This window comes from Pogoniulus pusillus, chromosome 14, assembly GCF_015220805.1.
Source record: "Pogoniulus pusillus isolate bPogPus1 chromosome 14, bPogPus1.pri, whole genome shotgun sequence".
NCBI classification, from domain to species: domain Eukaryota; kingdom Metazoa; phylum Chordata; class Aves; order Piciformes; family Lybiidae; genus Pogoniulus; species Pogoniulus pusillus.
In genome coordinates, this window is record NC_087277.1 from 19,536,920 (window position 1) to 19,587,851 (window position 50,932).

General features: G+C 48.8%; 1 protein-coding gene across 4 annotated transcripts; it reads right to left on the reverse strand.

The window, feature by feature from the left end:
* Nucleotides 1-21,670: 21,670 nt before the first annotated feature.
* Nucleotides 21,671-48,910, reverse strand: TOP1MT (DNA topoisomerase I mitochondrial). Of its 4 annotated transcripts, none has more exons than XM_064154422.1 (20): nucleotides 48,796-48,910; nucleotides 48,420-48,519; nucleotides 48,227-48,303; nucleotides 47,941-48,031; nucleotides 45,498-45,580; nucleotides 43,356-43,428; nucleotides 42,374-43,227; nucleotides 38,464-38,579; nucleotides 35,819-35,940; nucleotides 34,911-35,033; nucleotides 34,220-34,407; nucleotides 33,202-33,346; nucleotides 31,865-32,008; nucleotides 28,861-29,046; nucleotides 28,179-28,247; nucleotides 27,074-27,188; nucleotides 25,416-25,543; nucleotides 24,589-24,683; nucleotides 23,083-23,232; nucleotides 21,671-21,893 (listed from the first exon to the last, which is right to left on the reverse strand). In XM_064154422.1, the coding sequence occupies exons 1-20, from the start codon at nucleotides 48,837-48,839 to the stop codon at nucleotides 21,791-21,793; spliced, it is 3,006 nt and encodes a 1,001-aa protein (XP_064010492.1). In that variant the 5' UTR covers nucleotides 48,840-48,910; the 3' UTR covers nucleotides 21,671-21,790. The 4 variants fall into 4 exon arrangements, with proteins under 4 accessions (XP_064010492.1, XP_064010493.1, XP_064010491.1 ...); XM_064154423.1 differs by having other exon boundaries at nucleotides 45,498-45,556; nucleotides 47,941-48,034; XM_064154421.1 differs by having other exon boundaries at nucleotides 47,941-48,034.
* Between the last annotated feature and the right edge of the window lie 2,022 nt (nucleotides 48,911-50,932).

Here is a 50,932-nt window from a genome sequence, read left to right on the forward strand (position 1 = left end):
AGTCCAGCAGCGAACCACAAGGATGACTGAGGGACTTGAGCGTCTCCCTTATGAAATGAGAGTGAGAGACCTGGGGCTGTTTACTCTTGAGAAGACTGAGAGGAGATTTCATCAATGTCTATAAACATCTGAGAGGTGGGTGTTAAGTGGATGGGGCCAATTTCTTTTCAGTGGGCAGCAGCCTGGAGATGTTTCTCTGCTGTGGGAAGGGGGTAAAGCACTGCTGAGATCCAGCTGGGAGCTGCGTGATGAGCAGATAAGGCAGTTTCCCAGCTTTAGCAGGGTGGGGTACATCTCCAGGCCTCCTCTCATCCTTGCACTGGGTTCATTCCAGGGACCAAATCCTGGCCCTAAAGCTCCTCTGGTCACACTGTCAGAAGACTCAAAGTTGATCAAAGGGTCTTGGACCCCATCAGACCTACTGACCAGCCTCAGTCCATCATGAAACCTGTCCCCCTGCTGACAGCAAATCAGGCAGTGGCCAAGCAACCATTGCACCAAGCAATAGCCAGCAGCCTTGTCTTCACCTCTGTGTCTACCTCCATCCATGGTAAAATCTCCTGCATGATGGGAAATAGGGAGAGAAATGTCTTTCTTCGTAGTATACATGCCCAGCTCCTTACAAAAGCTCCTCAGCACCACAATGAGTAAGAGAACAGCATTTCTGGAGGAGTGAGCAATGTGGGACCAGCCCCAGCTTTGCCATGACAGGTTTGTGCAACACATTATGGAAAGGATGAGTGTTCACAACAGTTATAGCAGCACAATGCTGCAGGGGTCTGGGAGAAACAAGCTCTGAGTGAACAGACGTCTGCAGCAGGGTGTTCAGGCTGACCCTTCCTCATCCTGATGTTAGGACCTGAGAGAAAGGGTGAAACATCACTAAAATACTGAGAGCTGAGATATCAACAGCCCTCCAAGTCAGGGCAAGAAGCCCTACATTGTTATCCCCATCTTAAACACATGAATCAGAGACATTCTTCCAAGGTCAGCCATGAGGAAGGGGTGGTAGATCTTGATTTGAAGTCTCACCTAAATCACCTTCTCCCCAGAGACCCTTGTGGGCTTCTTCCCTTCTGTTTTCATGCATTTGCTGAAGGCACCAGGCAGGGGGGTGATGAGAGGGTTAAACCCCACAGATAAAGAGGGAAAAGGTGGAATTTCCATTATTTGCATTCATACTGGGTTGGAGGAACTAATCTGAATTTTTGGCTGTGACCATTTAGGAGATAATCAATCAGGTTGGAAGAGACCTCCAAGATCATCCAGTCCAACCTATCACCCAGCCCTATCAACCTAGGAATGGAGGGAGTCAGAGAAGTTTTGTATTAGAGGGGGCGAGAAGATATTCAAGGAGCCATTGCAAAGAAGAAATGCATAGGGAAATGAGAAAGAGGGGATAGAATCACCCATAACAGGACTGAAAAGTTCAGCACCATCTGATTTGATCACACTCTGCTCTCCAGGTCCTCACAGATATCAAGAAAATCAAGTTCTCTTCTTGCTGCCCAGGCACAGCCCAACATCAACAGAGCAATTGCATGGGAACACCCATGGGACACAGCTTCAGGAGAGGGAGGGACAGAAGGTCCCACAGAGGGTCTCACCCCAATCCCAAGCAATCCATGACCCCAGGCTCTGGATTTAACCTTTGCAGGACTTTCAGGTTTAGATGCAAATACTCCCTCTTCTAGCACAGGCACCCCAGAAGCTGCTATTAGATGTACCAAAATTATCCTTTGCAGGCAAACCAAGGCACATCCCTGGTGTGGGAGGAAGCAGACAGTGGAGGCTGGCCAGGTCCCACCATCAGCAAGCAGAGCTCGGCCAGGTTCGGCGTCAGCAGTATGTTTCTACAGCCAGCCTTCTTCCTTGGGCTGCTTCCAGTTGAGCCATCTCATCCCTTGCAGGGCTGCTGGTTTGCCCTGTGGAAACTGCTCCAGGAGCGTTGGCGTTCTGTGGGCAGACAGCATTTTGTGGTCAGTCCAGGAGCACAGAGAGACACCAGCTCCCTCTTGTGGGCTTAGTCTAGCTCCGTGTGTTTAAAATTACACACACACCCCCACCATAAATCAAAATATTAATTGGCACAGCAGACACGGAAGTTTTATGGAGATGTGCCAACTTCTATCCCATTTCCTCTTGTAGGAGGGTGATTTTTGGATAGTTTTTCTGCCCCTTGGGGGCCTTATTTTTCTTATCTAGGATGGGATGCAGTGTAACTAATGTAGGTATGTAAATTGTGGATCTCTCTGATTCACTCCTCCTGGACCTCTGGAAAGAGTTGGGGGTCTCTATTGAATTAATTAAAAGCATCTCTTTTGATGTGTACCACAAAAAACATGGACCCCAAAAATTGCCTGGGAAACGCTGTCCTAAGCTGGATTTAGAAAGCTGCAGAAAGAGCTCCAATTTCCCCCAGAGAGTAATTTCCCACAGCATTTCCACCCAAACCTCCGCTGTGGAGGTGTCGTGAGCCTGAGAGGTGTTTGTCCATCCTGCAGCACAGCCTGGTACTTGGCTAGGGACAAACAGGTTGCTTCTCTCACCTTCCTCTTCACTGTGTTACATGACCTAGAAGGTCTCACCAGCAGGCTGGTGATGCTGGTTACCCCACAAATGAAACACATCACAGGACTGCTTTGGTTGGATAAGACCTTTAAGATCACCAAGCCAAATTTTTGACTGAACACCACCATGGCCATTAACCCATGTCTCAAAGTGCCATGGCTACATGGTTTTTGAGCAGCTCCAAGGACAGTGACGTGGACCTCATCTGCCCACCTCAAGCCTTGTGGAGAATTGAGCAACAGAACAGGGGCTGCTTCAGGAATGTGGTTTGGTGTTTTCCTGTCTGGTGTGATACTCATCTTGGTGTGTGGCTGGCTGTGGGGACATATGGAGTGGCTGCTGACCACAGGAAGGCTTCATCTGCCATCACTGCCCATGGGGTCCCCTGCATTTTGCAAGGCTTGACAGTTCCATCTCACTTCCAACCTTTCTCTAAGGACTCCTCCAGCCTTGCCCACACACATAGCTTGGCATGGGGCTAAACTGATGGTAAGGGTTTGGCTGTTGGAGCCTGTAAGGTGGGAGCTCTGATAGGATAGCTGGCCTACAGCCTGGACATGAAGAAGCTACGTCACACCTCCTGCTGATGTCCATCCAACAACTCCCTTAGGTATTTAAACTGCTGCTTATTATCTACAACCAAGCATTTGTGATGCCATTTGTAATTGTTTGCTGTTTCATCTTGAAGCTGTACATCCCTCCCAGCTCCCTCCACTGAAAGGACCCTGTGTTTGCTTCATGGTGCCTCTTCTAAATGCCAGATCTGGGCACTTCCTTCTCCATGCCATGCACCAAGGTGTTTAGTCCCTTTGGAGGATGACAGCCCTCTCTTCTCTCTCTCCCCATGTAGGCTGGTCGAGTATCCCCTTCCAAATGCCTTAGCTTCTGTAGCATCTTTATCCCACATCCTGGAAAACCTCCACCTGAGCTGTTTTGCTCCATGAGATGCCCCAAACCCCTTGAGTGTTGCACCTGAGCCTTGCCATGTGCTGGGGCATGCAGAAGATCTTCTCCTTCTCTTTCTCACCTCTCTCATCACCATCACACTTGTATGGGGTAAGTGAAAGTCACTGCAGCCTGCAGCGATGGGAACAGTGAGTTCCTTTCCACTCAGTGGAATTGAAGGTTGTCCAAGCACCTTTCAAACCCAAAGGGTGAATGCTGTCCTGCACAACAACACAGCAAGGGGCACAGGCTTGGGAGAATTTTCTGGATAGCTTCATCCACATGTTAACCACCTCCCAGCTCTAATTCCTGGTTAAAATTAGTGGTCAGGAATCACACCCACCTCTTCTTCCTCCCTGAGCATTTTGCATGTATTGAAGAGGAGTAATTTGCCACCAGGTAGCTTTACACTGCAGGAGGAGGGCAGACAGCACCATCCTTGAGCTGAAGGGCAAGGGTATATAGTAACCCTTTACTCTTCAGCTATGCCCAAGATGATTTCTTTCTCCTTTTCTTAGCCATGAGATACCAACAATGCTGCTTTTTCTACAGAGAAAAAATTAAATAAATCACTGAATAGACCAAATCAAGCATGAAAAAGTCATTTTTTTGCTTGAAAGCAGCAAAACCCCCACCCCCACCCCAACTGTGTTCTCCTGCAGGCTGTGGAAGACTGTCTCCACTGCTGCAGGATGTGTAAATCCAAGGCAATGAAATATTAATTATTTAGAGTCTGTTCAACCAGGATTCCTCTGTGCTTCCAGAGAGATGAATAATTCCAGCACACAGGAGGAAAAAAAAAGCACACACTTCTTTTTTGTTTGGTTGAAGGGTTTTTGGGGGGTTGTTTGCTCAGTTCTTTTAATGAGAAAATATTCTGTGAGGAGTAAATTCGAGCTTTGGAGTGTTTGGGTGGAGGGGGTCTTGGGTTGCTTCAGAGTGAACAGATGTCAATTCCTAAGCAGGGTATGAAGAGGATGATGGTTTAATGAAGAGGTAAAGGGAGGTGGTATCATCACCCAGCATAGGCACTCCAGCATGGAGATGTGTCCTCACAGGGTGGTGGAACTGTGAGGAGGAGAGGGTAAAGGAAAGTAGAAGTTGATTAATAAAGGAGAACCCACATCTCTGAAGACTTCTGTTAGGCAGCACTTCAGAAGCCATTCAGCCGGAGCAGCCACGGGCACCAGGCCAAGGTTCAGCCTGGCTCAAAGCTCTTTTTGTCCCCGTTGTTTACCAGGGCTGGGCTCAAAGCACAACGTCATCCCTTGGCTGAGCAGCGTCTTGCAGATTTGCTGACCCAAGTTTAAGCATTTCTGTGCTTTCCCCAGAACAAAACTCCTCCAAAAAGTGCTGCTTGGGAGAAGGGAGAAGCACTCAGCAGCTCCTCGGGCAATGAAAAGTCTCCCAGCAATCTTTTTCACTTCCCTTCTACTCTCATATTCCTCTGTAGCCTTGGGAAACATTCTGTGATTCAGTGAAACGCCTACAAGAAATATCTGGCTGGGTCCAGTCTTGTTCAGCATCTTCATTAATGATTAATGTCTTGTTCAACATCTTCATGCCCCTGGACGAGGGGTACTGTGGATCCTCAGCCAGTTTGCTGATGTTAGAACACCAAGTGGCTGATATCCTGGCAGGCTGTGCTGCCATTCAGTGAGACATGGACAGGCTGGACAGATGGGGGCAGAAACCTCACAAAGTTCAACAAGTGTAGGGTCCTATAGCTGCAGAGGAACAACCTCCTGCACCAGTACAGGTGAGGGGTGACCTGCTGGAAAGCAGCTCCAAGGAGAATGAACTGGGAGTGCTGGTGGAAAACAAGGAGGTCACCATGAGCCAACAATGTGCTCCTGTGGACAATGCCAATGGTGTCCTGGGGTGTGTGAACAAGAGCTCGGCCAACACATCAAGGAATTTTGTCCTCTGCCTCTACTCTGTCCTGGTGAGGCCATGTCTGGAGTCCTGGGTCCAGTTCTGGCCTCCCCAGTTCAAGAGTGATGGGCAACTATTGGAGAAACTCCAGCAGGGGCTACAAAAATGCTGAGGGGTCTGGAGCATCTCCGTGAGGAGGAAGGGTTGGGCTATCTCGAGCTGTTTAGCCTGGAGAAGAACAACCTGAGAGGGGACCTGCTTAATGTCTAAAGGTCATGAGGATGGGGCCTGACTCCAGTGGTGCCCAGTGACAGGGCAGGGAGCAATGGACACAAACGGGAACACAGGAAGTTCCACCTAATCATAATGAAAGCCTTTCCTGTGAGGGTGCTGGAGCCCTGCAGCTGGCAGCCCAGACAAGTTGTGGCATCTCCTTCTCTGTAGACTTTTAAAACCCTGCTGCACATTGTGAACCTGCTGTGGGTGAACCCTGCTTTAGCAGGGGCGTTGGACTGAGTGATCTCCTTGGAAACTCCACCGTCCCGTGATTATGTGAACAGCCACAAGCAAGCAAGACAACGTGAAGAAAGGGGTGACCAAAGACAGCTGACAGAAGTGGAGGTGGAGACGAAGGCTGCAGATGAGCAGATGTGTGCAGATGTGCAGGCTCTGCAGCTAAGCATGGATTTGATAAAAAGGTGGCAGCGCAGCAGAGCCAGCAGGAAGAGGTGTGTGCAGCTGCCACATCTGGCTGGTCATAGGGGCAGAGGGATGTCATTGTCCCCACTGCATACCAGATAAGACAAGATTGCAGGAGAATCCCCTTTAGAGATTGGCAGGACATGTAGAAGCAGCATCTCCCTCCCCAGGCTGCAGGACATAGCACAGCATCAAGCTGCCAGGACCAGCTGAGCAGGACGGCAGAGCTCAGGTGTGAGAAGCACATGAGAAGCTACAAGTTGGGAGACAACATAGGGCAGGAGGCAGTGACCTTAGTACTTTATCTATTTGATATCCATAGCCTCCTGGGGGAATCTGACCATGTTCTTCTAGCCTCCAGGAGCTCCTTTTTTCCACCACTGCTGAGCAGGTGAAGAAGGACACGGGCATGGCCCTCTCTGCCATCTTACTGCCGAGCTAGCCTGGGTCCAGGGCACGCACTCAGGTTGCACAAGGAGGTTTGGCAGCAATGGGAGGTGTAGGAAATCAGGCCCAGGCTGAAGTTGTGATTTGGGCAACTCTTGGAGCACTTCTTGGTGATCCTCTTCCACAAAGACAGAAAGCCTTGTCCAAAGAAGGAAGAGAACAGTATGAACAGAGCTTAGTGAGTGCTCCTCAATCTTGCACAGCATGAGCCCCACTGCCCCCTGCAGCCCCAAGGACCAGCATGGCCAGCGAGACACATCCCAGCCCCACCACAGCCCAGTAGTTGCTGGTGACCAGCTGCTCCAGGCATCAAATATCCCTGCTGGGTATCTGGCACCTCCCAGCATGGACTCCCATGTCAAGGCTTTTTTAGGTGTCTGGTGGAAGCCATGAGACAATGCTCATGACTGGATTGAAAGCACATTTCCATCCTGACTATCTGCTTCTTTCCATCTCTTTGTCTAATCAAGGTACAAATTTATTTTATCTCTTCTAAAGGTATTTTAAATCTGCCTGGACTAAATCTTGTACAACCTGCTCAAGGTGATCTTAGGAGGAGGTTTAGCTAGATGATCCCCAAAGGTCCCTTCCCACCACCCACCATCCTGTGATTCTGTGATTCAGAGGCTAAAGAGGAAGATCTCAGTGTGTGGGGACGAGGAGGATTTCAGACCATGCAAACTTCAGCTCTACCAGGCTTAGCAAGCATTCCACCTCCTACATGTGCTTCCTCATGACTCCTGAGGCCATCCATCCACAAAGGGTAACCATAATAAATCCAGTCGAACCCCCACAACTGCACAGTTCCCATCTAAGGAGACACAATCAGCACATACCAATTCCTACAGAAGCAACGTTGGTCACACAATACTCATCCTTGTCCGAGCACTTCTGGGGCTTCAGACACCTCCAGTTCCTTTGCTGCCAGTTACAGGTGTAGCAATAAAGTGAATTTACTGCAGGAGAAGACACAGGATATGGAAGATGGAGACAAAATACCAGGGAGCTGGGAAGGGCAGACCCTGCTGTAGGAGTCTACAAAGCTGTCCTAAGGCTTGAGGTCACACTTTCTAGTTGTTGGAGACACTGTGACACAGACTATAGCCTAACTGGGCAATAAGAATCAGCAGTTCAATAGGGTTAACTGGGATCTCCATGGCCTAAAGAAGTCAGTTTCCTATGACTGTCTTTGAATGTGGCTTCAATGGCTTCAAACACATCTCCATTACTTGTGTTCAAAAAACAAAAAAAAAAGAAAGGTGAGGAAAAGGACTTTTAATTCCTTGTTGTGTGAAGTGACCTGGACAAGTAGAGAAGTGAACATGTCTGTAACTCAGGAAGTTCAATAAGGTCAAGTGCAAGGTCCTGTACCTGGGTCAGGGCAGTCCTTGATATCAAGACAACTGGGGTTTGAAGGAATGCAGAGCAGCCCTGCAGAGAAGGACCTGAGGGTGCTGGTGGGTGAAAAGCTGGATGTAAACTGGCACCATGCACGGCCAGCTCAGAGCCAGCCATGCCCTGGGCTGATCCCCCAGCAGTGTGGGCAGCAGGGGGAGAGAGGGGATTCTGCCTCTCTGCTGAGATCCCACCTTCAGTGTTGGCACCAGCTCTTGAGTCCTCAGCACAGCAGAGACATGGACCTGTTGCAGTGGGGCCACAGGAGTCCATAGCTGTGATGGGAGGGCTGTGCAGCCCTTTGCTGTGAAGCCAGGCTGAGAGATTTGGAGTTGGTCAGCCTGGAGAAGAAAAGGCTCAAGGGAGACCTTATTGCAGTCCTTCAAAATTTAAAGGGGGTTACAGGAAAGCTGGGGACAGACTTCTGAGCAGGCCCTGCCATGACAGGACAAGGGGTGATGATTTGAAACTAATAAAGGGAGATCCAGCCTAGAGATAAAGAAATTCTTCACTACAAGCCTGGTAAGACCCTGTCCCAGGTTGCCCAGAGAGGTGGTAGATGTCCCTTCCCTGGAACTATTTCAGGACAGGTGGTTTGGAGCTCTGAGCAACCTGATGTTCCTGCTCATTCTAGTGGGTTTGACCTAAGTGACCATTAAAGGTCCCTTCTGATCCAAACCATTCTATGATTCTATGGATTCAGTCCTAACACACACACAGTAGTCTAACACTGCATTTTTACTGCTTGGGTTATCTAACATGGTTTCAGGCAGTCTTGGCTTTGGCCCTGAAGACAGGCTCTCTGTCTCTTGGGCCTTGTTAACACTTGGAAATTTGTCAGAATCACTATTCCAGTCAGTGACCAAAGCTAAACAGCAGAAAGGTGTTCTTGGCCCACAAGAAGACTAAAATAACTATGCCAGGGAATTATTTTTCTGCACCAGACAATGTGGCAAATTTCCAAGTGCTGACAAACCCTTAGAAAATGAGGACAAAGTTTATTTTTTTCTGGTTGCTTACCTGTCTTGTCCATAGAGCATAGAAGATTGAGTATTAGGAAAAAACTCTTTGCTGAAAGAGTGAAGCAGGCTGCCCAGAAAGGTGATGCAGGATTTAAAAAACACATGGCACTTGGGTCATGTTTTAATGGCCATGGTGATGTTAGGTTGATGGTTGGGCACAGTGATCTTGTGGGGTTTTTTATCCCAACCTTAATGGTTCTGTGATCATCTATGCTAAGGGGGCTCTGAATTCATCTGCAATCTCTCTATGGAATCAAAGAGGCAGTGTAAATGACATGCAAATGCAACCCTTCATCCAATATCCCAGCATAAGGCTGTTTAACCCTTTTAGTCCACAACTCAGCTTCTCCCTAAATGCTGGGTTTTGTCCTGGAATCTCTGGAATCAGTAAGCTTGTGGAATCTCTGAGATGAGAAGTCAGAGATGTTCATTAGGCAGGGACATTCATGCAGCCATAGAACTCACTGAGTTGGATGGGACTTTTGATGGTCATCCAGTCCACCCCCCTGCAGTGAGCAGGGACATCTTCAACTAGATCAGGTTGCTCAGAGCCTCATCAAGCCTAACTTTGAATGTCTCCAGGGACAGGACCTCCATCATCTCTGTGGGCAACCCCTTCCAGTGTTCCACCACCCTCATAGTAGAGAATGTCTTGTTAATTTTAATTTCCCATCTAAATCCATCCCTCTCTAGTTTAAAACCATTGCCTTTGTTCTAGCACAAGCCCAGCTTCCTTGTAGGCCCCCTTCAGTTACTGGAAGACCACTATAAGACCTAGTCCTATCTCACTGCTTCACTGCCTGCAGTAGCAGCAAGGTGCATGGAGTTCTTGATGTATTGTGGTATTGTGGGCTGAAGTCCTTCTTCATCAAGATTCAGAGATAACCACAGCCTTGTACCATCTCAACAGACAAACTCATTTAGAAGTCTCTTAGCAAAAGCAGAACGATGGCATCAGCTTCCTTTTTTTCCTGTCTTGCTTTCATCTAGATATGTGTCTACAGGGAAATTTCCCTGCAGAAAATAAAACTGTCACATGCCTGGGCTGAGACTACAGATAAAAGACCAAAAGAAGAGCTTGGTGTCCTTCAGCTGCACCACTGCAAGTGCCTTAGGGTACACTAAGAAGAGCATGACAAGCATGTTTAGGGAGGTTCTTCTTCCCCTCTGCTCTGCCCTGGTCAGGCCAAATCTGGAGTCCGGGGTCCAAGAAAGACAGGGAACTACTAGAGAGAGTCCAGCAGAGGCTACAAAGCTGTTGAGGGGTGTGCAGTATCTCTGTGAGGAGGAAAGAGGGAGAGACCTGGGGCTCTTTAGCCTGGGGAAGAGCAGCCTCAGAGGGCTACAAGTCAGAGGCAAGACAATGGGGCCGACTCTTTCCGGTGGGGCCCAGTGACAAGACAAGGGGCAACCAACAGAAACAGGAACCTAGAAGGTTCTATCTGAAAATGAGGAAAAGCTTTTTCACTTTAAGGGCACTGGAGCAGGCTGCCCAGAGAGACTGAGGAGTCTTCTTCTCTGGATAGATTCCAAACCCACCTGAATGCAATCCTGGGCAATCTGGTCTAGTCCACCCTGCTTTAGCAGAAGAGTTGTACTAGGTGATCTCTCCAAGCTCCACCATTCTGTCATTCTGCAATTCCAGGGCACACCCTCCTGTAATTCCCTTCCCTGGCTGCAAGGTCTCCCTGCCTTTAAAAGACACAACTCTCCTTTGTCTAGTAGCCAACCGCGACACCTCACCTTGATCTGCACACAGGATCAATGCCAGCACAGCGAGGAAGGAGACCTTCATCTTCTCCCGGTTGTCTCCGCAGCCCAGGAAAGACACCCTCACCTGGGGACAGGATATATATCTTCCCTACGTTTGGACCAAGTGATGATGAAGACACTGATTTTGAAAGAGTGGGCAGGATCATGAGAGGTTTGGAATGCATGTGGGTTGTTTTCTCACCTCGGTGTTGCCTTCAGGCTGCTCTGATGTGTCCAGAGAGGAGTGAAAGCACTGAGACAATTCATTCCATTTGTTGCTTTTAATGCTTTAATGTCATGATGGTCAGGTGGATGTTACTATTGATGTCTGAGGTGGGGTTTTTGTACTCTTTAGCTCCAGTCTGCTTATCACAGCTGTGGTCAGATGATTGAGTGAAGGAATCTACTCAAAGCAAAATGGTAAACAAGTGGCATAAATGGATGGCTTCAACTAGGTGGATTATTGTCAAGTGTCTTTCCAGGGTTAGTCTTGGACAACTCCCAATATCTACATTTAGCATAGATCTAGTTGTGTTTGCAACCTGCTCTAAGTGAACTTACTCTGTCAGGGGGGTCAGACTAGATCATCTCCAGAGGTCTCTTCCAACCCCAAACATTCTGTGATTCTGTGATTAATGGTTGGCAGTATAAACAGGAAACCTCTCATCATTTCAAAGTTGTTGAGTATCTATGAAGTCCTATATGTTCTACCTCTTGGGTTTGAGAGAAGCTGCAGCAAGAGAGTTTGGCATTCAAATGCAGGAAGAGGGACACTGGAGGTTGGTTTCCAGCTTTGCAGCCTCAAAGTAAAAGGTCTTAGTCCCACTTATGTATGAAATAGCTAAGTCAAAGTCCTGCTAGAAACCAGTCAGATAGGATGTTCTCAGCCTTGTCTCTTAGGGACATGGTTTAGTGATAGTGGTTTAGCAGGAGCAGAGGGATTGCAAGCTCAAGGCAAGCACTCAGACTTGATCTCAAAGGTCTCTTCTAACCTCCTCAGCAGTTCTATGGTTTACTATGTTTACAATTTGGGTGGAGCTCAAGCTAATAATTTCAACCCCTTTGGGGACTGCATTTGACTGCCTGTCTCGCTTCTGCTTCCAAGGTAAGAGTTACAAGGAAGTTTAGTGCTGGATATCAGCAGACATCAACATGAGTCACTGCTCACCAAACCACCAAAGAGCTGAAAGGGTGAAACAGGAGCAGCCCCTTTGAATAAAGCCACTTGGGCAATCAGCTGTCTGCTCACCCCTTCTCTCTCTACCCTGCAAGACTTGGTCTGCAGGATAAAGAACAGAGACCTGGCTCTGGGGTTTAGAAGATGGAGATGCAAAAAAAGAGAGGAGGCAAAGGCTCAGAAGAGAGATTAGATGGACAAAACAATGGTTAAAGTTATTTGTGACCAGCATTGTTTTCTGGACATGAGATCAGTCAAATGAGCAAGGATCTGCTGGAGTGGGTCCAGCAGAGAGCTATGAGGATGATTAGGGGACAGGAGGGCATAGCTTATGAGGAGAGGCTGAGGGACCTGGGGCTGTTTAGTCTGGAGAAGACTGAGAGGGGATTTCATAAATGTTTATGAGCACCCAAGGGATAGTCAGGAGCCAGGGGACAGGCTCTGCTCACTTGCTCCCTGGGATAGGACAAGGAGCAATGGATGTAAGTTGCAACACAAGAGGTTTCACCTCAACACAAGGGGGAACTTCTTGACTGTAAGGGTCCCAGAGCACTGGAACAGGCTCCCCAGAGAGGTTGTGGAGTCTCCTTCTCTGGAGACTTTCAAGGCCTGTCTGAAAATGTTCCTCTGTGATCCATCCTAGATTGTGTGGCCCTGCTCTGGCAGAGGGGTTGGACTCAATGATCTCCTTGGGTCCCTTCCAACCCCTAATATCCTGTGATCTCTGGAGCAGGCTTCATGCTCATCAGCCATCTAGAGCATCTGATGGGACAACAAAAGCATGACCAAAGGAAGTTCAAAAGGATAGCCAAACCCATAATATCTTCCCTTTCAAGAATGATATATAAATAAATAAATAAGCAGAGGGTTTTTTGTTGTTTTGTAGATATTTTTGAGGTTTCTGACATTGACATTAAACCACTGCATCTGCCAAAAGAGGTGACATAAAGCAGGATCAGCAGGATGATGAAGTCAGGCCTGATAACCCCATGAGCAGTAACCATTCCTCACCAGTAGATGCATTTCTGGGCGTGGAGATGATAAACCACATCACTTGCCCAACAGATGATCTTCTGTCAGACTTAGGACCTGCATGCCACTGTAGATGCCAGAGAAGGTGTGTCAAGTGTCACAGGGCAGCAACCAAAGAGCTAGACCTATTCCAGGGAATAAGGATTGCCCAGCATGATTCACTGCATGACAAAGAACTGCCTCTGACTCAGTTTATTCCCTCGGTTTGAAAGATAGATGCTGTGAACATCTCTTCTCTGATACAGAGCTGGAAACGAGTCAACTTGTCTGGAGATTCAAAGCTGCTCCTCACTGACAGCAGGAAGATGAGCTACAAGGCTGTGGGAAATGTCCATGGGAAGTGGTCCACCACTGGTCTGCTGCCTGGAGTGGTTTGATGGACAAACATGATGATGGACAAAGATGCACAAGGACATTTTGAGGGTTGTTGGTGGCCTACTGAGCCAGGTAGCTGGGAAGTTACCATCTTGGCCTCAGCTATGTCTGATGCACATGATGCTATGGCTGATAGATATGACAATGCACATGATACCATGGCTGCCATTCCCTCAGAGGCACATGAGAGACATGGGATGGTGGTGCTACCTTCATGGCCAACACATGGAAGCAGCTTGACTGCAGCATGGAATGCAGTGCTTGGCTGCATTAGGACAGAGAGATGCAGAAAAAGGTGTCCCAGCAGCCAGCATCACAGAGCAGAAATGAGACCACAGCAATAGCAGCAAATTGAATGTACCCAGGATCATCTCCAGAACGGAGGCAAAGAGATGGACATCATCAGGGCCTTTTGTGAGTGGTCCTTCTCTTGTGCTCTGATGGGACTGTGCTAGTTGGTCCATGTTAAAACCTTGCCAGGGAGAGTGCTAGCAATTAAAATGATGAAATGCTGCAAATGATAGCACTACAGATCAGGGAATGTTCCAAGGAACTGTTTATTTCCCTTGTTTAGGTGCGACCTTGGAGATCAGACCCTTGCAGGAACGTGAATCACATCCTGCAGGATGAGAGCTTGGTCCTTTAGTTTACACTTGGCTGTGCCACACAACTGCGTTGGAGCTGGCTAGCAAACAACCTCAGGTGGCTGCCCTCTGCAACCTTATGGCAGTTGAGTCTTCCTGGATGAAGAAGAGAGAGCAGAAGTCAATGAACAGAGGGTAGCCAGTGATCTGCTCATCTTCTGGGAGCCTCATACTGGTTCTTCTCACAGGAGGCCTCAGGACAAGTATCCACATAAGGAAACACGTCAATAAGAAGGAATAGGAGCATCATGGCTTGGTCTCATGGAATCTCTTCCTTTTATTTGTCCTGAAGTCTTTAACTTCAGCTTCCACATGGTGAGAGCATGACATGTGCCTCAACTTCCTAAGTGGCATCTCAGAAGGTTCCCAAATAGCTAGCATACTGGGGGCTGCCAAGAGCTGAAGGACAGAATGGGTTCTCAGTGCAAGGTATGATGAAGCAAGGACTTGCCAGCCCTAAGTGAACCTGATTGAAGCAACTGCCTTCTTCCCCATCCTCCATTTCAAGTGGAGCTGCGAGTGAGGGAAAGGCCAAGTCAACATCGTGCCACTTGTTTTTGGCAGGGAAGACAACACTTTGAAGAATGTGTTGCTCTAGGCCAAGAGGCAACTGTGTATGTTGAGCACCTTTTGGGTGAGGGCAAGCTCCAGCTCTTCCCAGCCTCAAGACTCAATGAGAGTGGCTGAACAGTGATTTTCCCTTCTGGCTCACTCTTTCTGTCTTTCTTCTCCTCCTTGAGAATTTACCTGTGCTTGGTTTTGCAAGGCTTATTCTTTGTATCCTTCCTGGTTGTGACTTCCTCAAAATTAGGACAGCAAAATGAGTTGTCACCACCATCCCCCTGACACAGTTCTGTCCCCACTTGAGACCCTCCCAGATGTTTCAGTGCTTAAGCCAAGATGATCCTGGAGCTAATCCCACCCGTGGGTTTACTGCAGACTAACATGAGCTTAAACTCTCTCTATGTCAAAACTCTGAGAGACTCAGAGGCTGTGGTTGCTCCTACCCCACCTCCCAAGCACTCCCCATTCCTGGGTGTTGTGAAGGTGGCCAGCTACTCACCAAGGGAATCCCATGGTGGAGCAGAGATACTCAAGTTCAAAAATACAGTGTGGGCACCCTGGGGCCAGGTTGCACCAAGGTGTTGAAATCCTTCTGAGAACCTGCCCTTTGGCTTCCTCTCTTTCAAGCAGAGCAGAGAAATGGAGCCCCAGCAGCATGGAGCCCCAGTGGAATCTCAAGTCTCCATTTCACAGTATGACCTGTTTTTTATGGTGTCTTTGGGACTTCTGCCTTGCCCAAATCCCAGCAGGATCTGCATTAATTCATGCAAAGGAGCATCTCTGTACTCAGGGCCATTAATAAGGAGACCCAGCAGTGATGTCCAGGTGTGACAAGCTCCAGGAGAGGTCATCACTCTTCCACATGCCTTGGGGCTGGAACCACACTGCAGAAGAGCTATCATGAAGGCACCTATGTCTACACTAATAACAGACAGAAAGCCCATGCACAGTTCCAGGTTGTCCACACCACTTGTTAGTATGCTCCTCAGCATATTTTTGACCTGACCAACCAGAACCACCCCTGACAATTCCAGATGGACTTTCCAATCACTATTTTGGATTCAACCAGCTTGTTTGGGAGGAAGACAACCTGGCTATACAAATGGTCACTAGCTGACCCCACGGCCAGGAACTCACCCAGAGTGTCCCCCATGCTGTCCCAGACCTTGCCATGACCAAAGTGTTGACAACATAGTAAAACATCACCACTGGAGATGCAAGGTCATTATTTTCTAGGTCTTTTCCAAGAAGCCCTCAGAGATTTCTGCCTGCCTGAAACAGCATGAGAGACAACTCTGATGTGGAGCTGTCCTTCTTCTAGTCACCTTCATTTGTTGCTGTAATTGCATGAACAACCTGACCACGCTGCTTGCAAAACCCCAGCCCTGCTGTGAGTCACCACTCAACAGAAGCTGCCAAGACATTGATTACTTTTGTTTTAATGGTGATTGCAGAATCCTGTGGCACAAGGAGCTTCAAAAGAACCAAAGCATCTCTTCTCCATCAAGCTGAAGCTACATTCAGACTGGCATTTTTGTGCCTAAACATCAAATGTTCAGAAGTTGTTCTGGGGACAGATGTGCAAAGTAACTGCAGGTGCTGGAGGACCAGGGTAGGTTAAGAAGATTGCATGGCCTGTTCAACAGGGACCTCATCACAGTCCAACCCAGACAAGGAGCCTGGTAACACTGACCAAAGCTGCAGTTCCCAGCACCACTGTGGGAGGTCTCATCACAGATGCCTCTTTGTGATTGCAGTTGTCCTGACTGCATTCATAGACTCACAGAATTGTTTTGGTTGAAAGATCTCCAAGATCATTGAGTCCAACTATCAGCACCACCACAGCCATTAAACTATGCCTCAGAGTGCCATGTCTACACATTTCTTGAAGACATCCAAGAGGTGACAGTCTCTTCCAATGTCTGACCACTCTTTCAAAGTACAATTTCTTCCTAATGTTCAAACTAAACCTCCCTTGGTGAAACTTGAGGCAGTTCCCTCTCCTTCTATCACTTGAGGGAGAAGATACCAACACCTACCTTGCTCTAACCTCCTTTCAGGGAGTTAAAGAGACAGAAGTTCTCCCTCCCTCTCTCACAGCAAAGAATTTTTCCCTTGTGTTTAGGTGGAACCTTCTGTGTTCTGATTTGTGCTTTTTGCCCCTTGTCCTACCCCTGGGCACCACTGAAGAGAGCCTACCCCCATCTTCTTGCCTCCTACCTTTAGATAAGGATGAACATTGAGAAGATCCCCTCTTGGGCTGCTTTTCTCTGGGCTAAACAGCCCCAAGACTTTCAGCCTTTCCTTGTCACAGAGATGCTCCAGGCCCCTCAGCATCTTCTCAGCCTCCACTGGGCTCTCTCCAGTTCCTGTTCAAGAGACCAGCTATAGCTTAAGAAATAAGTGGAAGAAATTCCATGAAAGAGCTTAAAACAAAACCACAATCCACAGAAGAGCTCACTTACGTACAGGTGACCTGTGGGAAGGGATTAGAGACTTCCTTGTCTGACCTACCTGCCTTGATTACAAGAGAAGGGATGGTCTGGATGCAATTCACCATGCTAGAGTCACAGCACTAGTTTTGCAAAGCACCAGCTTTCTGTCTCACCAACCCTCCAGCAACACAGGCTAACCCCAGGGAGTCATCACTGGAAGCTACTTCAGCTTGCAGAGCCCTCACATCACACTCCTGTCAGGTTCATTGCAGCAGAAGGAATTTATGAGCCCTCCCGCAGCTGTGAAAGCAGTTACTCAAGGCTCATTTCTGAGACAAGCCAAACACTCCTAATTGCAGCTTAATCCAGACTCAGATTAAGAATATTAATTAAGTAATTTATGGGGATTCCTCATGACCCATCTTGCAGCTCCTCAGGATTAAGGGCTGGAGAAGCAATTCTCAAGAGCTTGGGACAAGCTTGGCTGAGCTCTTCCTGAGTTTTTATTTCCTTTTGAATAACACATGTGCTCAGCTGGCCAAAAATACCACAACTACAGCTCAAAAGAAGCTCTAGAAAGATCCAGCCTATATGTCATCTACTCATTCTCTGCAGGACATCCATGGTGGGCAACCACCTCCCCTTCCACAGCTGCACAGAACAAGTGCCAGAAGTTCTCCTTTGCAGAGCACAAAGCTGATATCCTGGAGTTTGATGCCTGCTTGGAAGGCCTTCCTCTACCCCTCATTAGCCCATCCTTCATTTTATCATCCCAGGGATCCAATTTCTTCTAGGTTAATTGTTCTTTTCTCTGTGGCCACTCTCCTTGGCACCAGCAGCGCTGCATGTATTAAAGACGTGGCAAAGGCTCATGTCTGGCCAATTTGAGCTTAATTTGCAGCGCTCTCGACTTGGCTGGCTGTTGACAGACAGTGCACAACTGTGTAAATCCAGGGAGCTCCTTCAAGCACGTGTTTTATTTATGCCAAACCACAGATGTGATCTTCTCTCCTGTCAAACCACATTGCAAGAAGGAAATGCCTGCATTCAACTCAGTCAGAGACTGAAACACAGCAGGGAGAACCTCAGCTTAAATGTTGATCTACCCCTTTCCTCTCATCACAGAATGCCAGCCTGGTGAGGGTTGGAAGAGACCTCTGGAGATCATCTAGTCCAAATCCTCTGCCAAAACAGGGTCCTCCACAGCGTGTTGCCCAATATCACAATGTCCAGGTCAGTTTGGAATCTCTCCAGAGAAGAAGATTCCACAGCCTATCTGGGCAGCCTGCTCCAGAGCCCTGTTGTCCTCACAGCAAAGAATTTTCTCTTCCTGTTCAGATGGAACCTCCTTGGTTCCAGTTTGTGTCCACTGCCTCTTGTCCTGTCACTGGACATCACTGAATAGAGTCTGACCCCATCTTCTTGCACCCTACCCTTTATCTCTTGCTGAGGATTGAGCAGATCCTCTCTCAGGCTGCTCTTCTCCAGCCTAAACAGCCCCAGGGCTTCTCCTCATAGAGATGCTTCAGGCCCCTCAGCAGCCTTACAGCCTCCACTGGACTCTATAGTAGTTCCCTGTGTTTCTTGAACTGAGGAGCCCAGAAATAAACCCAGAACTCCAGATGCAGCCTTAGTAGAGCGGAGGAGCCTAAGAACCTCCCCTGAACTGATGGATCAACCTTCATAACAGACCCCAGGAGACTGTTGCTTCCCTTGGCCATAAGATCACATTGCTGGCTCATGGCAAACTTGTCCTTCAGCATTCCCAGGTCCTTCTCTACGGAGTTGTTTCCCAGTAGGTCAGCTCTTAACTTGTACTGGTGCAGGAGGTTTATCCTCCCCAGGTGCAGGACCCTACACTTGCCCTTATTGAACTCCACGAGGTTAGCCTCTTCCCAAGTCTGCAGCCTGTCCAGGTCTCACTGAAGTGCAGCACAGCCTCATACAGCCACATCAACTGAAACTTTCTCCTTCAAAGTTTCTTTTCTTTTTTTCCTCAGTTTTCTTTATTTCTGCAACAGCAGATCTCAAGGGAAGCAGAGAAGGGAGGAAAAACCCTCTGGAAACCCTTCACATTTCTCATCCTGACATCTCCACAGAGGTTTTCCCACACCTCACATGTCTGCCAGACTGCCGCTGCTTTGTTTTCCCCTCTTAATCCGATCACTCCCCAGAGAGCAGATGCAGTTATAAGCAACAAATGCTCCTCACTGAGTTGTCATCACACTCGCTTCCCCCTCTGCACCAATTAAGATGGATCATCCAAAATCCCATCTCTCCAAACCACCTACAGGTGAGCAGAGGTCCTGTCGTTAAGAAGATGAGAGAGCAACTCAACATCTCTGATGACCACCCTTCCTCAGATCACCCACCAGGATCCTTTCTGCACTTCCTGATGGGCAGGAGAGCAGTGCTTCCAACACTGACCACTATGGAAAGTGTCTCTGGGAAGATGGAGCTTGATGCACTTTTTCCATCACTACAGATCAATAAGCTGTTGGCTGCACATCAATGGTGACTCATCCTCAAGAGAAAGCATAATGCAGGAAGGGTTCTGATGAGCATGGCTTGGTGCAAGGGCTTTAGAGCCTGCAAAAGGCTTTGTGTTCCCACCTCTCCAGGATGCTGATGCAGAACCAAAGGCAGAAATAGAGCCCCATAGAATTGTTTGGGTTGGAAAAGACCCCCAGGATCAAGTCCAACCATTGATGTAACACCACCAGGGCTACTAAGACAACTACATGTTTTTCACACCTCCAGGGCTAAACCAACTTTGTCTTCAGGGATATGGGAAGTATCACTCACACACCCCCCGAAGGTCAAGATAATTCTATCTCCTTCAGCCACATGTTCCTACCACACCCCTCTGGTGTTCAGCAGGCTGATGTTTTGTGAAAAAGTGAAGTTCAGACAGGCTCAAGAAGTTCAGAAGTATTCCAGGCTGAATGACTCCATGCCACAGAACAGGCTAGAAGGGAGCAGGCTAAGGTGGAGGATCAAAACATTCAGCTATTTAATGAGGGGTAGCTATAGAGAGGTGAGGGCCAGAGTCTCCCTGGAGAAAGCACAAGCAACCAGTTACAAGATTTATCAAGAGACATTCCAACCAAATCTACGGTTTCTGGAGCAGTGACTAACTGCCAAAAGAGAGGCCTCCAGATGTGGTAGAGGAATTTTCCATCCATAAGATATTGAAATATGGCTGCAGGAAGACCTAAGCAGCCCAAAGGTTGTCCTCCTTTGAGCAGGAGGTTGGATTGGAGTCTAGCAGAGACCCTCCCAACCTCAACATTTCTTGGCAAAAGGCTGAGCACAGGCAGCAGATGCCAGAGTAAGACAAGAGGAACTTCTTAAACCTCTGAGTGGTAGGAGGTAGTATCTTACCAAACAGCCAGAGTCTGAGCTGTCCTTGTGCTATCACACAGTGCAGGACACCTCCAACGTGCAGGCAGGGAGACAAACTTAGAACGTTCATATAAGCATTGTTAAGTAACTAGAGCAGCTCTAAGCCTGTCACCAGTATGAGCAGTCAGCTTTGTTCTGGTAAACTTGCCTTGAGGTCTCCTCCTAACCAATATGAACAGGTTCTTCTGAAAAGTACATTAGGAACCCAAGAAGTTAGAGAAGCTACCAGTTCTGGTTTTGCTTGAAACCAGATTTTCCATTTTTGCCTTTAAAATACATAATAAAAAAGGAAATATAGAAAGGAAGACTGATAAAAACTTTTGACTTTGCATTTCTCCAGCCAAATCCTGAACAAAAAAAAAAGTTAAAAGCTAATGTCTTGGTCAAGTGTTTATAGATCAAGGTCCAGACACTTGTGTTGCCAGAAAAAGGCTGGAGAATCACAGCGTTATTTCACTTGGAAAAGACCTCTATGATCATTGAGTCCAAACACCATGCTCACTAAGTCATGTCCCACAGTGCCATGACTACATGATTGTTGAACACCTCCAGGAACAGCAACTCTGCCACTTCCCTGGGCAGCCTGTTCCAATGCCTGACCACCCTTTCAGCAAATAAATTTTTCCTGATATCCATCCTGAACCTGTGCTGGCTCAAGTTGAGTCCACTCTCAGAAATGTCTAGTCCAGGACATTGAGGTGCTGAACCATATCCAGAGATGAGCAAAGCAGCTGGTGAAGGGTCTGAAGAACAAGTCTTATGAGGATCTGCTGAGAGAATTGGAGTTGTTCAGCCTGAAGGAAATCTGCTTTTTAATCCAGCATCTTACTCTGCCTCCTTCTCCTGCCCTTTGCTCCCCCCACACGTTTTTCCATTGTGATGAAGTTCGTGCAGTTGCACAATCATCTTCCCTCGTGGACACAAGAGGACATAAGACACCCTGACAAGTAAAACCTGGAGATTTTCCCCTTCCTCCCTGCATATCCCTGACCCAAGCCTAGGTTTTCTACTTTAGCTGCTTGTTCCTGGTGCTGGCATTGCTTTGTGTTTCCTCATCAATCCAATTCAGAGTCTGAAAAGGGCAGCAGAGCTCTGCCACATCAAGGTGATAGGATTAGATCTAATCTTGTTTGTCACCACAATTAACACTCTCATTCAATCTTCCTCCCAGGGAGGTGCTTAAGAAAAGATCCAAAGCACTTGGCAACTCTGAAGAGAAATTAAAAGTTCACCTCAAAGTCACCAGGACCAGTGTCACAAGTCAGCAAGACCCGTTCCAACTTGAGAATGGGTGGTTTCTTTTGTCTCCAAAAAAAAGAGGCTACTCCAAAATAGCAGTAGCAAACTCTTTTATTAGGTAACTGCCCACACCCACCCCACTAACCACAGCAAGACACCAAAAAAGCTTCCACCAGCACCAAAGGAGCACAAAGCAAGGTGAAAGGCACCACCTCAGAATTCAAAGTCCTCATCAGCCATGTCAATGGCCCAGGCAAACTTCTCCCTCTGCGTCTTGTTATAGATCTTCTCGATGGGCACACCAAATTTCTTGCACCTGGGCAGATCACAAGACAGCAGTGGGGATAGAATCACAGAATGATGATCCAGTCCAACCCTTCTCTAACCCAACCAAGGCTAGCACTAAACCATGTCCTTCAGTACATCTCTGTCTTTTAAACACCCTCAGGCATGGCAATTCAAACATCCCCCTGAGACACCTGTTCTGGTCTGAGAACACTTTCAGTGAAAAAGTTTCTTCTAATAGACAACCTAATGTTCCCCTGGGGCCAGCCATCCCACACCACTCCCAGCACAACGGTCACCTCCACTCAGGGAATTAAGAACTGGACATTGTGCCACTACAAAGACATGCAAAGTGACCCCTTCTTGTCCTAAACCCAGAAGGAGGCTCCTGGTTAACTGTGAGCCAGCAATATGCTCTTGTAGCCAAGGTGGTCAGTGGTATCCTGAGGTGCACAAAGAGTGTGGTTGAGGGTGGTTCTTCTCTCCTACTCCACCACAGTGAGGACACAGTTGGAGTCCTGGGTCTAGTTATGAGATTCCCAGTTCAAGACAGACAGGAAACTACTGGACAGAGTCCAGTGGAGCCCATGAAGCTGCTGAGGAGCCTGCAGCATCTCTGTGAGAGGAAAGGCTGAGAGCCCTGGAGCTGTTGAGCCTGGAGAAGAGCCACCTGAGACAAGACCTGCTCAATGCTCAGCAAGAGCTGAAGGGTGTGGAAGGGGTGTAGCAAGAAGCTGGGGCCAAACTCTCATCACTGGTGCCCAGTGACAGGACAAGGGACAATGGACACAAACTGGAAGCCAGAAGGTTCCATCTCAACAGGAAGGGAGGGGAAAAAAACAGAAAAAAAGTCTTTGCTGCAAGAGAGTGCTGAAGCCCTGGAGCAGACTGCCCAAAGAGGTTGTGCAGTCTCCCTCTCTGGAGAGATTCCAAACCTGCCTGGACATTGTGATCCTGAGCAACCTGCCCTGAGTGACCCTTCTTCAGCAAGGGAGTTGGACACTATGTTCTCTAGAGGTTCTTTCCAACCCCTACCATTCTGTGATCCTGCAGTTATTTGCAGCAAGCCTTAGCTTTGGTTGTTGCTGGCCTCATCCAACCCCCTCCAAGGCTTGGGAAGGTTTCTTTCCTTTCTCCTCAAGCACAGGTTACTCCTGCTCTTCAGGCCATGCTAGGTAAGCTGCACATAGAACACTTGCCCCATAGCATGTCAGACTCACCAAGCTATGCTAATCCTGGGGTCCAGGTAATTCAGCTTGGATGTGCCCAGAGCTATCTGTTTGTTCTCCTCTTTATCTGTGGCCTGAACATTCAACTTAGCCAGCTGATCTTCCAGCCTCTTCAACAGCTTCTTTTTTTTCTCCATGTTGCTGAGGGCAGAGGAAAAGCAAGAGAAGTAACACATTAAAAGAGAAAAGAAGCAGCTGAGGGGAAACATACAGTAGTTCTGATCTGTGCTGCCTGGAAGCATGAAGGGAAGCCAAGAAGCTTCAGCACAAGAGGCAGAAACTGGATCCAAAGAAGTTCCATCTGAACATGAAGGAAGAACTTCTTCACTTTGAGGATGATGGGGCACTGAAGCAGGTTGCCCAGACAAATTCTGGAGTCTCTTTCTCCAAAGACTGTTCAAACATGCCTAGACATGACCCTGAGCAACCTGCTTTATGTGAACCTGGTTTAGAAGGGGCACTGGATGTGATGATCTCCAGAGGTTTTCCTTCCAACCACCACCATTCTGTAATTCATCTCAGAGCAGCCTCTACACTAATCCTAACTCCACTGAGTCTTGAGTCTACGAAACACTCCAGAATGGCAGAGTGGAAGATGCCATTCAGCACTAACCCATTTCTCAAGTACTTTGACCTCATAAGACACTTCAAAAACAGAACTGTTACCACTGAAATAGAACAAGCACAAAAGCCAGAACCCAGCAAGGACCACCTTCTCAAAATCAGGCTCCAGGAGCAATGACCACCTCTGAAAACCCACTCTGCATCCCAGTAACAGAAAGCATAAGCAGAAAACATGAAACTCTGCAGCACAACTTAAAAGGTAAGCCTTGTGCCTCTCCAGCTTTCTCCTGTCTTTGGGCAGGCAGCAAGTCACATTTTGGCTCTGGGAAAAGGAGCATGTGTGGACAGATCCCACAATGATTGCTGAAGACCCCAGACAGGTCACAACTTACCATTCGTATACGCCAAAGTCAAAGTCAGCCTGTGTATCACCAGCTTCACCTTAAGCTAGGCATCCTTTGTCAAATGCCACTGCTAGAACAGTTACAGCGTGGTGGGGGTCAGAAGGGACCTCTGGAGATCATCTACTCCAACCTACCTGCTAAAGCAAGTCTACCTAAAGCAGGTTGCCCAGGATTGCAATGTCCAGGTGGCCTTGGAAACTCCACAGAAGGAGACTCCACAACTTCTCTGGGCAGCCTGCTCCAGTTCACTGTTACTCTTACAGGAAAGAGGTTTTCCCAGGCCAACATCTTAGGCTGGAAGCCTCATTATGCAGTGATGTGTGCCTTATCACAAATAAATTCTCCTGAAGAAGCTCTTTGCAATCCTAGAGTTGCAAGGATTCATCCACAAGACTTCCACTCATCTGCTAGGCTGCCATGAGACACTTGGTACCCAACAGTGACACATCAACTGTGATGACCTGCACAGAGAGTGTTGGACCACAGCATCCCCATGGACTCTGCACAATGGTAAGGAAGAGTCACTCACACTTCTGCTTTAGGATCTTTTGTGCCTTCAAACTCCTCTTCAGCTTTTTGGAGCTCCTGCTGGGCTTCCTCCACCTGTTTCTTCTTGGCATCAATCTGTGAAGGCAAATACAAAGTAAGCTCATGTTCCTGTCCTTCCTGACTGTTTCAGCTGTCTTCCTCTTTCCCTTTTCTCTGCCACACTGCTCCTAATTTTCTCATCAGCTATTCCAAAGACAACAACTCATCCCTGCAGCATCTGCTGGAGATCAAGCATTTCTCAGCACCTTGCAAGAGATCTTTACAGCTTGGATACCAGAAACACTTGCAGCTCCTATCTGGTCATCTTGTGCAACTGCCTGAAATGGGTCGTGACAGTGGTGGAGCCCTCTGCAAAGCACAAGGTTCACCAGTACGGTGTTAACAAAAACTGAGGGCAATTAGAAGTGGTAGCTTAAGATACTTCCATATCAGATCCTTGACATTTCATCTGGTCCTTCTGCAAACAGCCAATCATTTGTCTGGTGGGCCAACCAGTTTCTCTGGTTCAGAGCCAGCTGTGAAGTTGTGCCACTGTAGAAGGCATCTAGCTTGAAGGCACTAAAATATGCCAGTGCTACATGTGCTTCATGCAGTATTTGAGTTTTCCCCATCCCTCTCCACCCCTGGCTTGAGGTCTCTGCATTGATTTAAAAGAACCCCCACTCCTGCTTCATTCCCTGCCACACCTAATCAATGTGATCTCTTCAGGCATCAAGTTATTCACCTTCTCTCTCCCAGCCTTCCTCCTCCCAAAACCAGATCAGAGGTTAGATGAAATTTAGAGGCTCTAGGCTTGGTCTGCCTCACCTTGCTCTGGAGAACCTTCATGGACTTCTCAAAGGTTTTTGGTGTAGACCTCTGATGGTTGCACAGGATGGCCACAGCTCGGTTAGCTCGATTGTAAGACAGGATCTTTCCTGCAACATTGTCTTCAGCTGGAAATCAATGGAAGCATCACTTTGTCTCCTTTCTAGGAGCTCAGGAGAAGCAGGGAGTAGAGCAGGACAACAGTAAGCTGTTTTCAGACAGCAACACTGCTGGTGGAAACTGGTGAAGAACACTTGAGCATCACTGAATCTGATCCTGTGCCTCATCACTCATGTACTCAAGGTAGACAAAAGAGTGCAACCAACCAACAAAGCAAGTAAGGGAGAACAGAAACACTCCCAGCTTGGCTGCAGGTCAGACTACTGCTGAGTGGGTAACCATCTGAACCATAGAGAATGATTTGGACTGGAAAAACCCTTTCAAACTCATCTAGTCCAACCCCACTGCAGTCAGCAGGGACACCAGCAACTACAGCAGGCTGCTCAGAGTCCCAAAAAAACTGCCCTGGAATGGTTCCAGGGATGGGGTACCCATCACTATTCTTGGTATCCTGGGCCAGGGTTTCACCACCACCAGTTTCAAAAACATCTTCCTTCTCTCTAGGCTAAACCTCTCTCTTTTAGTCTAAAACCAGCACCCCTTGTCCTGTCACAACAGACCCTGATAAAGTCTGAGTCCACCTTTCTTACCAGCCTCTGAGTACTGAAAGGCCACAAAGTGGTCTCCCTGAAGCCTCTTCCAGGCTGAAGAACTCCAGCCCTCTCAGCCTTTGTTCAAAGCAGATGCTTTATCCTTCTGGATCACCTTCACAGCCTCCTACGGACCCACCCCAACAGATCCATATCCCACCTTTCTGCATGCCCTCATTAGTTACACAGAATGGTTTGAGTTGGAAGGGTCCTTAAAGATTATCAAGTTCCAACCCTTGTCATAGGCAGAGACATCTCTCACTAGGCCAGGTCGCTCAAAGCCTTATCCAGCCTGATCTTAAACACTTCCAGAGAGATGTTGAGATGCTAGAACATGTCCAGAGAAGGGCAACAAACCTGGTGAGGGGCCTGGAACACAGCCCTATGAGGAGAGGCTGAGGGAGCTGGGGGTGTTTAGCCTGGAGAAGAGAAGGCTCTGGGGTGACCTCATCGCTGTCTACAACTACCTGAAGGGAGGTTGTAGCCAGGTGGGGTTGGGCTCTTCTCCCAGGCAACCAGCAACAGAACAAGGGGACACAGTCTCAAGTTGTGCCAGGGGAGGTCTAGGCTGGATGTTAGGAGGAAGTTCTTGACAGACAAAGTGATTCCCATTGGAATGGGCTGCCCAGGGGGGTGGTGGAGTCACCGTCCCTGGAGGTGTTGAAGAAAAGCCTGGATGAGGCACTTGGTTCCATGGTCTAGGTGACTGGATAGGGCTGGGTGCTAGGCTGGACTGGATGATCTTGGAGATCTCTTCCAACCTGCTTGATTCTATGCAGCACCCACACCTTCTCTGGGCAACTCATTCCCTACCATCCTACACATAGTGCATCACCTATCAAAGAGGAGCAGGCATTTCTAAGGACCCCAAGGTAATGGACAGACACCACTAAGCTCACTGTCCATGCAATGCAGCTGGTGAAACCACAACCACTATTAGGAACTCACAATTAGTGAGTGCCCTGAGCTGCTCTTGCAAGGTGATGGAGGCATTGTAGGTTCTGAACACTTTGGCAGTCAAACCATCCATCAGTCTCTGGAGATGTCTGTTCAAGACACCTGTCTGGAGAAAGGAAGACAGGGCAAAGTGTGGAAGAAATGAAGAGAACAAACAGAAGTTAGGACAATAAAACACCTGCATTTCAGACTATCTTTTATCTAACCAAGTAAATCAGGCATTAGAAATATTTCCCACAGCTTGTAGATCTACTTGTCGGGCCAGGCCCTCAACTGTCTAAAACCGGCACAAATTCCACCTAAAGCTACACAGCATTTCCCTGGACATCAAAAACTCCTGCCCATCTGTGGCCAAAAGGACACATCTTGCACCAAATCTCATATCTGATGTGTCTGTCCTGGGCAGCACATGGGGCTGCAGTTGGACTGGAAGCAAAAGATGCTAGGAAGCATCACCCAGGGTTTGGAGGAAGCCTTACTTGTACCAAGAAAACCTATTGCAGCTCAAGTCTACATGACTTGCCTCAAAAGGGCAAGTGGCTTTGTAAGGGGTGCAGGCAGAGAAGGAGCATGGGTGGCAGCAGCCCATATCCCACACTGAGGAAAGCGAAGGAGAAGGTTTTTGTAGGGGAGTAGCTCAAGAAGGAAGGTTGCAGCACTTCTCTCCAGAAGCCACTCACACTTCTACTGAGCCCTGGGGTGAGGCGCGAAAGCATCATATAGATGATGTTTGACACCTCCAGCAATGCCCTGAGCAGTATGTGTGGGGGCAGATCTTCTCAGGCTATAAAAAACACTCAAGCAGATGGATTAAGAGGAGGGAAGGAGCGAGCAAGTCACCTTAGCAGTGACACAGGTTACTCATGGGTGCAGAAGGCAACCAAGCCTTCATTCAGAGAAGCAAAGATGATAGCAGTGCAGAAAGAGGATGAAAAAAAAAAATCTATTACAGCATCCCAGCAGGGTCTGCTAGCAGCTACAGCTAATGTAGCACCACAGTCTGGAAGCCTGAAGGTTGGATGGGAGCATCACAGGTTTGCTTCTACTCCCTCCAGGTTGTTAGTGTTGTTTCAGAAGCTTAGAGACAATCACTTACATTAAGCCTATCAAAGAGGTCATCTCCTGGGTCCTTGCTCCTCATGAACAGCTGCAGGTTCTTGAACACCTAAAGAAAAGGCAAAGATGACCCTGGTCAGGAACAAGAATGCAAATAGCTCCCAGACACCTTCATCTCCATCTGCTTCCTCATCCAGATGGACTCTAATCCAGACCTGTGTCTAAATTCTAGCAACTCCACCAACCTTCTCAACTTCAAGGGCTGTCAGTGGGACCTCAAAGCCACTGGTGCCACAGGCTGTTTTCCCTCTACCTTTGCTATTTCTGTCACTCCAGTTTCCCTACAAACACTCCCAATATCATCTATCCCGTGGGTAAAGCAGAAAGGAAAATAACAAAAAGGACAGCTCAAGTCCAAATGCCCACCAGGCAAATGAAGATACTCCAGCAGGAGGCAGGGTTTCTCTCTCATGATTCATTAGCTAACAGAACCTTGAAAGCCTTAAAGACTCCATTTTTCCCAAGGCAGGGTCACCATGTTTGTGTCATCGCCCAGAGCTGCAATATCTCAGGTGCATGCTGCCACCATAGTGTTAAAGCACAGGAGGTGTGTTTGGAAGGCTTCAGAGGAGAATTTAGGAATGATAACTACTGAGTGAACCAAACCAACCCTGCACTGAATTGCCACACCAGTAACTGTCACCTGCTTTTGCCTCACTCACCAGTTTCTCCACTGACACTTTGTTGTAGTAACGGATGGAGTCTTTCCCAAGGAAGTCAAACTCCACCACATGCTCCTGTCCATCCAGCTTGGGGTGCAGCTTGATGTGTTCCACACGCAGGGAGCAGCAGCCAACTGTGTCAGCAGTCTCCCCTTCCTCCTTCTCATTGCCAGCTCGCAGGGCCAGCTGCAAGGAAACAAAGTTATCCACCCCAGCCCACCGCAGTTCCTCTTTCCAAAGTTAAAGTGCATGTGAACACAAGGAGAGGGAAAAGAAACCTTTCTCAGGGCAATGCCTCACTGAATGGCTGCTGGGACCCTGGTGGAAACCAAGCAGTGACTTCCTCCAGCACAGCATTATTACCCTAAGGAACACCAAAATATCCCCCCAAAATACAGAGCCATACACCTCTCAGTGAGGTCTTTTTCTCTTTCAGACACACACGGAGGTGAAGCCCATGAGGAATGGTACAGCTCCTGCACTGTCACACAGCTACACCTACACACAAGCATCAGCAGATGACAAAAATCATACAATAGCTTAGGTTGGAAAAGATCTTTATGATCATTAAGTCCAGCCATTAACTCTGCATTGCCCAAATCACACTGAACTATGGCAATAAGTGCCTCACCCAGCCTCCTTTTAAACACCTCCAGGGATGGTGACCACCACCTCCCCAGGCAGCCAATGCCAATCACCATTTCTCCGTAAAACTTCTTCCCAATGTCCAGCCTAAACCTGCCCTGGCTCAGCTTGAGACTGTGCCCTCTTGTTCTGCCACTGGGTGCCTAGAAGAGACCAAGCCCAGGCTGGCTATAACCTCCTTTCAGGTAGTTATAGACAGCAACGAGGTCTCCCCTGAGCCTCCTCTTCTCCAAGCTGAACCGCCCCAGCTCCCTCAGCTGCTCCTCGTAGGGTTGTGCTCCAGCCCCCTCACCAGCCTTGCTGCCCTTTTCTGGCCATGTTCAAGCACCTCAACATCTTTCATAAATGGAGAGACCCAGAACCAGGCAGAGTCCTCAAGGTGCAGCCCAACTGGTGCTGTGTCCAGGGGCAGAATGGCCTCCCTGCTCCTGCTGGTCACTGTCCCTGATGCAGGCCCCTCAAGTCTCCCCTCAGCCTTTTCTCCAGGCTGAACAATCCCAGCCCCCTCAGCTGCTCCTCACCACACCTGCTCTCCAGGCCCTTCTCCAGCCATTTCTCACCCTTCTCTAGGCCCACTCCAGCACATCAACATCCCTCTCATTGTGAGAAGCCCAAAGCCAAACACGGTATGTGAGGTGAGGCCTCACCAGTGCCCAAAGGGGAACAACCACCAACCTTTATGATCAGTTCCAGATTCCTTCTGCCCAGTTGTGGTGGTTTGAGGGGTTGCAGGGTCCCTTAAGACCACCACGGAGGGAAAGTCCATGCCAGAGGATGGACCTGGTTGTCCCTGGATATTGTCATTTTGTTTTTCAATCCTATAATCATAGAATGATCACAGAATGGTCTAGGTTGGAAGGGACCTCAAGGATCCTCCAGTTCTAACCCCCTACCACAGGCAGGGACACCTTCCAGTAGAGCAGGCCGCTCAAGGCCTCATCCAACCTGGCCCTGAACACCTCCAGGGAGGAATCAGCCACAGCCTCCCTGGGCAACCTGTTCCAGTGTCTCACCACCCTCACTGTAAAGAACTTCCTCCTAACATCTAATCTAAATCTCCCCTCTTCCAGTTTAAACCCATTACCCCTTGTCCTGTCCTTACAAGACCCTGTCAATAGTCCCTCCCAGCCTTCCTATAGGCCCCCTTCAGATACTGGAAGGCCGCTACAGGGTCTCCTCCAAGCCTTCTCTTCTCCAGGCTGCAGAGCCCCAACTCTCATAGTGTGTCCTCATAGCAGAGCTGCTGCAGCCCTCTGAGCATCTTCACGGCCCTCCTCTGGACTTGCTCCAACAATTTCATGTCCCTCTTGTGTTGGGGGCTCCAGAACTGCACACAGTACTCCAGGTGGGGCCTGACAGCTGCTGCCACTTTAGATGTGAGCAGCAAAGTCAATTCTTCTCTCTTTCCTCCCTTCCTTTCGCATCTCTGGAATGACTCTTAACCAAGTACCTATGTGGGATTAAAACCTGCCTGCAGCCTTCAAGGCCGCAGTGAATTCCAGGCCTACTTGGGCCTAATGGCAGACAATGGAGCCGGAGGGGAAGAAAATGAGCACTGGGGTTTGGTGGTTGGTTTGGGGGAATTCTGATGTATCCTTTATCTGTGTCAGGCGTTAAGGATTCACATATGCTGTATCCTTCCCTGCACATCTTTAAGTGCTTTTCTGTATTCCTCTCCAATTCAGTAAGAGCATTAATATTTTTCTGCCTTTTACAAGAATCATAGAATCAACCAGGCTGGAAGAGACCTCCAACATCATCCAATCTAACCTGGCACCCAGCCCTATCCAGTCAACTAGACTATGGCACTAAGTGCCTCATCCAGGCTTTGCTTGAACACCTCCAGGGACGGTGACTCCACCACCTCCCTGGGCAGCCCATTCCAATGCCAATCACTCTCTCTGTGAAGAACTTCCTCCTAACATCCAGCCTAGACCTCCCCTGGCACAACTTAAGACTGTGTCCCCTTGTTTTGTTGCTGGTTGTCTGGGAGAAGAGACCAACCCCCACCTGGCTACCCTTCAGGTAGTTGTAGACAGCAATGAGGTCACCCCTGAGGCTCCTCTTCTCCAGGCTGCACACCCCCAGCTCCCTCAGCCTCTCCTCATAGGGTTTGTGTTCCAGGCCCCTCACCAGCTTCACTGCCCTTTTCTGGACACATTCCAATATCTCAACATCTCTCTTGAATTGAGGGGCCCAGAGTAAAGAGTAAAATAATCTGTCACACTCTTAAACAAAAAACTCTGACACCAATACAAGCAGCACACTCCAAAAACCTACAGGGTTGGAGGAGCAGATAAACTAAATCTCGCCCTCCACAGGGATGGAGGATCTGGGGCTAGGTAGAAGCTGCAGATACCTTATCAATGAAGTAGAGGGCCACAGCTATTTGCCGCTTCCTCATCTCCCTGGACTTCCAATCAGCTCGGTACTCAGCACGGATTTTGTGGACAACACCCTTCAAGCGCCGGGCTACCTCATACTTCTGCCAGTCCTTCTCCCCCTGCAAAGAGATGTCAAAACTCAGTGCCTCATCCTCCTTCCCTCCCTCCCAGTGAGATCCTGCTCTAAGACCATCCCCAGCATCTAAATACTCCTCAAAGCCCATTGTTTTCTTGAGAAGACACTCCATGAAGTGGAGAAATCAGGACAAACCCAGCTCACCTGGAGTTTCCATGTCCTCTGATAGAGGTGCTGGACCTGGGGTCGTGACCAAGTCTGAGTTGCTTACAGTTGCTCTGGAGGTGTTCTCTAGCAGCTAGCAGCCAGCACACAGCAAGTGAGGACCCAAGCAGACAAGCATTGCATGGCCATTGCCTCCATCTGGACACTCCCAATGTGGACTGACACAGTGCACTTGTGCCCAACCTGTTCTCTGTACCTTTATTTGCTTTGGGGACTGGAAATAGCTTTAAATAACCTTTCCCTGCTGCCCTTTTGCTCCCTACCTTGCACAGCACTACAAGTGGTGATCCCATCTGCTCATACCCTTTATTCTCCAGCATAAATCATGGATTAATAGAACTGCTTTGGTTGTAAGAAGCATTTCAGATCATCAAGTCCAACTGTTAATCACACACTATCAAGTCCAGCACTAAACCATGTCTCTCAGGACTGAATCTACACAGCCTTGAAATCCCTCCAGTGATGAGGCCTCCATCACTGCCCTGCACAGCCTAGTCCAGGGCTTGACAACCCTTTCTGTGAAGGATTTGTTCCAAATATCCAAGCTAAACGCTCCCCTCACCCCCAGTGCAGCTGGAGGCCATTTCCTCTTGTCTTATCACTTGTTAATTGGGAGAAGATACCAACCTCCACCTGGTTGCAACCTCATTTCAGGGAGCCAGAAGGTCCCTCTCAGCCTCCTTTCCTCCAGGCTGAAGCACCCCAGGTCCCTCAGCTGCTCCTCACTGGACCTGTTCTCCAAACCCTTCCCCAGCTTCAATATCCTTCTCTGGACACACTCCAACACCTCAGCATCCTTCTTTGAGTGTGGGACCCAAAACTGAACACCTGAGTCAAGGTGTGGCCTCACCAGTGTCCAGCCCAGGGTGGGACAATCCCTGCCCTGCTTCTGCTGGCCACAGTATTTTCAATAGATTTCGGTTGACGCATCACATCTCTGCTTTCCCCTGACCTTTCTACCTGTTGGCCCCAAAGGCAACAACTCTGCCTGAACAGCAATATCACTCCAACCTTCAGCTTGGAGCTGGGGTTCAGCATGATGTACTTCAGACTGTTCTGGATGTTCTCTGTCCACGACGCCAGCCAGGTAACAGTGTTGTCGAAGCGCACCTCCTTCCATTTATGCCCTTCTGGTGGTGTGGGGATCTTAGAATCCCTGTGGGCAGAGGAGGTTTTACAGCCCTCAGACCACGAAGGAAAAAGAGGTTCATCAGCTCAACTGTTTCTTCACAGGGAGCCAAGGCTGTTCAACACATTGCAGTATTACTTACAGAAAACATAAAACCCACCCAAAATTGTTTCACAACATAGAATGGGTTGGAAAGGACCTTTAAAGGTCATTTAGACCCAACAGTCCTGCAGTGAGCAGAGACATCTGCAACTAGAACAGGTTGCCCAGGTGATCAGATCTTTATCCTTTGGATGCTGGAGACAACAGAAGAACTTGCTGCACTGGTGGGCAGTGTTTGCAATCAAGGTCACAAGGTCTTCAAGTGGATCATTAAAGACCAAAGCATCTCAAGTAGCTTAGAGAGCAAACTGACTCTTAACCCAGCCACTGTTTATTCTCTATCCAGTGAGTATCATTCCAGCCAGGGGATCCATAAAAGTCAGAAGAAATGGCCTATGTGGAAGAGAAGTACCAGAGAAGTGCAGAGTTTCCCCTTCTTCAGAGAGGTTGTAGGCGCACTGAAGTGTTTGCAGCTAATGTTGGGTGAACATTACAGGCACCAGTGAGAGCTGCTCAGCAGCTTCCCTGGCCACTTTACATCCAGACAGAAACTAAAAGTCAGACCTAAATGCAAAACAGAGATCTGAAGGGGACCAGGAAGTGACAGAATCAGAATTGTTCCAGTTGTAAAAAAACCCAAACCTCTAAGGGTTCTAAAGAGCCAAAGGGTTCCAAGTGAGCTCAAGCCTAAGGAGAGCAAAACTCCAGAACAACTCAGAGCAGAGGAGATGTGCAGCATATTCCTGCCCCAAAAGCAGCTCAGATTTTAGAGTCTCAGCTCCTCCCCCGGCAACTCACTTGCTGCAGTTGATTGTAACATCTTCTGGCATGATCCTCTTCTTCAGCATGCCCATTTTGGGGTGGTTACCTCGTCCACGAAACAGCCCAGGTGGCTCAGTTTTGAAGTTGCCGATCTTCTCCCGGTGCCCATCGAGGATGCAGTACCCATACTCCTCTTGAATCTTATCTGCCTCTTGCTTCAGTTTCTGAAACAAGAACCATCCCATCATTATCATCCCACAGGATGAAACAAAAACCCCATGGCTTGTGCCTGCCTATCATTCCCCTCCCTTTCTTGCAGAAAGCAAGGCAGGCGAGGTAGAGCTTGAAGGAGGAGGACATGAACATGTATCCAAATCCATTCCCAATAATCCACTCCTTTTACAAACTCTTAAGGTGATGCTGGTCCCACATGAGACACCAATGGACGAAAGTCTGTGTGCCAGAAATCCCTTATCAAGGTCCACTACCCTGTAGATATGGTAGAATCCCAAATCATGATCCAAGGATGCCACAAAACATGCAGCTGCTGCACAGAAAGTTACTGAAGAGGGGCATGATGATCATGGAGAGATGATGCTGATTCAAAGGCCAAAGAGGTCCCAGACCAAAGCATAACACAAGGAATGGAGACAAGTGGGAGCTGAAATATCCCAGCCTCATCCCAAAACAGCAGCCAGCCTCAGGTGTCATAATAAACAGTCCTCACCTGCTTCTCCTCTTTGGGGAGTGCTTTCCGTGCCTCGCTTTTGTCCACAAAGTACTTGTGGATCTCACTGAAGTCACACTTGTCCAGGTCTTTAATTATCTCCTGTTCCTCTGAAGTCATCTCCTGAGGAAAGGATGAGAGGGGCTGGGCAAAACCAACTCTGCACAAAACTGCTGCTTATTTCTTTTCTTCACAAAGAAGGAAAAGATCCAAATAGCAGTTCTTCAGAAAAATCAGGAGGGAGTGGCCACCCCCAACTACTTCAGCCACCTCCACTCAAGGACAGACAAAGCTGCCATAGTAGGAGACCATCCTGCCTGCAGACATTTCAGCTTGCACCCAGGAAAGCAAAACACAGCTGACTCTGAGGTCAAGCAACTTCTAACCTCTGCTGTGGAAAAAGAAGTGGTCCACAAGCATGGTCATAAGCAGCTTGCAGTGATTGCAGAAGCATCTCTGAAGGTATCCTTCCCTAGGAGGCGACTGAGCCAAGGTGCTGTGGAACCATCAGGTTAATGCTTCAGAGGGACACATGCCTCAAACTCCTTGTGAAGCATCTGCTTTCTTAGGTAGCATGGCTGAAACTCATCAGGACCACAAGTGTCAAGCTCTGAAAGATCCTGCAGACAGCAAGTCCCAGCCCAAATCCAGAAACAGCAACCAATCACATAATTTAGAACCCCACAGATGAGTGATGACAACTTAAGAACTAAGCCACAAATAAAACCCATCTCCTCCATCCATGGTGTTGTCAGGTTGATGGACTCAATCTTAGAGGTTTTTTCCAAGTGAAACAACTCTATGATTCTGTCCCACACCACAGCCTAGGATCTACCTGGAGATGACAGGTTTAATGCTAAGTTTAATTTGGAAGATGGGCAGCAAGGAAGCCCTCACAGAGAAGATACCTTCCTCCAGTCACTGAAGAAGTTATTCTGGAAGATCTCCTTGGTTGTGTACTCATGATCAAGCATTTTGGCATAGAAGGTGGCAATTTCTTCTGTAGCCAGGCTCAGCTTCAGGGGTTTGCCTAGGAAAAGAGAGGAGCTTTAGTTATGGGGACAATCCTATCCAGGCAGTTGTACACTGGTGGGATTCCAGAACATTCCTACACCAGACACAGCCTCATCTCTGGATCAATGCCTTGAGTGCTTGGCACAGCAGGATGCTGCTGCAGCTCATCTGCAATCACATGCTTCATTTTCTTCTCTGGCAGAGTGGAAACCTTGATTTACACTAAGGTCTTTGAGCCATGGAGCTATCAGCAGCCACCACACTGAGTCCCAAACTAACAGCTCGATGCAAAGTTTTTCTTTCTGACCACAGCCACTTCCAGGACCTCTCCTAGTGGAGAGGTTTCGTGTCAAATACTTTCCCTACACAAATGAAGCAATCATGGGAAGCTGAAAGCTGAGATATGAGCAACAGATAGAACCACTCATCATTGTCATCCAGTGGGTCTCAGATCATTTGTCAGAGCCACAATCCTGTTCTGGGCTCTCTGGCCAGCGCAATGAGATGTAGTCAATATAAAGAACTTCTTGTTCCTAAGAGACCAACAGTTTGAAAGAGTTTTTCTGGGCAAGCCACAGGAAAAACACCCTGCAGAACTCCCAGGGATGGTTCAATCCTACCTACACCAGACATTCTGGTCTAAGGGCTTCCTGATCTCCATGTGAACTTCCGTGCACAGTGGGTCAACGCCTTATAGACTCCCCAGAACAAGTTTCTTCCTTCTTGGGGTTGCTGAATGTCCACACATTTTTTCATCTGGGAATGGTGACAACTTTAAGCAAACACGGCAATTATCACCCAAGACCCCAGGCCAAAGCCACCAGCCTAGATGCACACAATACACAGATGGGCACCTCTCAACTCGAGAGGCCACAAGGAAGGTCCGAACGCTATGCTCCTTAAGCCAAGTCACTGGCCACCTCACTGATGTCCCATCACTGCCCTCTGGTGACAGTATTGCCAGACTGCTCAGCTCACCAACTTGGCCTTTTTCTTTACCCTCCTACCAAAACAAGCAATAGGAGTCCCAGTGAGGAGGCTGAAGAGGACCAAGATCTCATAGGCTGGCGGTACCCTCCCATCTTCAGCATCCCTTGGCCAAGCCCCAGGATCCTTCTTGCCTCCCTTCCCTTGATCTGTCAGAAAACAGTTCAGGGACAGTGTTAAGACTGGGGAGGAGCACCTAGCAAGCACAGGGGGAAGCGAAGGAGGATGGCAGAGACATGGATCTGTCCCGTCTGCCCTTCACTGACTCATTGAGTTGCTTTAAGGTGATTTTAAGGCTGCTCAGTCTGGAAAAGAGGAGGCTCTGAGGTGGAAAAAAGGGGAAGGTTTCCCAGGAAGAGTTCAAGGATGTTGCTAGGTCTTGTAGGAACAAAATTAGAGAGACAAAAGCCCATTTAGAGCTTAGGCTGGACACTGCTGTTAAGGAGAATTAAAAAATGTTTCTATAAATACATCAATGGCAAGAGAAGGGACCAGAACAACCTCCAGTCCTCGTTAGATAGAGATCTTTTATGATCAGGTTACCCACCCAGTGAATGTGGAGAAGGCTGTAGATGTAGTCTACCTGAGCTGCCTGCCACAACAAGCTCCTGGCAAAGCTGGCAGCTCCTGGCTTGGACAGATTCACTCTGATATGGGTCAAGAATTGGCAGGAAGGCCAGGCCCAGAGAGTGGTGGTGAATGGTGCCACATCCAGTTGGCAGCTGTCACTAGTGGCGTTCCCTAAAGATCAGTGCTGGCCCCAGTCCTGTTCAACATCTTCACTGATGATCTGGACAAGGAGACTGAGTCCAGCATCAGTAAGTTTGCAAATGACACCAAGCTAGGAGCAGGTGTTGATCTGTTGGAAGGTAGGAGAGCCCTGCAGAGGGACCCCGACAGGCTGCATAGGTGCACAGAGGCCAATGGGATGAGATTTAACAAGGCCAAGTGCAGGGTTCTACACTTTGGCCACAACAACCCCAAGCAGTGCTTCAGGCTAGGGACAGAGTGGCTGAGAGCAGCCAGGAAGAAAGGGAGCATGTATCAATGTAAAGCTCAAATTCCAGAGGCACCTTAAGGAGAAAAAAAGCTACCTTTTTACCCCATGATTCAGTCCTCACAAGAGGTGCACAAGAACTTTAGGCAACGGCACCAAGATCTGCTGCTTCACCTCCAACAACTTGGGGTCCAGCCCCACCACTGGATGTTCTGCAGCTAAGAGAGGCTGAGAGCAGAGGTGCAAGTCCCAGATACAAATATGCTTGCATTACAGAACTCCTAAAACTAGGCAAAGGCAACCACATGGGACTTCTTATTCTGTCCCAGGGTGCCCTGCATGGGAGGAGCTACAAGAGACCATCAGCTTCTCAATAATCCTAGAACTCCTACCATATCCAAAACCACCCACCTTTCACCCAAGGTTCAGATTTACCTAATGGGGTATTTGTGGTCTACAGTACTTCCCCTTCTCCATCCAAGGGAAGACACCAGCTCTTCAGCCAGGCAGAGGACAATGCTACAAGCCCCAGATACCACCACAAGCTGGACATACCATCGTAATAGAACCGCACATCATCAGGCAGCGGCTCGTAGAGAGGCACAAAGTAGGGTCCTCGGTGCTCCAGCTGGGTCCATTTAACTTGATCTTCTTTCTTCTCCTCTTCCCACCTGAGACAGAAGCATAGGAACCCATGAAAGCATTCTCAAGCCTGAGAGCTGAAACATTTTCCCAGGGTGACCCTGGGAAGACAATTTGTGAGCACCAGTGGTTGCTCCAGAGGATCTTAAAGCTGCCTTCCAGTACCTGAGAAGAACTTACAGAAGGGCTGGAGAGGGATTTTTCATAAAAGTGTTTAGCAACAGGACAAGAGGGGATGGTTTTAAGCTGAGGGAGAGGAGGTTTAGACTGGATCTTACGAAGCAGTTCTCTGTACAACAGTGGTCAGACTCTAGAATAATTTACCCAGGGAGCCTGTGGATGCCTTCCTTGCTGAGAGTGTTCAAGGACAGGTTAGATGGGACCTGGAGCACCTGAGTCTAGTCCCCATGGTGGGGAAGTTGGAACAGATGATCTCTAAGGTCCTTTTCAACCTAAGCCATTCTATTCCGTGATTAAGTCTAACCATTAACCAGGCACAGTCAGTTCACCACTGAACCATGTCACTCAACAGCACAGCTACACAATTTAAATCCCTCTGGGGACAGGAACTCCACCACTGCTCTGGGCAGCCTGGTCTGGGGCTTGACAACTCCTTCTATGAAGAAACTGCTTCTCATGTCCAGCTTAAACCTCCCCTGGTGCAACCTGAGACCACTTCCTCTTGTCCCATCACTTGTTACTAGGGAGAAAAGACCAACCCCCACCCGGCTGCAACCTCCTTTCACGGAGTTTTAGAGACCCACAAGTTCTTTTCCTTTCCTCCAGGCTACCCCAACTTAGCCCCAAGCAGGGACTGCAAGCACTGAAACTCACCCTCCCTCCACTGTCCTGGAACCATCACAGGTCAGGTTGTTCGGGGCTTTGGGCAACCTGCACTAGTTGCAGATGTCCCTGATGACAGGGGGGGGGGCTAGACTAGACGACCTTGAAAGGTCCCTTCTAACCCGAACCGTACTTACACCTATGAGTTAATACAAGTACGACCTTCACGCACCTTCCTCCTCCCCCCTCAAAGCAAACAGCACTTTAAATTCACTGCAAGCCTTAATGTGAAATGAAGTTTTTAAACATTTATTTTAACTGAAAAACCAAACCCCACCCAAACAATCAAAAGAATCGAATCCCCCACCCTGAAAAGCAGTAAGAGATCATCCAGGTCAAAGCAGAGGAAGAAGTCTGCGGGGTCGTGACAGCGGGACCCGGGACGAGTAGGTCATCTGCAGCCCCGCGGGGCTGATACTGGCCCCTTAAATTCCAGCACCTCCAGGAAAAAGCAGCACTAAACCAAACACGCACACACCCCCCAAACCAGGAGCGCTGGGCAACCGCAGCAGCGCTTCCCCCCGCGGCAGCGCAACGCCAGCGCTCGGCGCGCAGCAGTGGCCCGGAAGCGCTTCCGACCTCTCTCCTCCCCGGGAGCAGGGCGGCAGGGGCGGGTGGAGGAAACCAATCCCATCCAAAGGTTCCTTGTGCCGGGAGAGGGGAGGAAAAAAGGGATAAGAAAGGGGGGGCCCGGGGAATTATATTAAGGAAAAATCAATACGCTACAGAAGACTCTTCTGAAACCATTCCAGAGGTGATCTGAAGGACACCCCAAGAGCTCTAACTCTCCTCCCCCTCCCCACCACGGTTCCCAATGCTGACAAAGCATCTCCTACACTTACCTCCTGCAGCCCCCCAAACCTGACCAGAAGCAAATGGGGGTGAGCTGGGAGGGATGGACCCCCCGACCAAGCAGCGTGGAGGAGAGACGCCGGTACATGTCACCGACCGCCAGTGAGGCTGGGGCATGCCCAGCGCACCCCAAGCATCCTGCCCCCGCACCCTGCTACCCGCCAGTGCATGGCGGCGGTGCCTGAGGCATTGCCACGAGGAGCCACCACTGTGCCCACGCAGCCCAGGTTGTGACACTGCCCATGTGCCCAGGCAGCAAACTCTTATGGGAAATGTAGTCCCGCATGAGGTTTGGGGGGGAGCTGTGTACCGGCCTCTTGCCTCCCTACCAAGCCCCAGCCCCCCCAAAGACGACATTACTCAGCAAAATAGCCTCTTAGTCCCACTTTTCACGCCACTTAGTGCCCCACAAGTGCTATCCCAAAGGTGCAGGTGCCCGTGGACATTTCTACATGGGCTAACACCCCAGCAGCTCCTCCCAGCTCAGGTTTGGATGGGCTCCGAAGCACCCAGCCAAGCGGTAAAGCATTGAGCCAGGCTGCCCAAAGAGGTTGCGGAGTGTTTCTCCTCCTGGACGGTTTACTCTAAGTGGGCCTTTTTTAGCAGGGAGGTTGAACTAGATCATCTCCAGGGGTTCCTCCCAACCTTCACCGCTCTGTGATTCTCTGCCCCAGACACTGGGGTGCTATGGGGAGAGAGCGACACCAAGTGGTTAAAGCCACCACTGCCTGCCGCCCTGCCAAGCAGTACAGCGTTTGGACCCCAGGAAGAAGCTCTTCACTACGAGAATGGTGGAACACTAGAAAAGTTTGACCAGAGATGTGCTTGAGGCCCTATCCTTGGAGACATTCAAGGTCAGGCTTGGTGGGGCTTTGAGCAGCCTGATCTAGTTGGGAATGTCTCTGTTGACCTTTAAAGGTCCCTTCCAACCCAAACTATCCATCAGCCTCACTCACAGTATCACAGTATCATCAGGGTTGGAAGAGACCTCACAGATCATCAAGTCCAACCCTTTACCACAGAGCTCAAGGCTAGACCATGGCACCAAGTGCCATGTCCAACCTTGCCTTGAACTGCCCCAGGGACGGCGACTCCACCACCTCCCCGGGCAGCCCATTCCAGTGTCCAATGACTCTCCCAGTGAAGAACTTTCTCCTCACCTCCAGCCTAAATCTCCCCTGGCGCAGCCTGAGGCTGTGTCCTCTCGTTCTGGTGCTGGCCACCTGAGAGAAGAGAGCAACCTCCTCTTGGCCACAACCTCCCCTCAGGTAGCTGTATACAGCAGTAAGGTCACCCCTGAGCCTCCTCTTCTCCAGGCTAAACAATCCCAGCTCCCTCAGCCTCTCCTCGTAGGACTGTGCTCAAGGCCTCTCACCAGCCTCATCGCCCTTCTCTGGACACGCTCAAGCATCTCATTGTCCCTCCTAAACTGGGGGGCCCAGAACTGAACACAGTACTCAAGGTGTGGTCTAACCAGTGCAGAGTACAGGGGCAGAATGACCTCCCTGCTCCTGCTGACCACCCTCTCCTCATGCTCTCCTGTTGGGGAAAAGAAATCTTGCCCAGACCACCCCAAAACTGGTGCAACTTTTTCCCTTCAGCAACTTGGAATCTGCTGTGTTATGGGGGTCATATCCTCTACCAGCCTTGAGCATCTCTGTTTACCAGCTGGGCACCAGTGTGTTTGTATATATATAATACAAGCTCTTACACAAATAAAAAGACTCTGGTGTACAAATGTTACTATGTATTACCACGAGAGCAGTGAAACACTGGAACAGCTTGCCCAGAGCTGTGGTTGAGGACTCATGCCTGGAAACATATAAGATTACACGTGATAGGGCCCTGAACAACCTGACCTAGTTGGTGGGGGTCACTGCAGGGGGCTGGACATGATGACCTTTGAGGGTCCCTTCCAGCCTGATGAATTCTATGATGCAGAGCCTGTTATCCATCATCCCCCTTCTTCCAGCCAAGGCTGCCAAGTTCAAGGCTTAGAAAATACAAAGCAGCTAAAACCAGCAATTAAAAATCAATTTTCAGAGTTTTACTCCAAGAAATAAAACTAAATCCTCAGTTGCATTAGACATAGACTCACCCACAGGCCAAAGACCTGCAGGACACTCACCACTTCCATTTGTTTTCCATCTCTTTCTTTTCTTCCTCTTTCTTCTCCTTTTTAACCTTTTTGTTGTTTTTTTCTTCTTCTCCTTCCTTAGACTTCCTTTTCCGGGTTTTCTGTGGGGTCTCCTCTTCACTTTTCTCTTTGCTCTTTTTTCCTTCAGGTTTCTCTTTTGGCTTTTTCTCTTTGATTTTTTTCCTTTTCTCTTTCTCTGAGGCATCTCCCTTCACCTTATCCTCCTCCCCCACCTCTGCATTCTGGGTCTCCCTCCATCCTTCGTCCCCTTTCTCATCCATATCTTCCTCTTCCTTCACTCCTTTTCCACCCTCGCTTCCCTTCCCCACCCCATCTCTCTCTTCCAATTCATCTCCAGCTCCTTTCTCACTTGTCTTCCCCAGTTCTTGCCTCTCTTCCAACATTTTTTCCTTCTTTACTTTCTTTTTCTTTTTCATCCCCTCCATTTTCACCTTCATGCACTTCTCTGCTTCCCCCTTCTCCTGCTTTTCCTTTCCATCACCCTGGATACTGTTGTTGCTCCTTTGCTTGACTCTGCCCTGTTCTCCTGCCATGTTCCTGGCATCACCATCAGCCACCTTCTCCTTGATGTCCTTAAATACATCTCCACAGCTTTCCTCAAATCCACCCTTTCTCCTCCCTCCCTTTCTCTCCAATTCCTTTTTCTCTTGTGTCTTCACCCATTTCTCTTTTGAGTCTTGAGCACCACCTTGCTGCTTTGGGACAAAGAGGTCCAACTTCTCACCTTCCCTCACTGGAACAATTCCCACATCCAATTCCAAAGTTCCAGGATCTCCAGAGGAGGATGCAGCCATACCAGCAACACCATTGCTCAACTTTGGGACCTGTGGGAAACAGCCATAAGGATTGAAGCTGGGAAAGGAAAATGATTATCCCAGAACCCAGAGGGCACAAAGGAGGTGGTCCACGCAGGATTTGGTCTGCAGATGGTGGATGCCCACGAGTTTCCTACCCCAGCTTCAGCCTTGCTCTCTGACAGCTGCTGTCCTGTTGCGAGTCGTGCTCTCTGGGGTTTGCACTGTAACCTACAAGAGAAGCAAAGACATTTCTCACTTGTTGTTGAGCATCAACCTCCACTTCTTATATGGAAAAATAGGGGATTGCTCCCAAAACAAGTCCTCCTTTCTCTCAAGTGCAAGATCTTGAACGCTATGACACATGGAGATATTCCAAAGCAGCATTTCTAGAAACAGGTTGCAGCTTGTGGGATGAGGAAGCTCAAAAGAGCAGGACTGCATTTGGTCTGGAGACTGTGGGAGGCCTCAAGGAAGCACTCACAGGGACACCTCTGGGGGGAGAAGGGGACAGGTTTTGGCATTTGGCAGCACCAACTGAACACTTCTACTCCATGGATGGCATTGTGAACACACTGGAGGAGGGGGATCTTGTAATGGGACACATCTCCTGGGACTGTGGAGAAAGCCTCTGCCACTCCCCTCCCAAGAAGGCAACCCAAGCATTGACATAACAGGGAAGGACATGGCCTCATTGTTGCCACAAGCTGCAGGACAAGGAGTGTCTGAAGCCATGACCTCCACCAGCCACCATATGGGTGGAGACATCCCACTAAACCTCCCCTGGAACAACTTGAGGCCATTTCCTCTTATCCTATTGCTTTTCACTTGGTAAAAGAGAACAACCTCCACCTGTTCCCAAACTCCTTTCAGGGAATTGTAGAGTGCAAAGTGCTCTCCCCTCAGACTCCTTTTCTCCAGGCTGAACAACCCCAGGTCCCTCAGCTGCTCCTCACAAGACTTGTTGTTCAGACCCTGCACGAGCTTCATTGTCCTCTGGACATACTCCATCACCTCAGTGTCCTTCTCAGAGCGCAGGACACAAGCCTGAACACAAGATTCAATGTGGCCCCATCACTGCCCAGTACAGGGGAACAATTCCTGCTCAGGTCCTGCTGGCCACATTCTTGCTGATCCAAACCAGGATGCTGGCGGCCATTGTAGCTGCCTGGACACACTGCTGGTTTGTGTTCATTCATATCTAATACCCCCAGGTTATTTTCCACCAGGCACTTTCCAGCCACTCTTCCTCAAGTCTGGAATGTTCATGGAGGAGTTGTGATTCCAGCGAGGGATGTGGCATTCCAGACTGGGCTTGCATCTCCACAGTTTGTAAGCACAGCAACTACCCTGATGCTATCCAGGAAGGAACTGGGAAGCCAAGTTCTTGCATCCTAGGAGGATGGTGAAGTCTCTCCTGATCATCCAGGAGAGCACAAAGTGCAGAACCATAATCTCTGCTTTTAGCCAAAACATCCTACAGAGGGAAAGGGAGATTTCTGGGCCCATTTCTCAGTTCTTTAAGACTGGTGCTATGTTATCAGGTGCTGAGACAAGTCTTTGATTCTGTTTGGGATGGAGACAGCAAGGTCCCAAAAAAACAAGGGCAGAATGATTTTTCCAGGCAGCTGGAGAACACATTACACAATCCCCACTAAACTCACTAGGGCAAACAGCCCTGCAAAACATGCTCGGCCTTTCCAATCTCATTAGCAGCCAAGCACCACCAGATTCATGACTCAGAAGGCAAAGTCCTGCCACCTTTGGGGCTCATCTCCTTCCCCAGAAGGTCTTATTAGAGGCCTCTCACTGGACATGAAAGTCTCTAAGACCAGAGAGGATTAGCTTGCTAAGGGACAACTTTATGAATTCAAACTTCCTATCTCTGTCCAGATCTAGCATGGGATGAGAGAATGAAACACTCTTTTCCCAGGCTTCGGGAGGTTAGATGTCCCCACCAGCATTCCCCCACCGCCTACCTCCTATTTATGTAGGTATGTGCATCTGAGTGATCATGCCCTGCTGACTGCAGCATCATTGCAGAGGTTGGAGGAGGACAAGAGCTTCCCTCTCCACCCTCAAATCCAAGGATGTGGCCTCAAATTCCACTCGTGGTGTTTTCTGCAAGCTTTGAGGTCACTGAAGGCACCAGGGCATGGTTAAGATGCCCAGTGGAAGCAGCAACAGGGTGGGCTCAGGAGGAAAAACCAGGGCTGTGCAACCCCTTGACAAGGAGAGAAAGGACAAATTTCTATTTTCAGGGGAAGGAGGGAAGGCATCCAGAAAGTAGCCAAACTTACCTTGAAGAGTTTTTTGCTAGCACTGCTGACCCTGGGTAGAGAGTTGATTTAGTGTCTTCCTGGAAGATATTAACAGTGTTGACCTGGAAGAGGTTAGCTGGTGCAGGTAACCCAACAGAAGCATCACCCCTGAGCACCTACCCAGCCAGGCCACAACACCCATGTCCCATTGACATCAGCTTGCCCTTCCTTAACCACCCTAGCTAGGTACCAGGAGCACAAAATGGGAAGTTTGTCCAACCACAAGGAGATGAATGAGGTGTTTTGGTGTTATCTTACTTCCAACAACACTGAGGAGATATTTTGTGGAGCAAACATATGAAATCTGTCACCTCGCCTCAACCATCATTCTCATTAGATGAGTTGCTGCTACCAGGGACACTTGTTCAGAACAGCAGAAGGGATAGGAGGGCCCCACCACAAAGACACATCACGTGGTAGCTTATGTGCATCCACAACAGTTTAGTCCTTTGGAGATTAAAGGACCCTTGTAGCAGATGGCAAGGGGAAAGAGAGGTGAGGGACAGAGTCACAGCGTGGGAAATTAAACAAGGGTGAATTGAGTGCAAGGAGAAAGAAAAAGTAAAGCATAAGGAAAATGAGGGCAGGACCTAGAAGAAAGGTGCTCACTGCAGGGGGGTTGGACAAGATGGCCTCTGAGGATCCCTTCCAACATGATGCATGCCATGAGCCTATGAAAATGAGCTCAACGGGGACTTAGTGCCCCAGGAGACGACCCACGGTGGCCTCCAAAAACACTATCACACTGCATGCTTGTTTTCAAAGCCAAAGCCAAGTTTTACTGCTGCTGGCCATGAAAGGCTACATCCAACCATGTAACCCATCCCTGAAACCCATCCCAGCTTCACCTGATGTTTGCCAAGTATCAAGGCTCTCGTTAAAAATTCCAACTTCCCCAAGTTTCTCTTTCGAAGGCTTTCAAAAGGAAGCCAAAAACCACACAGGGATGTTTCTTGAAAGCTGGTGCTGGGAAGCTTCTGGGTTAATTCATTAAAAGAGAAAAAAATTCAGCTAATTATAGGTTGGTTGTGGCAAGTAAAGACTTTGGTTCTCTGGGAATACGCCCTCTCTCCTATTCACAATCCTTCAGCCACCATCAGAAGCCAGGCTGGTCAACTCAAGAGCAGGCAGCTATGATCTCTGAACAACTCCTGCATGCAAATGCCTGGTGCTTATATTTGGAACACCAAGACATCTACCCCCAGGAAGCGTTGAAAGGTTTCAAGGTTGCAATTCAGGTTGCATCCATACAGGAAAGTTTGCTGATGCTTCAGAAATTGGGTTTGGCAAGAGGGAGGGAGGCTCACCACAGCAAGCAGAAAAAGCATCTCTGCCAGGATCTATGCTCTCCATCCCCCAAGCACAGCAATGAAGACCAAATGCCTCAGGAAGGGATGTTGTCAGGATGAGATCAATGTCAATCTTTTGCTTGGGAAGTGGAGTCACCCATGAAAACAGCTCTTCAGAGAAGGACTGGAGGGTGTTGGCAGGTGAAAAAGTTAAGTGAGAGTTGGTAATGGGTTCTCACAGCCCGAAATGTCGATCACATCCTGGGCTGATCCCCAGTAGCATGGGCAGCAGGTAAGGGGAGGGGATTCTGCCCCTCTGCTCTGCTGAGACCCCACCTGCAATGCTGGGGCCAGCTCTGGAGTCCTCAGCACAGCAGAGACATGGACCTCTTGGAACAGGGCCTGAGTAGGACAGAAGTGAAGGGAAGGCTGGAAGCTCTCTGTGAGGCCAGGATAAGAGAGTTGGGATTGATCAGCCTGAAGAAGAGAAGACTCCATGGAGAGATGCTGGTGGCTTTTCAGTACTTAAAGGGGATGGTAAAAAAGTTGGGTACAGATTTTTTTTTGCCAGGCCCTGTTCTGACAAAACAAGGGGTGGTGGTTTTAGACAAAAAGAGGGAGACTTAGACTAGAGTGGAGGAAGACATTTTTGAAAGTGGTGGTGGTGAAACCCCAACTGAGGATACCAAGAATAGTGAGAGGTGCCCCATCCCTGAAGTCATTCCAGGGCAGGTCTTCTGGGGCTCTGCACAACTTGCTCTAGTTGCAGATGTCCCTACTGACTGCAGCAGGGTTGGACTAGAAGATCTTTGAAGGACCCTTTGAACACAAGCTATTCCATGATCCTGTCTCCTGTTACTCTTGATCCAACATGAAAATGTGATCCAACCCCAATGCCACAGACACCTGAGCTTCAGACAATTTACTCCTTAATTCAAGATGCTCAAAAGATCCCTTTCAGGAGCTTGCACATAACCACAAGCTCTTAGCCTGCTCTGGCAGAGGGGTTGGATTGGCTGATCCCCAGATATCACTTCCAACTCCCACCATTCTGTGACACCATCCTCACAGCTCCCTTGAGAGCAAATCATGTGAGTGCTCTTTACTCCTTTGATAGAAAGACCACCACATACCAAGCCAGATGTAGGTGTCTCCCCTGTTTGAATCTCATCCTGCAGGCTTGAGCTGAGACCTTGCCCTTCTGCAGCCTCTTGCTTTAGGGAGCTTCTTGGCCAAGGAGACAGAGAAGGAAAACATTCTTTTTTTTTCAGTTAAAGATTGGTTTTGATAATCAGAGCAGCCCAAGGAGAAGGAAGTTGGATGTGGCACTTGTGGACAGTTCCTGGGGGAACACCAGTCCTGTAGCTTCCATCTCCTCCCTGGCTGCTATCATCATCCTCTATCCAGCCAAGGAGTTACCTGCTGATGATGTTTTCCTGCAGAGGCTTCTCCTTGACCTTGAGCAATTTCTTCTTTCTTCCTTTTACTACAGAGGGCTGTGCACCAGGACAGAGCAATGTAAGAGAGAAGTTGATGGCTTGATGTCCATAAAGCAGCTGGGACAGTCACAAGGGTCATCCCAATGCCTAGGCATGCAGAGGGCTGTCAGTACCTGGACCATGCATGGTGTTTTCTTTGGCTCCTTCTTCAATGCCTTTCTCCTAGGTGCCTTTGGCAGCTCCTGGCTCTTCCCTGACTCACTCTTTCGCTTCCTGGGGACAAGATCAAATTTGTCCCACCAAGATCAAGCAGGCAAAAGGTGCATCAAACTCCTTGGTGATGGAAACAGGCCATGGCTTGGAGCCTCACTGCCTAACCTTTATGTGCATCAGCACCAAAAAAAAGAGGCTGCCAAAAGTAAGGTTGGAGGAAATTCTTAACTGAATATTTTAGGGCTGAGATGCCAAACAGAACCAGCTGCAGCAAGACTCACAACAAAGCAATGGAGGCTGCCCCAATGCCCCCCTCTCATCCCTCATGGTACCCACCTGCTGCTGCTGTTCTTCACCCCACCAGCCTTGGGGAACTCCATGGCTCCGTCATCCACCAGGTTTCCAAGCTGGGACACAGGATTAAGGCAACATCCCCAAGGATAACCACTGCAACAGGACGGAGACACAGTATGGCCAATAGCACTCACTGAGGAGAAACCCCAGTAGAGGCTTGCTCCACAGAACAACACTGATGTTTGCAGATAGCCACAGGGCTAAGCTCAGCTTTAACAAGAGCCCAAGCAGAACACAAAATGGAAGTCTTGGACGTGCTTGGGGATGGTCAAATTAGTAGTGCTACTAAAATAAAAGGAAATAGTTCCCCTCAAATAGTCTAGGAACTCAAATCTCTAGCTAGGTAGATGTGGATTTGCACCCTAAGAGCAGCCCAGAGTGTTATCCAGGTTGCCATTGCACCCAGAAAGCCAAAAAGATGAACACAATAATAACAAAACAAACCAACCAACAAATTACTCCCAAACAAACAACAATAACCAAAACCACACAGGAGCAAAACTTGATGCATTGCCCCACCGAAGAAGGCAGCTGGACCACTGTCATCCAACTGTTCTCTCTCCTTCTCATGGTTCAAGGAACCAGACCCCTCAGATTGGTGGTGCTCCTCCTGGAAACTCAAGTTTCAGAGGATGCATGAAATAAAGATCGAATTCAAACACCACCAAGGGGCTACCCACCCATGAGGGGCCTTGAACCACTGAGCTGAACAAAAAAAATTAAAGAGAGAAGGAAAAAAAAGGGACTTGCCAATGAGAGAAGATAAGTTACAAAACACCACGAGACATCCTGCAAGCTTTCAAAAGAGCAGAAACTACATTGAAAACCTCCAGATTTGACCAGACTTTACTGAGCCATGAACACTTACAGCTGCTGATGGGAGCCACACTCACTCAGCACAGGATGAAATGTTCCCTCAAAGCCACCTAAACTGAAGAAAACCTCACCTCCTACACAGCTACCTCACTGAAGACAATACCCCTCTACAGGCAGCTTATTTAAAGTCTCCCTCAAGCCTGATTGGAGGTTCCCAGCCCCAGGTGCAGCCTAGGAAATGAAGTTTTAGCCCAAAAGGTGAATCTGGGAAGAACCTCTACCCAGTATCCTTTTGGCACAGAAGAGCTGGTAGATGAAAAGAGCTTTGTGTGGCTCAGGTGGAGAACAAAGTCAGTAAACCAAGGGTATGAAAATTCTCCTTCCAAGAGACATCCCCCTGCCATGAGATGGTTAAACTGCCCCCCCAAATCCAGCCTTTCTCAGGTGCTTCTCACCTGTCAGAGCCCCACAGTTGAATCTGAAGACATCAATGAACCTAGAGTCTGGGTGCAGAGACCAGATCCTGCAAGGTTCTGTGAGCCATAACTCTGGTCCTGAACCACCCACCCTATCCCTCTGCAGCCCTTCTTATGGATGTGGATCTATTGCTCTCACCTGCCCCAATTGCCATCAAGAGCCTCGACACAGGCGAGACTCCAAATGATCTCCACCTGGTAGAAAACAGGTGCTGCAAAGGGGCCACAGAGCCTTCACACACAGTGAAGAAACAGCACAAGAAGGTTGTGGACCTGTTGGAGGAGGGCTAGGGGAGGATGCAGAAATGATCAGAGGGTTGGAACCCCTCTGCTGTGAGGACAGGCTGTCAGACTTTGGATTGTTCAGCCTGGAGAAGAGAAAGCTCCAGAGAAACCTTCTGTGGCATTTCAGGATTTAAAGGGGACTCCAGGAAAGATGGGGATGGACTTTCTACCAGGCCCCATTGTGATGGGGTGCAGTGTGATGGTTTGAAACTAAAAGAGATTTGGGCTAGAGACAAGGAAGACATTTTTTTCACTGAGGGTGGTAAGACCCTGGCCCAGGTTGCCCAAAGAGGTGGTAGATGCCCCATTGCTGGAACCATTCTAGGTCAGGTTGTCTGGAGTTCTGAGCAACCTGCTCTAGCTGTAGATGTCCTTGCTGACTGCAGGGGAGTTGGAGCAGATGAGCTTCGAAGGTCCCTTCCAAGCCGTTCTATAGTTCTACAAAACATGATGTTTCCCCTCAAAATGCAGGGTTTGGGGACACCCAATCTCAGTGTGTGCCCCACGCTGAGATTCCCCAGCCATGGTGAGTAGCGAGGCCA

Excerpts from the sequence above, each read along its gene's own strand:
- TOP1MT (XM_064154421.1), bottom strand. The coding sequence starts at position 48,839 with ATGGAGTTCCCCAAGGCTGGTGGGGTGAAGAACAGCAGCAGCAG. Across the intron at positions 43,429-45,497 it reads CTAGCAAAAAACTCTTCAAG|GTTACAGTGCAAACCCCAGA; the intron begins GTAAGTTTGGCT and ends CTTCTCTTGTAG. Across the intron at positions 35,034-35,818 it reads TCTTCAGTGACTGGAGGAAG|GAGATGACTTCAGAGGAACA; the intron begins GTATCTTCTCTG and ends TCCTTTCCTCAG.